At 39.4% G+C, this 72,089-nt stretch overlaps 1 protein-coding gene across 1 annotated transcript; it reads left to right on the plus strand.

Annotated features, from left to right (window-relative positions):
- Positions 1–13,991: 13,991 nt before the first annotated feature.
- Positions 13,992–50,825, plus strand: slc22a4.S (solute carrier family 22 (organic cation/zwitterion transporter), member 4 S homeolog). The gene is made up of 10 exons (XM_018256199.2): positions 13,992–14,584; positions 34,044–34,147; positions 36,352–36,506; positions 39,752–39,923; positions 41,145–41,271; positions 43,849–43,949; positions 45,269–45,483; positions 47,462–47,644; positions 49,502–49,637; positions 50,620–50,825. Exons 1-10 carry the CDS (start codon positions 14,210–14,212, stop codon positions 50,681–50,683), a joined length of 1,632 nt encoding a protein of 543 aa, XP_018111688.1. The 5' UTR covers positions 13,992–14,209; the 3' UTR covers positions 50,684–50,825.
- The last annotated feature ends 21,264 nt before the right edge of the window (positions 50,826–72,089 follow it).

The raw sequence follows: 72,089 nt of genomic DNA on the forward strand, positions 1-72,089 counted from the left end.
CAGGAAGCGCACGATTTCTGGTCGGAATCACCAGAACGAGCCCAGGCACCTGCTGCAACGCAGGGAGAGGTGCCAGAAGTGGAGTCAGAGGAGGAAGGTGGCTTTGTGGAGGAGGAGGACCAACAGGAGCAGGCTTCCCAGGGGGCTTGTGGTGACCTTTTGGGGACCCCTGGTCTTGTACGTGGCTGGGGGGAGGAGACCGTGGATGATATAGTCCTTGATAACGAGGAAGCGGAGATGGATACCTCTGCATCCAACCTTGTGAGAATGGGGTCTTTCATGCTGTCATGCCTGTTGAAGGACCCCCGTATCAAGAGGCTTAAGGAGAAGGACCTGTACTGGGTCGCAACGCTACTAGACCCTCGGTACAAGCATAAAGTGGCAGAAATGTTACCAACGTACCACAAGTCCGAAAGGATGCTGCATTTACAAACCAGCCTGCAAAACATGTTGTACAATGCTTTTAAGGGTGATGTCACTTCAGGAACTCATCAACATTCCAGGGGCAGAGGTGCCAGTAATCCTGCCACGAGCGCACCTGCAAGGACAATGCACTTTGGCCACTCTGTAACGTCAGACATGCAAAGGTTTTTCAGTCCAAGGCAGCGCCAGAACCCTTCTGGATCCACCCTCAAAGAACGCCTTGACCGGCAGGTAGCGGACTACCTGGCATTAACTGCAGATATCGACACTCTGAGGAGCGATGAACCCCTGGACTACTGGGTGCGCAGGCTTGATCTGTGGCCAGAGCTGTCACAATTTGCCATGAACCTCTTGTCTTGCCCCGCCTCAAGTGTCCTCTCAGAAAGGACCTTCAGTGCAGCAGGAGGGATTGTAACTGACAAGAGAACTCGCCTAGGTCACAAAAGTGTGGATTACCTGACCTTTATTAAAATGAACGAGGCATGGATCTCGGAGGGTTACTGCACGCCGGAAGACTTGTTCTGACTCCCCATGCAGCTGTCCTTCTCTGCACGCCGCATGACTCCACACACAGCTGTCCTTTAGCGTCCTCCTCCCTCCGCCACCGTTACAAACTAGGGTGCAAACCGTACTAGTTTCATTTTAATCAAAACTTTTTGGACAGGTAAATCCTGAGTTTTTCTGGCCTCTGTGCTTCAGTGGCTGCAACCAAAAAAATTAATATTTTCAGTATTTATATGGCATATTTTTTCTGGCCTCTGTGCTTCAGTGGCTGCGACAAAAAAAATTAATATTTTCAGCATTTATATGGCATATTTTTTCTGGCCTCTGTGCTTCAGTGGCTGCGACCAAAAAAATTCATATTTTCAGCATTTATATGGCATATTTTTTCTGGCCTCTGTGCTTCAGTGGCTGCGACAAAAAAAATTCATATTTTCAGCATTTATATGGCATATTTTTTCTGGCCTCTGTGCTTCAGTGGCTGCGACAAAAAAAACATAATTTTTCAGGAAAGTACACATGCCTAATTTTTCAGGGTTCTGCAACAGGGGCAAAATCGCATCTTTTATGGTCACCGCAGGTGATCAATAAAGTAGACCAAAACTGGGCCCACACTGCAGAATCAGTGTTTTTTGGTTCACTTCACTGTACATTGAATTACCTCTGCCTGACCGTGCACGTGCGCACAAGCACGGTGACTGCTAAACACACCACTACAGAAATATTGCCACCAACAGGACGAACATCCTGGAGGTGACAAGCAACTAGTAATTAAAAACTATTATTTGCTCACTTGACGGTATCACTCATGAAAGCTCTTTGCGTTTTTTTGCGTTGCAGTAAGCGCCGCGTTTTGTCTTTGCGTGTGAACAGGCTGTAACCTTTACACGACTTTATTGGCATGTAGACGCCGGACGTTTTAAAGCAGTTTATTACACAAGTTTAGAAATGTAGTGTGATTTCTGCCCTTTACAGCACAAAACGCAGCGCTGTGTCAACAATGGATTTTTCAGATACATTTTTGCCCTTGATCCCCCTCTGGCATGGCACTGTCCAGGTCGTTGCACCCTTTAAACAACTTTAAAATCATTTTTCTGGCCAGAAATGTCTTTTCTAGCTTTTAAAATTCGCCTTCCCATTGAAACATTCCAGGGGCAGAGGTGCCAGTAATCCTGCCACGAGCGCACCTGCAAGGACAATGCACTTTGGCCACTCTGTAACGTCAGACATGCAAAGGTTTTTCAGTCCAAGGCAGCGCCAGAATCCTTCTGGATCCACCCTCAAAGAACGCCTTGACCGGAAGGTAGCGGACTACCTGGCATTAACTGCAGATATCGACACTCTGAGGAGCGATGAACCCCTGGACTACTGGGTGCGCAGGCTTGATCTGTGGCCAGGCTGTCACAATTTGCCATGAACCTCTTGTCTTGCCCAGCCTCAAGTGTCCTCTCAGAAAGGACCTTCAGTGCAGCAGGAGGGATTGTAACTGACAAGAGAACTCGCCTAGGTCACAAAAGTGTGGATTACCTGACCTTTATTAAAATGAACGAGGCATGGATCTCGGAGGGTTACTGCACGCCGGAAGACTTGTTCTGACTCCCCATGCAGCTGTCCTTCTCTGCACGCCGCATGACTCCACACACAGCTGTCCTTTAGCGTCCTCCTCCCTCCGCCACCGTTACAAACTAGGGTGCAAACCGTACTAGTTTCATTTTAATCAAAACTTTTTGGACAGGTAAATCCTGAGTTTTTCTGGCCTCTGTGCTTGGGGTTCGCGACGTTCGCGAAACGTTCGCATCGTTCGCGAACCGTTCGCATTTTTGACGCAAGTTCGCGAATATGTTCGCGAACATTTTTTCCGCCGTTCACTACATCCCTAATCCCTGCCTGTTCCTGACAATTCTGATATCCGAATCCTGACTTTTGCCTGCATCTTGACTACTCTTTCTGCCTGACCCCATCTGTTTGATTACCCGGTTTTGACCCTTGCCTGCCTGACAATTCTTGATATCTGCCGGCCTCAACCCAGCCTGTCTGTCGATTCTCTTGCCTGCTCCACTTGTACCGTGACCTTCGGCCCAAAAAACTATCTACCTGCCGTGCCCCTCTGCTAGCCAGAAGATCTCGCCTTGTACCCCTCGTTAAGTCCAGGTGGCACCCAAGTAAGCTGAGGGCTCCTCCCGAAGCCCAACGGTGGTCACACTACTGGTGAAGCCGAGCCAAGACCAGGGTACTTGGCACCTGTTCTGGTATTGGGTGCCGGCCGTGACACTAGGCAAGGGGGGGGTGGGTAAGATAAAGAATTATGGGGAAGCTAGGGTAGACGGGCAGTGGGATTTGTAAGGGGTCATGGGGGAGGAGTGAGGGGGGCATACAGTTTACCAGCTAAGGAGGTCCCTCTGTTACAAGGAAAACAGACTAATACTAACTTAACGTATAATTCTCCACTAAGTAATACAAATTTCAAACAAAAGTAAAAGTAGTAACCTCCGCTGTATGCTGGCAAATGCACGGAGTTTGTCAGGTAAAATGGGAGACCTAGAATTAATTGCATGCTCTAAAAATTATGATATAATTGGTATCACTGAGACCTGGTGGGATGAAACATGTGACTGGATTGTGAATTTAAATGGTTACACCCTTTTTAGGAGGGACAGAGGGATTAAAAAGGGTGGAGGAGTGTGTTTGTATGTAAAGCCTGAATTAAAGCCATGCACTAAAGAAATAACTATAGCTGGCACTGGTGAGGGGGTAGAATCCCTCTGGGTAGAGATTTTGACTGGGCAAAAGGTTACAAAGAGAATTATCATTGGTGTATGCTATAAACCACCTTGTATAAGTGTCGAGTATGAAGCCCAGCTACTCTTGCAGATACAAGCGGCTTCACAGCTGGGTTAAGTTGTTGCTATGGGTGACTTCAATTATCCAAACATTGACTGGGGTAATGGGGTTGCCAAGACAGAAAAAGCTAGTAGGTTTGTAAATATGCTGAATGACAACTTTTTATTCCAGCTCGTTCAAGAACCTACTAGGAATAACTCTCTTTTGGACCTTGTAATAACTAACAATACTGAACTCATCTCTAACATTTGTGTGGGTGAGCATTTAGGGAATAGTGATCATAACATGGTCTCCTTTGAGATTCTGTTGCAGAAGCAATTCTATAAGGGAGTAACTAAAACACTAAGTTTCAGAAGTGCAAACTTTGACAGTATAAGGGCATCTCTGCAACATATTAAGTGGGAAATGCTTTTCACAGGGTTAAACACAGAACAAAAATGGGAAGTCTTTAAAATGCTGCTTCATAAATATACTTGTCAGTATATTCCACTTGTAAGCAAGGAACGTCGATGCAAAGCAAAACCTTTTTGGTTCAATAGAAGCGTTGGTGTTGAGGTGGGTAAGAAAAGACGTGCTTTTAAGGCTTTCAAGTTAGCTGGTACAGCCGAAACATTTATAAGGTACAAGGAGGCCAATAAATCATGCAAAGAAGCTATAAGACAAGCTAAAATTGATATAGAAAAGGATATTGCAGCAAGCAGTAAAAAAAAAAATCCAAAATTATTTTTTAAATATGTTAATAGTAAAAAAATGAAGCAGGAACGGGTGGGACCCTTACTATCAGAGGGGGGTCAGCTGGTTGATGAAAACAAAATAAAAGCGCAGATTCTGAACTCATATTTTTCATCTGTCTACACAAATGAGGAACCAGTAAGTGAAGGTTTCCTTCTTAACAGACCCAATTCTAGTAATACAACTAATGATGCATGGTTCACACATGAAGAAATTCAAAAGAGACTAGAACATGTTAAGATTAACAAAGGTCCAGGGCCAGATGGTATTCATCCCAGGGTAATTAGCGAGCTTAGCTCTGTGATTGCCAAACCTCTTAATTTTTCAGGATTCATTGAGACCTGGCATAGTGCAGAGAGACTGGCGATTGCTAATGTGGTGCCTCTATTCAAAAAAGGTTCCCGTTCTCAGCCTCAAAACTATAGGCCAGTTAGTCTGACGTCAGTGGTAGGAAAGATTTTCGAAGGGTTAATAAAGGATAAGATACTGGACTTCATAGCAAATCATAATACTATGAGTTTGTGCCAGCATGGTTTTATGCGTAATAGATCTTGCCAGACTAACTTAATTTCTTTTTATGAGAATGGCAGTGGATGTGATTTACTTAGACTTTGCTAAAGCATTTGATACAGTGCCACACAAAAGGTTACTGGTTAAATTAAGGAATATTGGCCTGGAACATAGTATTTGTACCTGTATAGAGAACTGGCTAAAAGATAGACTACAAAGAGTGGTGGTAAATGGAACATTTTCTAATTGGACCAGTGTTGTTAGTGGAGTACCGCAGGGCTCTGTACTAGGTCCCTTGCTTTTCAACTTGTTTATAAATGACCTGGAGGTTGGCATTGAAAGTACTGTTTCTATTTTTGCAGATGATACTAAATTGTGCAGAACTATAGGTTCCAGGATGCTGCCACTTTGCAGAGTGATTTGTCTAAATTGGAAAACTGGGCAGCAAACTGGAAATGCGGTTCAATGTTGATAAATGCAGGTTATGCACTTTGGCAAAAATAATATAAATGCAAGTTATAAACTAAATGGCAGTGTGTTGGGAGTTTCCTTAAATGAGAAGGATCTAGGGGTCTTTGTAGATAACATGTTGTCTAATTCTGGGCAGTGTCATTCTGTGGCTACTAAAGCAAATAAAGTTCTGTCTTGCATAAAAAAGGGCATTAACTCAAGGGATGAAAACATAATTATGCCTCTTTATAGGTCCCTGGTGAGGCCTCATCTGGAGTATGCAGTGCAGTTTTGGACTCCAGTCCTTAAGAGGGATATAAATGAGCTGGAGAGAGTGCAGAGACTAAGTGCAACTAAATTGGTTAGAGGGACGGAAGACTTAAATTATGAGGGGAGACTGTCAAGGTTGGGGTTGTTTTCTCTGGAAAAAAGGGGCTTGCGAGGGGACATGATTACACTTTACAAGTACATTAATAGACAAATAGACATAATAGACAAATAGCAGGGGACCTTTTTACCCATAAAGTGGATCACCGTACCAGAGGCCTCCCCTTCAGACTAGAAGAAAAGAACTTTCATTTGAAGCAACGTAGGGGGTTCTTCACAGTCAGGACAGTGAGGTTGTGGAATGCACTGCCGGGTGATGTTGTGATGCTGATTCAGTTAATGCCTTTAAGAATGGCTTGGATGATTTTTTGGACAGACATAATATCAAAGGCTATTGTGATACTAAGCTCTATAGTTAGTATAGGTATGGGTATATAGAACTTAATTAAAAGTAGAGAGGGGTGTATGTATGGATGCTGGGTTTTCATTTGGAGGGGTTGAACATGATGGACTTTGTCTATTTTCAACCCAATTTAACTATGTAACTATGTAACTATAATCCTCCTGTCCTGGGACAATGCTCCCCCCTTTCCCCCCCTGACCCTGGTTACCCTGTTTACTGATCACAAAAAAATTTTGGATATTGAGTCTGCTAAGCGCTTAAAGCCTAGACAGGCCAGATGGGCATTATTGTTTACCCTCTTCAATTTCATTATTACCTACAGGCCTGGGGAAAGAAATGTTAAAGCTGATGCCCTCTCCAGTTTTGTCTCTAATCCTCAAGAGAAGTCTGAACCCAATTCATTGTGTCTAAGAAAGTGAATGTGCCAGCGCTGAGTTTCTGATAGGGGGCTGAATTTGTGTCAAGATTTTGGTGGGCCTTTTGCTCTGTTGTGGGCACTGATTTGTCTTTTTCCTCTGTGTACCATCTGCAGACTAACTGCCAGACTGAAAGGACAAATCAATCATTGGAGCAATATTTCAGATGTTGCATCTCCAATAATCAATCACAATGGGCAGATTTTCTTCCGTGGGCTGGGTTTGCATACAATAATGTTTCTCACTTCTCGACAGGGGAACCTCAGTTTTTAACTGTTTTTGGCCACCATCCTAGAGCTTTTTCATTCTCTTGTCTTTCCTCAGATCTGTCAACTCTTTGATTGACCACTTTTCCAAGATTTGGCAAAGAGTTCAAAACTCTTTAACGTCTGCAGCAGCTGCCCAAAAAGCAGCTTCATGGTAAAGTGTCATCCCAGTATCAGGTTGGTGATAGGGTCTGGCTATCCTCCAAGAATATTCATTTCAAAGTCCCTTCTGCCAAGATAGGACCCAAATTCGTTGGTCCATTCTCTGAATCAGAAATTATTAATCCCAGCGCTGTCCAGTCAGAACTTCCTCCTGAACTCAAAAGTTCTAACTCTTTCCATGTCTTCTTGTTAAAGCCTGTGAGAGCCAGAGCTCTGGGGAGTTAATGGTACCTGTGAGGTGCCCACCACCTCCTCTTCTACGCAACTCGTGACGTGCTTGCTCCAAATCTGTAATTGACGCACGATGCGCATCTGTTTTATTTGATGGGCTGCATCTGACATCAGCCTTGACCGTGGCCAATTTTTCCTTGCCCAAAGTAGGTCTATTTTCTGATAGTTCCTGAGTGTGACTCAAATCTGATTATCCGTTCTTTGACCCTCGCCTGTCCCTGATCACTGCTAGTTTGCTACCTCTTCTGACCTATGCCTGTTACTGACCATTCTCTCGGATCCTGAATTTGTACTACTTTACTGACTGGTTTTGACTCTGGCCTGTGTCCTCCACTACTATCTCCTGGCTTCTGTTTCCGCACTGTACTGTCTGCTTTGTATTGACTTCGGCCTATCCCTCAACTGCTCTTTTTGTTCCCCATTCTCCAGTCACATTAAGGTTTCCTTAATGTGCCCAGAAATCTTGCCTTAGTTCTCTCCCTCTAAGACCTGGTAGCATCCGAGAAGCGTAGGACTCCTCCCGAAGTGAAAGGTGGCGGTTATAGGCAGAACTATGAACTGCGACCGGAACCTTGGCATGTGTTCTGGGTTTTTGTATACCATACGTTACACATGATCTGAATGCACGAGAAAGCCTTACCTCATCACAAGCATCTGTGGGTTGATCTTACACATGCAAGATAGCCCAAGAAGATCTGGGAAAGGAAGAGCGGCAAACATCCCTACAACAAGAGCTGAAATTCACTAATCTATATATAAAAGACATGTACAAGCTAAGATCTGTGCAAAGGTGGTGTTAATAAACAGGGCAGGGCCAGGCTAGACGGGCGCCCTAGGATACCGGCCACACCCCCCTGCGTATGCCCCATGCGTATGCATGCGTGTGAGCTGAACCGCGATAGAGGGGAGCGTGATGGAGGGTAGGGGTCAACGACGGAGGGGAGAGTAGGGGGGGAGAGCGACGGAGGGGAGTGTGACAGGAGGGGAGAGCAAAGGAGGGGTGGGTGACAGAGGAAAGGAAGGGGAGTAAGAATAAGGGGTGCGGACACAGACTACTGTGTAGGCAGAAGACAATTTTAGAGGTACCTGCCCAGCCCCCCCTATCATTGCCCCCTAGGCAGCTGCCTCTTCTGCCTACCCCTAGTTCCGGCCCTGCTAATAAATAGAGACCTAGGGGCAGATTTATCAAGGGTCGAATTTCGAAGTGGAAAAAACTTCAAATTCGACCATCGAATTGCATATTTCGATATTCAAAGTCGAATGTGAAGGATTTTTAACATCCTAAGATCGTACTCCGATCGTACTACGATCACACTACAATCGTACTTCAATCAAACAATTATACTTCGACTTCTAAAAACGTAACCAAATGTTGCCTATATCTTCTCGGAGGTCCCCATAGGCTAACATAGCAATTTGGCAGGTTTAAGGTGGCGAAGTGTCGAAATTGAATTTTTTTGAAGATTGAAGAGACAGTACTTCGATTATCAAATGGTCGAGTTGTCAAAGTATTTTCACTTCGAATCGAAGGTCGAAGTACCCAAAAATAGTTTGAGATTCGAAGTTTTTAACTTCGAAAATCCACTTCGATCCTTAGTAAGTCTGCCTCGTAGTGTGCATAGTTTCACACATACCACAATTTTTTTTTGTTTCTATATTTTATGTTGTAATGCCACTGTAACCTTAAAGGAATGTGTTTCTAGCAAGTCATTCTGAGACAACAAAATCAATTAAGGACCAGGTTACAGCCTTGTGAAAATACGCAGTTGCTGATAACAATAGATAAGCGTATACCTGTATTTTCTTAAGACTCGTCTATAGCTCTAAAGTAAAAGTCTATTTAAATATTCTGCTGAGTAATGGAGGAAAATGAATTTAATGTACATACTTGACACCTGTTGCTAGGAAAGGTATTATTCATGCAAATTCAGCTTGTCATATCCATGCAAACAATACCAATAATAAAATGCTGTTAGGGGAAGGGCTGTACAACTTAAAGGGGCCGATTTACCAAGGGTCGAATATCGAGGGTTAATTAACCCTCGATATTCGACTGGGAATATCAAAGTCGAAGGATTTTAGCGCAAATAGTTCGATCGAACGATCTAAGGATTATTCCTTCGATCGAACGATTCAAAGGATTTTAATCCAACGATCGAAGGAATATCCTTCGAACAAAAAAACTTAGGAAAGCCTATGGGGACCTTCCTCATAGGCTAACATTGAGTTCGGTAGGTTTTAGATGGCGAACTAGGGGGTCAAAGTTTTTTCTTAAAGAGACAGTACTTCGACTATCGAATGGTCGAATAGTCGATCGATTTTTAGTTCGAATCCTTTGATTCGAAGTCGTAGTCAAAGGTTGAAGTAGCCCATTCGAAGGTCGAAGTAGCCCAAAAAACACTTCGAAATTCGAAGTTTTTTTACTTTGAATCCTTCACTCGAAGTTAGTGAATTGGCCCCATAGTCTTACTGAGCCTTGGGTTTGTTCTTGTCTAGATGAGAGGTACAGTAATGAATCACTAGCGGGTGCTTACATACCTAAACAGACCTATCTATACATGTACAAATATAATGATATACTGATACCTATGCAAACTATAGATCTTAAAGGTGAACTAAAGTTTAACTAAAGAAGATCTATGCCTCCTAAGATGCCCCAGTAGCTCCCCATCTTTTCTTTGCTGTGCTGCTGATATTTGTAGCCAAATGGATTCAGGTATGATTGTTTTCTATAGGACAAAATATCCATTCTCTCTCTTGTGCTTGATTGAAGTCATATGAAGTTATAATAAGAAGTCATAAGAAGATGAAGTTATAATAATTCTAGGACAAAAAACATTTATAAATAGAGGGCTACTGGATAAGGTGTTAGAGGGACACAGCCCCCCACAGCCACTTCTCTCTCTCTGTGTATGCTCCTTCCCCTGTGCATTGTGGTTGGCAGGTGGGAGCTGAAATGCATGGTAACTGGGTGACACCATGTTTGATGTTAGAAGGACCAGGATACGGGAAATGTGCTCAGAATGATGTTTAATGGGTACAAACAGCTGGTGCAGGTGAGACTGAAGACAAATGACAAAGAGTATAATGTGAAGATAAGTCAATATAACAAGCCAAAGGTCGGGGGGCAGGCTGATGCAAATCCGTGTCCACAGGCAAGAGATCTTTGGCAGGCAGCAGGCAACACAAGTCTGTGAAACAAGCGAAGGGTCAAAACCCTTTGGGTTTAAAAAGGAGATCAGATCAAGTATGGGAGCAGGGGCAAGGTATTATCAGAACTGTGGAACAAACAGGAACAGGACAAATCAGGAACACGGGTACAAAGGGGCTAGAACACATATAGGTTAATGATCCAGCAATAGCTGGCAGGAAGGTAATAGATAATATAGGGCCTTGATGATACGATTACTGACACCTGGCCTTAATGAGATTAGGGTGGAGACAAGGAATAGCAGTCGTCTATACAGACAGTCTGAAGTATGAGCTCCAATTGCCTCAAGTAGCTCAGCAGGAGAGTGCACCGTCCAGTAACATTTATTATTATTATTATTAACATGTATTTATATAACGCCAACATATTGCGTAGCACTGTAGAACATGCAGACCAGGGATTTAATTCCCCAATAGTCCTGACATTCTGCAACTGTCACTCAGGTGCACTGTCCTCTTTTCTTACTAATTATATTCACAGACAGCACCAGCCATGAATTCTTTGGTTAAAATGCCTTTATTAGGACATGGGCTCTGACCCAGAAAACCAGCAACATTTCAGACTGCCATGAGTCTTTTATCAAGCCATCAAGCTATCAAGGCTTGGTAAAAGACTCATGGCAGTCTGAAATGTTTCTGGTTTTCTGGGTCAGAGCACATGTCCTAATAAAGGCATTTTAACCAAAGAATTCATGGCTAGTGCTGTCCGTGAGAATACTGATTGAAGAGAACGGTGAAGAGAACTGATTGAAGAGAACTGGCTTCACCAGATTGAAGCCAATTCCTGGAGCGTGCCGACTAAACTGCTTGCTGAACTCCTTTCTTACTCACACAGAATGTTAACACTTCAGTGATTATGGCATTACATGAGCTACTGTACAGTGGATGGTTTTAAGTGGGCAAACAAAAACATTCTGAATTTGATCATGTGACAGAATACAGAACTTTAAAGTGGCTAATGCTATCACAGTTGGGTACCTAAACCCAATCCTTTGATTATAAATGCAGAGAATAGTGACTACAACCCCTTAAAATAAAGTTAGCCTCAGGTGGTGTATTAACTGCCTCCAGAGGCAAGAAGCTGTTCTATTATTTTATAGTAATGCATCAGAAGTTTCCATGGGAGTTGGTATTCTGCCACTCCATAAACAGAGATAAAGAAAAGGAGACTGTTATTGGTAGCCATGGATTCAGGTATGATTGTGCTCTCTTGTGCTTGATTGAAGTCATATGAAGTCATAATAAGAAGTCATAAGAAGATGAAGTCAATAATTCTAGGACAAAATTGTTTTATAAATAGAGGGCTACTGGATAAGGTGTAAGAAGGACATTTCTAAACTTCAAAACATGTCACAATTTTAAATTGTTGTGCAACACCGGTGAGGAAGTTTGGAAACAAAAATTTAGGCCAGCTGAAGTGTTTCCTCAAAACTGTTGTCTTGAACAAGATACAAGAGGAATATTGGACAAGATACAAGAAGAATATAGGGCAGGAAACAGACATATCATATACTTTATGACAAAATTATAAGAAGAATGCAAAGTCTATATTGTTACAATTACTTATTTGCTTATCTCAAAATTGTTACAAAAGTATCTTATCTGAAGTTGTGGCTGTTCTGGGCTCTGTGCTGAAAGCCAATTAGGTTGCAAACTTTGTTTCTTTTTCTGCCTGTTCAGTGCAGAGAAAAACTGGACTTTCCAGTACAAATGACTGTGGGTTGAGCTGTCAAAAGAGGGTCTGTCCGTCTAAAAACGGGACAGTTGGGCGGTATGGCCAGGGCCGGATTTACATAGTGGGCACCCCTAGGCCCGCTGACGTTCATCGCCCCCATCCCCTCCCTTTTATTTGGGAAAATGGAAATTGGTACACAGGAAACTTATAAAACTATTGTATCTTCTATGCATCCCAATTGTTTCTGAACCAATGTCGGTGTGGTTGAGCAGCATGATGCCTAGGGTTGCCAGCTTTGCTGATGGCTAAACCTGAACACGAGGGGCGGGGCAGATAACATTTGGGGTGGTGCAGTGATGTAGGAACAGGCCTTCTACTATGACGTGACTAGCGCGCCTGTGTGAAGGCGCCACTCTGCACTCCTGACTGAATAGGTTCCACGCACGCGCCGATAGCGCTGCGTGGTGCCTAAAAAAAACTTTCCTTTTGGCGATCAGGAGAGGGGACTGGGGTTTTTTTCCCGGTGTCCTGCCGGGCCAGTCCCACACTGCCAGGGCAAAGTTATTGTATCACTTAGATGCAACTGCCTGGATTTTTATCCAGTATTCTCTATGTTTTAAAGTGTTGATGCCCAATTCAAAACCACACACGTGGCACTCTTATCGATAGCTACATTCTGCTTGATGATTAAGCCCAATCCTTTAATTACAGGTATGAGATCTATTATACAGAAATCAGTTATCCAGAAAGCTCTTAAATACAGCAACGCTATAGAAAAAAAAACGTCCTATTTTTAATTGATTTGCTTTTTTTTTTGTATTTGAAATAATAAGAAATAATAAGCCATGTTGAGGTGAGTATGTTAGTATTTAAATGCTTTTCATGTATCGGCCAGATTATTGTTCGGGTTTCATAGGGCTGAAAACCGAACAGAAAGTTCAGACCCGAACAGGCCTTACAAAAACCGAACTGTTCGGGTCAAAACGGAAAAGGTGGCAACCCTAATGCTGCCCCCTAAAATCCTGCCGCCCTAGGCTTTGGCCTTGGTGGCCTTTCCACAAATCCGGCCTGGGTATGGCCACCATTTTATGATGGTCTCTGTGCTGCCTACTCTGTCTTTTAATTGGCTCATGTGTCCAAACTTGTATGGTTTGTTTGTGTGCACCGTGAATTGTAGGAGAATCGTAGGCGGCTCCTTATTTTTTAAACTGGCAGTTTTCTATTTATGATTACCCAATGGCACATACTACTTAAAAAGTATATTATTATTATGATGAAAATGGTTTATTTACGTGAAGTTTTCCTTTAAGCGTTCACGCATTTTCCAGTGACTTTCCTCAGACAATTTTGAGGTAAAAATCTATGTGAAAGCGTAAGAGAAGCAGTGTGAGAGCCAGACACAGGGTGGGGTGAGAAAAGGATAGAAGTAAAAGAAGAAGTGTAGGCTGGAAACATTGTGAAACACTGACTGGCACAATTCCACAGCAGTCACTGGGCACGTTTATTACTCCTCTACCCTAAAGTTTATTGGCAAAGTCTGTCTGTACTACGCACAACGGGACAATAATGGAGGCAGCAGACACTTGTGACTAGAAATGACTCAGACACCATTAGTTTCCGGGTACCAGAGCCAGGCGTACTAATAATCACCACCTCACGCTTCTGGCAATACAATCCGTACCACAGACACACTGTTATGAAACTGAACGTGGTGACAATAAGCTGCGTCACTGGAGGGTAAGGTTGGCAACCCAAAGGGGGCGGGGCATACGCTCAGATCGCGCCCAGTAGGAGGAGTCGTTCCGCACGGTGTTTCCAAGCGAGCGGAGGGATATTAAACACGCGCAAGGGACACTGCATAGGGGGTCGGGTGTGTGTTTATGGCACATAGTGCGCCTGTATTATTTATCCAAACATTGATGCTGCGCGGCGAAGTAGTGTACCATAAATGAGGCTCCGCCCTATAAGCGGAGGAGCGCCCGGGGGCGTGGCCAGCGCGAGTATAAGTGAAGCAAGTTGATGGTGAAAGATCCCCGAGTGACCTGTGTACAGCCAGTGTATAATGATAGACTATGATGAGACCACCTCGTTCCTGGGAGAATGGGGTCGCTATCAGTTTCTCATTTTCTTCCTGCTCAGCGCCAGCATCATCCCCAACGGCTTCAATGGAATGTCTGTCATGTTCCTGGCGGGGATCCCCGAGCACCGGTGTCACATACCGGCCGGCGCCAACCTGAGCGAGGCTTGGAGGAACGTGAGCATCCCCCCGGGACTGGACAGTCAGTGCCGCCGGTACCGCCTGGAGACTCTCAGCAACTACTCGGCTCTGGGGCTGCTCCCCGGGCGGGATGTGGATGTGAGTGCGATAGAGAAGGAGCCTTGTCTGGATGGCTGGGACTACAGCAAAGCCCTTTATCTCTCCACTATAGTCACTGAGGTGAGACAATCCTGTTATAGTCACAGTAATCATTCCTGCAGTCTCCTGTCATACACCAGTATTTCATATAATACATATATTGCATTTACAGGCATGGGATCCGTTATCTGGAAACCCGCTGTCCAGAAAGTGCCAAGGCTGTCTCCCATAGACTCCTGTTATTCTACGCAGGGGCGGACTGGGTTGGCGGGACACCGGGAAAAAACAGGGTGGGCCCCTGACTCTTGTGGGCCCCACCGGTCCAGAACCGCACCCAGAAACAACTTTGTGTCGCTCCGTTTGTCGGGCGGTCGCAGCAAAATCATTGTGGGCAAGGGCCCTGGGTCCCCCCAGTCTGACCCTGATTCTATACCAGGGATCAGTGTCGGACTGGCCCGGCGGGACGCCAGGAAAATACCCGGTGGGCCCCGACCCTAGTGGGCCCCTGACGGGCCAGACCCCCTCTCCCAAACAGTTTTTCAAAAAAAAGTATGCCGAGCGGCGTTTCGCCTCACAGTAGGTAGCGGGGGGCCAGAGGGGTGCCCTGGACAGCAGTCACGATGGGCCCCGGGCCCCCCAGTCCGACCCGGCTAGGGATGCACCGAATCTAGACTTCGGCCAGAATTCAGCCTTTTTCAGCAGGATTCCGCCAACTCCATATCCTCGGCCAAACCGAATCTGAATTTGCAGATGCAAATTAGGTGCCGGGAGGTAAATCGCGTGTTTTTTTGTCACAAAACAAGGAAGTGAAGGATTCAGGGGTTTGGCCGAAATCAAAAATAGTGGATTCGGTGCATTCTAATACATCATATAATACAGGTATGGGACCTGTTATCTAGAATGCTCGGGACCTGGGGGTTTCCGGTTCCATAATTTGGATCTTCATACCTTAAAGGACCGGTAACATCAAAAAATGAAATTGTTTTAAAGTAATACAAATCTAATGCAGTGTTGCTCTGCACTGGTAAAACTGAGTGAGTGACACCCATTTGAAAGCTGCAAAGAGTCAGAAGTAAAAGGTAAATAACTATAAAACTATCAAAAATAAATAATGAAAACCATTTGAAAAGTTGCTTAGAATTGGCCGTTCTATAACACAATAAAAGTTACCTTAAAGGTGAAGCACCCCTTTAAATAAACCCAATAGATTGGGTTTGCTTCAGATTAATTATATTTTAGTTGGGATCAAGTACAAGCTACTGTTTTATTATTACAGAGAATAAGGAAATGGTTTGGATTATTTGGGTAAAATGGAGTCTATGGGAGACGACCTTTCTGTAATTCTGAGCTTTCTGGATAACAGGTTTCCGGACAACCAATCCTGTACATGTATTGCATTTACAGAAATGGGATCCGTTATCTGGAAACCTGCTGTCCATAATCCATCAATTTACAGGAATGCGGTCTCCCATAGACTGAATTTTAATCAAATAGTACATATATTTTTTTAAAAAAAATTATTTCTCTTTTTCTCTGTAATAATAAAACAGTAGCTTGCATTTGATCCCATCTAAGATATAATTAATCCTTACTGGAAGCAAAGCAATTACACTGGGTTTAATTAATGGTTAAATGACTGTTTAGAGGTCTTAAAGGGGTTGTTCACCTTTAAATTAACTTTTAGGATTCTAAGAGAATTTTTAATTCATTCATTTTTTATTGTTTGTGGTTTTTGAGTTATTTAGCTTTTTGTATTCAGCAGCTTTCCAGTTAGCATTTTCAGCAATATGGTTGCTAGGGCCCAAATTATCCTAGCAACTATGCATTGATTTGGATAAGAGACTGGAATATGAATAGGAGAGGCCTGATTAGAAAGATGAGTAATAAAAAGTAACAATAACAATACATCTGTAGCCTTACAGAGCATTTGTTTTTTAGATGGGGTCGGTGACCCCTATTTGAAAGCTGGAAAGAGTCAGAAGAAAAAGGCAAATAATTAAAAATAAATAAATAATGAAGACCAATTGAAAAGTTGCTTAGAATTAGCCATTGTATAACATACTAAAAGTTAACTTAAAGGTGAAACACCCCTTTAAGGAATGGAAATCCAAACAGAAATTCGGAAAATCGTATCCAGAAAACCTCAGGTCCCGAGCATTGTGGATAACAAGTCCCACACCTGTACCGACTTACCACAGTGACTCTAGAGAGATATGCTGATTAATACAACTTTATTTGAGATCCAGTATCTGCCTTAGGGTTGCCGCGTGACTGGGACCGATAATAACTTGAAGCCAGTTAAAGAAGATGTTCAACCCAAAACTGCTTATTGAAAAAGGAAAGAAATGCATTTCTTTGCATCTTTCCAATGTGCATTAAAGGAGAACTAAGCCGACCAGTTTGGCTTTCAGTGTGCATACTTCTGCATACATTGCCCAGTCCTGTGAATTTCCTAAAAATGTACCAGGTAAAGGGGTGAGGGAGATAATATGATTGATTTATTGAAATTGTTAAAGGGGTAGTTCACCTTTAAGTAAACTTTTAATATGTTACACAATGACTAATTATTAGCAACATTTCAAAATCGTTATTTTTAATTTTTTTTAATCGTTTTTAAATTATTTGCCTTCTTTTTCTGGCTCTTTTTGGCTTTCAAGTGAGATTCACTGTCCTCATGTAAAAAACAAATGGTCTGTACATTTATTATTATTGCTACTTTTTGTTACTTCTCTTTCTATCTATATTTTTGTTACTTTCTCTTATTCTAATCAATGCATGGTAGCTAGGATAATTTGGACCCTAACAACCATGGTAACTGAAGAGCTGCTGAATATCATGCTAAATAAAATAATAAACACAAATACATGTATGGGATCTGTTATCTGGTAACCTGTTATCCATAATGCTCCGAATTACAGAAAGGTGTCTCCCATAGACTCCATTGGATCATAATAATACGAACATTTTTAAAAAGATTTCCTTTTTCTCTGTAATAATAAAACAGTACCTTGTACAGGTATAGGATCCATTATCCGGAAACCCGTTATCCAGAATGCTCTGAATTATGGAAAGGCCGTCTCCCATAGACTCCATTTTATCAAAATAATACACATTTTTTTAAAAAGATTTTCTTTTTATCTGTAATAATAAAACAGTACCTTGTACTTGTTCCAAACTAAGATATACTTATTGGAAGCAAAACCAGTCTATTGGGTTTATTTAATGTTTATATGATTTTCTAGTAGACTTATGTATGACAAAACAGGAAGATCCTTTATCCAGAAACCCCCAGGCCCCGAGCATTCTAGATAACAGGTCCCATATCTGTAATAACAAATTAAAACCATTTGCAGATTGTCTCAGGAGAACACTTTCTACATCATACTAAAAGTTAATTTAAAGGAGACATTTTGAGTAAAAAATAAGAATGAACCAATGCATTATACTCATTTAGATATAGAAGAATTGGGCTTAAAAAAGTAGTGTTTCAGGCTGATTTATTGAATATTCTGCAAAACCCTAATAATCCCTCCCTTCTCGTCCACTTCCTGCTCCCTGAATTCCCAGGCTGTGCAGGGAGCCGGCGGCTCTCAGCTCACTGTAATGTAAGACAGGAACCAATCAGCAGTTAGCAGGACCTGACAGGGAACTGAAGCCTGTCTGTGCTTGTGTGACTGCAGGGCTGTGATTGGCTGCCCCCCTCTTACTGCGCTTCTTGCAGGGACACGCCCACCCCTCATTTGAAACAAGGACCAGTGAACATCTATGGGGAGCTCGAATAAAGGGACTATTTTTAAAGATAATATTAATTTTTAGCACCATGTTAAAGCAACACTGTATATTACTCATAACTGCCTACAAAATTAGGGTTTTTTTCATTTATCCTAAATGTCTCCTTTAAAGGTGATCAACCCATTTAATGAATGGATTTTTTATAAGCTGCTTAGTATTACTTTTTTCTAATTAATGGAGAATTTGGTTAGAATTGCATCTTTGTTTTGCAAAAACTGTTTGTGGGTGGAGATGATTTAAAAGGGAAGGATGATACATACAGGAAGACCAGTATCTTTAGGCAATCATTGACATCACTGGGATTATTGTCCTTTACAACGGGGTTGTCCACTTGGAGTACTATAAGTCACATGTGGCATTCAAAGCATATTTATGCCCCCAGTTTACACAGTGGCTCTTTAGACTTATTTATACGATATCAAGAAAAATTCCTAATCACTGGGGTGTGCCAATTTGTTGGGCACCCAGTGCTTATAACCACTAATATCAGACCCATGGCTGTCATTCCTTTTCTCTAAACAATGTACTGGCCCAGGGTTATTGTTTGGCACTGGCAGAGCAGATATCTGTGTGTGCAGAATCCCCAGTGCAGCCCCCTGGTTTCTATTCTCAAACTGCTTTGGTGACTCCCACTCTGGCCTTGAGAATAAAAACACCGGGCTAGAAATTGCGGGTTCTTATCCGTAGAGTTGACATCTATCATTCTGTTTTCGTGTACCTTGAAATAATGACTCCCTTTTATTTCTGTGCTCCTTTTGCCTTACTTTCCTGTGTAAAATATTACATAAACCCTATATGGTGGACACAATAAACCTTTTTACTTTGCTTCAATAACCTGGTGGAAAGCTACAAACATCACCAAATTGATCCCTGGACCTCTTCCATTGATTAATATAGTAATTCGGCAGGTTTTAGGTGGCGAATAGTCAAATTCGAATTCTTAAAAGGCATGTAAAGCCCAAAAAATAAAATCCCATTTTTACTTTCTTTAATGAAAAAGAAACCTATCTCCAATATACTTTAATTAAAAAATGTGTACCATTTTTATAAGAAACCTGACTGTATGCAGTGAAATTCCCCCTTCATTTACTGCTGTGGATAGGAATTGTCAGATGGTCCCTAACTGCTGAGCAGGGAAACAATCATACTTATGAACAGCAGGGGGAGCCCCCGCCTTACTTCCCAGCCATGCAGAACTCAAGCAGCTTTGTTTATGAAGATCCCTAAGCAGCCCAGACCACACTGAGCATGTGCACAGTCTTAGTCTTGCAAAGATGTTTAACAAAGTTACAAGATGGTGACCCCCTGTAGCCAACTTTGAAAGCATAAATTATTTGTTTGATTAGGCTTGTGGTACAGTAAGTTCATGTTTATATTTAGTATACAAAATACAGCATTTCTAGCCTTATTCTATTTTAGACTTTACATGCCCTTTACAGGCCAAAAAAAAACCAATCGAGTTTGGATAATTCCCTAGTCAAATTTAAGAGTTTTACCATTAAAATTCTAATTTTCAATTCGACCCTTAATAAATCTGCCCCCTAAGTCTTTTCTTGTCCTTTTAATACATTCCAACCCTTGAACAAGCAGTGCAACAAATAATTGGCCAAATACATGTAAAAAGCGCCATAACATTTTTCTGTGTTTTTCAAGTGTTGTTTGCCAAAACAACCATAATTTCTGGTGCTTTCAAGACAAACAACTGTAGCAGGGACCTGGAAATTGCAGAGCTCACTTGGTGAGCTCTGTAGCTTAATTATGAGATAAGGGTACTATGGCCTCAACATAAAACATCTGTATTATTATTTGCAGCCAGGGCAGCAATTAGGAGTATATATGCTGAAACATGCAAAACTAATGTTCAGTACTTTTCTGTATGTCATAGGGGCCCCAACCCTTATTACACAATATTTTACAGAGCCTCAGAAAAAAAGTCTGCTTGCAGTGATTTTTGTTTTTGCTCTATCTAATTTATTGTATTGTTGGCAGGTAAAAGAGCCATGCTATTAAAGGAGAACTAAACCCTAAAAATTAATATGGCTAAAATGGCATATTTGATTTACTGAACTTATTGCATCAGCTTAAAGTTTCAGCTTGTCAATAGCAGCAATGATCCAGGACTTCAAACTTGTCACAGGGGGTCACCATCTTGGAAAGTGTCTGTGACACTCACATGCTCAGTGGGCTCTGAGCAGCTGTTGAGAAGCTAAGCTTAGGGCTCGTCACTAATTAATAAACAGAAAATGAGGTTGGCCTGTAATATAAGCTGATGCTACAGAGCTGATTATTTGATGCTGATGCTAGTTGCACTGGTTTCTGTGCTGCCATGTAGTAATTATCTGTATTAATTACTAATCAGCTTCATATTGTGACATTAATATTCTATGTGTACTGTATATTTTGAGTCAGTCCCTAAACTCAGCAAGTGACAGCAGCACAGAAGATGATGAGCTACAGGGGCATCTTTGGAGACACATATCTTTACTGCTAAAGGGCTGTGGTTGCCTTGGACTGGTACAGAAGCCCAAAACATAATGTACAACATTTATAGCTACTTCTTTAGTTAGGCTTTAGTTCTCCTTTAATATACAGTGCAGCGCAGTTTATAACACAAACATATAACCCTACTTTGGGCTGGACTATATATCCGGAAGTGTAAAAAAAAAAAAAAACTAAAAGGCATTAAAGTTCAGGCACCATATGCTTTGCTTTAGGCCTTCTGAACAGGCTGTCACAATTTGGGAATCTTAAGTATATTGTCTGTATGGCCTAAACTTGCCTATAGTAGTTAGTGAAATAAGATATAATGAGGACAATAATGTTACAACAAGCATAACAATGAAACATATAATCTGTCTTTCTTAACTAACCGTTATTGTCTCTAATATTAATTACACTTACTAACCCAATCTGTAAACAATATCCTATAGTAACCCTGCAGAGGGGTAGGCTATTAGTTTTAAAGTAAAACTGCATCAGTTATTTTTGACATAGAATAAACATGGCTAGAAATCATTTATAGTATTGCTCAAATGTGGGGGTCAAAGTATTTTAGTAGTTATTTGTACTTTCACCTGATTCATTTTTAGATCACTCTCTCACTGTGTTGTCTGGATCAGAAACTGGGGAATGTCTTTTTGCTGACATTTCGGGACCTTCTGTGACATCTGGGTATACATATTTTCCCCAATCAAATTAAAGTCTGACCCATCGTTGTCCCTAATCTGCAGTCACAGGACAAACCCAAGTCACATTGTGGTGATATCAGGACCTATTGTCTTACAGGTAGTCATAAATGAGGCTCCATTTATTGGAATCCCAGATGGCAGGAGACTCCTCTAGGAAAATAAAAAAAAGTTGACACTATAACCAGAAAATCAATTGGCATTTTAATAACTGAAAGTTCCTAAGGTACAGTCCCAAATGTAACCAGCCACTTCAAGCAGTATAGTTCATTTTTCACATCCTCATAATAGCCTTGGCATTTCATATTAAATTTGAGGGAAAAGAGAATCTTGACCTTTACTGTTCCTTTAATGACAGGCTTAATTTAACTATCATGCCATTCAAGGTGATTTGCTGGGGGGCCACCATACTCCAAAAGGCCATCCTCCAAAATCGCACTGGACCTGTACCCTTACCATACTCTGCACCTATTTGCCCTTCAGCCTCCTCACGGATTCCACAGAATTTCTGCAACCAAATGATTGGAACTTAACTGGTTGGTTGGAAACACTGCAGTGCCCACAATTGCGCACTTGTTGACTTATGCAAGAGTGGAAGATTGAAACCATCAAAAAGTTCTGTGGCCATCACATCACAGGACATAGCAGTGTGAAGATGTGCCCCAACAGATGCCCATTTGCCTCCAGTTGAGGCCGAGGTTTGATAGCTCTGCATGCAACACCCACTGCTCTGCTTTCTTACCCGGCAGTACCCTCTACATTCCTGTTGTTATTTAGGATGAAAATGATGTTCAGTAAAGGAAAAGGAAAGCCTAAAATTAATTAAGCTTGACAAGAAAGGTCTATATAAATATACCAGTAAACCCTCAAAATAATGCTGCTCTAAATCCTCTGTCAAAAGAAACACTGTATTTCTGTTCTTCTATTGTGTACACATGGGCTTCTGTATCAGACTTCCTGTTTTCAGCTTAAACCTCCAGGGCTAGGGCTTGAGCATGCTCAGTTTGCTCCTCTCCCTCTCCCTGCTGTAATCTGACCCCAGAGCTATGAGCCAGCAGGGAGAGACTCAGACAGGAAGGGATGTCACACCAAGCTAATATGGCAGCTGCTATCCTAAACAGAGAGAGCTTCTAAAGCTGTTTACTCAGGTATGGTAAAGCATTCTGCAGAATAAATATAGTGTTATAGCTTGCACTATTGTGGCTAATAAATTTGCAATAAAATGCGTCGGTAGCTTTCCTTCTTAAAAGATGAGTAACACCAGCATTTAGCTTCCAGCCTGTCAGAACAAGGTGTGAAACGTGTGGTGTTCCTTCATACGTTCATTATTTATTTGCTTTTCAAAATGAAGGTTTCTTAATCCAAATTACAACATTAATGTTTCTTGCAATAAAAAAGACAACTAATTATGAGCATGTGTTCTCTTCTCAAGAAGTGACATGAAGTCCTGCCAGCAGCACAGGGAATTGCACAGGGAATTCAGCAATAGATTTCACATGTTCAGTGTAGGCTAGTTTACAGATTTGACTCCTCAGACTATCAACATTCTGCTAGAATATCTAGATGCATAGCAAATCAGTTCTCAAGAGCAACCAGAAATCCCCTCCTTGCACATTTTGCATGTATTTCTGCTTGCACTATGTTACTGTTAGCAACTTTATTGTGCAGAACTCTTTCTGCACACCACCAGCGTGCTCATTTCTATGTGTGGTAGCAATAATAATTCCTCCACCCCATTGCAATTACTGTACATCCATATGCATTCATTGGGTAACTCCTGAAGACACCCTTGAAGGGTCTGATGCATTTTGTAAAAAAAAATGTTTTTTCCCAAGACATAGTCTGATTCTGAACTTAAATCTAATAGCCCATGGGTGTTCTACCTATGGCAGATGCTGTCAGGTGAGGAGCACTTGCAAACGTTTTATTCATATGATTGGGCTACAGGCGATGGGGGAGTTTAAATAGTCAAACTCCTACCTGAGAGAATAGTGATATCAAAACATACACAGCTACCTGCTGCAGACTGCTTCTCATTCACTTGAATATGCAACATTGAGGGCTATAGAGTACCAAGATAATCTTTAGGTTCAGGGAGATTCGGGGAGATTAGTTGCCCGGCAACATATCTCCTCTTCTTCGGGTCTTCTTCTGCCTTCCCGCCGGCTAAAATGCAAATCGCAGACAGGATGGCACTCGGAGCAATTCATTTTCCGAAGTCACCCGAAGTTTCCTCATGAGCATCTTCGGGCGACTTCGTAAAACGAATCCCGCCGGCGATTTACATTTTAGCCGGCGGCTAAAATGTAAATATATTTATATTTGATTTTGACAGGGGGGTATTTAATCAAATTTAAATTTATCTCAGTATTATAAAAATTTGACCTAACTCCCAAGCATGATTTGGCTAAATTTACTAACAAATCCGAACAAAAATTGTATGTGTGCGAAAAGTCTCTACAAAATCGCGTGACAATTCGAATCATGCAAAAACATCTTCCAATTGTAAAAGGGACATCTGCTATTGACTTTTACAGGTTTAAGATGGATTATTTTCTAGTTTGGATCTTTAGCAGCTTTAGCGCATAATAAGTCTCGAAAAATTAGTTTCTTTTCTCAAAAAATTTGCATTTTTCCCCTTAAAAACTCGACCAGAAATATGTGAGGCTTCATAAATAGGCCCCTAGATGTGAGGCTATTTTTTCACACTTTCCCATGACTCCTCTGCCTTGTGCTCTGTCTCTTTTTTTCTACTACACTGCAAGTTGTAGTGATGTCAAATCCCCCTCCCCAACAGGACAATTGAAGGTAACAATTGTCACTTAATGGAGAATTCAACCCGTAATAAAAAAAACCCTCTAAATTATGGAAAGACCATCTCCCATAGACTTCATTCTATCCAAAGAATCCACATTTAAAAAAATTATTTCCTTTTTCTCTGTAATAATAAAACAGTAGCTTGTACTTCTAACTAAGATACAATCAATCCCTATTGGAAGCAGAACCAGCTTATTGGGTTTACGTTATGTTTGCATGATTTTCTACTACAATTAAGAAATGAGGATCCAAATTATGGAAAGATCTGTTATCTAGAAAGCCCCAGGTCCCAAGCATTCTGGATAACAGGTCCCATACCTGTAGGAGTATCATGCTTTCCCAGCTGCAGTTTATGTCTCCTTTTTATAGATTTATTTTGCTTTGGGCATTTTGCATCTTCAACAATGGGGGGTGTCATTTATCAAAACTGGGCAGTAATCCGTGGCAACCAATCCGATTGCGGCATTCATTGTTCTACTTGCAGCTGGCTTTAAAAAGCTAATAACTGATTGGTTGATATAGGTAACTGCTCATGTACAAATTTGCCCAGTGTTGATAAATGAGCCCCAGTATCTTTTCTGGCAAACCAAATGTATTTAGTGCAAAGTACATGGTAATATTTAGGATTTGAGTGTTGTTGCATATATGCAATATACTGCAAAGATGGTTATCCAGAAGTACACTCATCATAATATATATCATAAATATCATAATATATATCTTTTTTTATTAAATAGCAATAAGGGTACTTATATAATACATTTTTAAAGAAAATCCCGTTATTTTTCATGTTTTTTTTATCCTTTGGCTTGTTTATAAGATTTCCTCATTAAAGCTCCTTTGGCTGTGATATGTTTTTCTGGCAAGGTTCTTCTTAATGATTAGTGAAGATCATGATCCAAGGTTTGGTTAAAGTTCACAAGTCTGCATTACTCTGCCATAATGAGCAAGTTATCAGTGGGTACAGGTTGCTTGTAAATTAAAAAAAAAAAAGCGTAGGAAATTGCATTTGTGTGTTTTTCCATAGGTTTCCTTCTTGAAAAGAGAAAAGCAGATAAAACTGGTCTTGCAGTCTTTATAAAACTTTTTTTTTCTGGAACCTGATTAATGCACTGCAACAAAGCATTTAATATCCTATTGGGCGATACAAAAATATAAATGATTTAATTACACATAGAAAAGACCTAAGTTTGAAGGTTGTTTTTGCATGCTTGCAAACTTATTAAAAGCACGGTTTCCTAAAGAAATGTCTTGTGCAGGGTCTGTGCTTCTGAAACTCTATGCAATTCCCTTTGCCTAGCACAAGCTACAGTATATTAGTGACAGGAGACAACAGATAAGAGTCCTGCAGCAATTCTGGTACTGCGGAAAAACCTGCAGTACCCTGCGGGTTGCAGGTAGAAATTTCGAGAGAGGTTATAGATGCGGGTCGGCGGTTCTCCGGGTTTGCGGGTCGGGCGTTTTACAGGTTGTTTTACTCCTTTTTATCTGATCAATCCTTCTTCTAATTTCACTTCCGGTTTACAATTACATCACTTCCTGTTTCACTCCCTTTTTTTTCTGATCACGCCTACTTGTAATGATGTCACTTCCAGTTTACAATGTCAGCACTTCCTGTTTCTTGATGCTCAGCGGATCGGGTTGCAGATAAGGTACTTGCTGGTCAGGTAGCGGGTTCAAGCTGGTAAGTACGCAGGTTACGGATCCTGGTACGGGTTACAAATTGGTTCCGTGCAGGACTCTTAACAACATATACATTTTTTGTTCTTTAGAAAGATTCTAATAGCCTAGCACAGTGCTGTACAACTGGCGGCTCGCGGGTTGCATCTGGCACAGCAATCTGCGACCCCCCCAATTGTGTGGCCCCCCACATGAAATTCTGTCTGCTGTGATTCCATACATTGTGTACGTTTTAAAAGGTATCAGTACTGAGATTTATTGGCCCCTGCATTGTGTATACCTCAAATTCTACTTGGACTAGTAGAAAGTAACAGGGCTGTGGACTCAGTACATAAATCCTTCACCCTCAGCTCCAACACCCTCAGTTTATGGTACCTCTGACTCCGACTCTGTTTTCAAAGGAACAATAACACTAAAAACTGAAATTTTATCAAAGTAATTAAAATAAAATGTACTGTCGCTCTGCACTGGTAAAACTAGTGTGTTTGCATCATAAAGACTAATATAGTTCATATAAACAAGCTGCTGTGTAGCCATGGGGCAGCCATCTATGCTGGAAAAAAAAAGAAAAGGCACAGGATACTCAGCAGATAGAGGGGGTTTCTGTTATGGGCTGTGTAACCCTGTGTCTTTTCTCCTTTTTTCCAGCTTGAATGGCTGCCCCCATTGCTACACAGCAGCTTGTTTACATAAACTATAGTAGAGTTTCTGAAGCAAACACACAGCTTTTACCAATTCATGCTGACCGTAAATGATATGTTAATAACTTTAAAATGCTTTTTTTTTTTTGGGGTTAATGTTCCTTTGATATACTAATGTATTTTCTATGTTGATTGAAAGAAGTTAAAGAAGAATTCAACCCAAACTTTAAAAACCCCCTACCCCCCAACCCTACGTAGACCCTCCTCCACCCCCCCAGCCTACCTGGTACCCGGGGCAAATGCCCCTAACTTTTTACTTACCCCTCTGTGCAGATTCTGTCCTCATGGGGCAGCCATCTTCTTTTCGCAAGCAGACCGAATTTTTTCAGAAATTCTCAAGACTTTCGGCGCATGAGCTGTCGTTCAGGACAGGAAGATTACTCCAACTGCGCTTGCTCCGAAATTCTGATCTGCTTCCAAAGTTTACCGAAGAAAAGAAGATGGCTGCCGTGAACTTCTGAGGGCAGAATCCTTACGATGGGATAAGTAAAAAGTTAGGGGCATTTGCCCTGGGTACCAGGTAGGCTGGGGGGAAGGAGGGTAGGGTTTTTTTTTTTAAAGGTTTTGATTGCATTCTAATTTAAGAACAAATCCAAAATTAACCACAAGCCAAAATTTATTAAAAGTATTGTTCTTAAAAACTGATGTGTTTGCTTCAAAAACTCAACAATAGTTTATATAAACAAGCTGCCATGCAGCCATGGGGCAGACATTCAAAGCTGAAAAAAGAGAAAAGCCACAGGTTACACAGTAGATAACACATAAGCTCTGTAGCATACAATGGGATTCTTCAGCACTTATCTGTTATCCATTATGTATCCTGCACCTTTTCTCCTTTTTTAAAGACACTTTCCGCTTTCTATGTTTCTGTTCCTTCAAAACTGATTTGATTATTTTCAGTGCTTGTAGTTAAAGTTTTTAGGTGTCGGTACATTTTGGTGAGTCCCACTCCAGTTACCTGACTTCTAGTGTTTGCAATTTGGCTTTTTTTCAATGTGAATGCATTTTTGGCGTAATTACGCTGCTGAGGGGAAACGCAGCATAAAAATACTGTATGGCATTAGTCTCAAATAAAGAATTATATGGCATCTAAAGTTTTAAATGCAAACTGATATCCAAAATATTGAATTAGTTGAAAGCGGGTCATGGGGGTGAGCTCTCTGTTGGTCCCAAAAACCCCAGTTCAACAGTGACTATATTGCATATTTGAGATGGAGACCTGCTGGGGACCAATTTTTGAGACCTGGACCTGCATCCCGCATTTAAACTGGCCAGACCCGCAATCCGATCCACAACCAGCTAAACACCATTAAACAGGATTGTTGTTGCTGTAATCCGGAAGTGACATCATCAGAAGTGGGTGGGCAGAAAAATATTTTTAAAAATGTGTAAAGGAGTAAAACTTGTTGTAGATAAGACCCGCAACCTCATCTGCAGACCTGTATCTATATCGGAATCCAAAAGTCCTACCTGCAACTTGCAGGTTACCTGCTATTTTGTGCTTACCCAGCCGCTGCAGGACTCTGATTTGAGAGTCAGTTGGAATTATTCTGTTAGTTGAATCAGTGGAAGTGTTACAATAATCACTTCTTTGTTTTAACAATTAAAAGTTTCAGTTTTGAGGAGGGACACAGAATGTGTACACTAAATCAGCATTTTTTGTTTATATGTATTCTGAAATTGTAGCAACTAAGGGCAAGGTCACACGCGTTTTTACATTGTGTTTTTAAAAACGTACATCGAAGTGTACGAAATGAAGCCCTATTGAAAATAATTGAATACAGACTATAGCAAATCCCACAGGGCGATTGCGAGCCAACATCCGCCACAAGACGCCAAGAAACGTCAATACGCCAAGGAAATTCCATATTATTGAACTCTGTGTGCAGGTTTGGAAATACAGTTCGCTGAAATACGCTGCGTATTTTCAACATGGTGACCAAACTCTCGCAAGATGGATTTCACATATACGTATTTACGGCGTTGTATGCTGGTGACATAATTATTACGTCGCGTATTGACGAACACTACGGCTACATTCTGCATGTCGATTGTTTTCCACTTGGTTTTTTTGTTGGAAAAGTTTACTAAAATTCTTCTGAGCGCAATTGTGGTGGACGAGAAAAAACAGAAATGCATGTTGGGAAAAGAAAACTACGGGCTGAAAAACTCATATTATCATGCGTGTGTGGATTCATTGGCGTATTTACGCTCGCCACTCGTTTTTAAAAACACAACTTAAAAATGACACGCATGATCTTGCCCTAAAATTTCTTTATTACTTGTAAAATCCCATTTCTTTGTATGTGGCATGTTTTGTTTATATACATTTTTAAGGATCCAGCAACCAGAGTGTCCTGTATACCACTTCTAATTATTTTAGTATTCCTTATATATGGCCAGCCACTCTTCTATAACATTTAACAAGACATTAGGAAAAGTTAACAAGACACCGATTCTAGAAGTGTCTGTGCTGCCTGGAGAAACAGTACTTTAATATACGTTATTCCTAAGATTAATGTTATCCCCTCTGGATTTATATACTCCTCTTCCTATAGGATCCTCCACTAGGTATATATGATTCTTGCCCACCGTGAGCAAGTTGAATCTGCCAATACAACATGTTACTTTTTAACCATTTTTTCCTCCATGGGGCAGATCCCATGCCTCCCAATCACCCTGTTTATTTTAGCAGAACTGTGTTTCTCTGTCCTTAAGAAAAAGGCTCAGCACAGTAGCCCAAAAAGCTTTATCTAGTAAATTTACTATGTCAGCACATTGTCCCGAAAAAAGTGTACAGAGTCTGTGCTACTAAAACTATTTGTGACTCCCTTAGCTTTGTGTATAGTTATTTTGCTTTGATAGCAGCTAATACCAGTGTGTATAACATACATCTACAACACCCATATCTGCAGTTTCTACAATTAAGAATGGAGTTCTAGGAAAAGTACAGTATTGTAGCTCATATTATGGATCAAAATGTATGTGTTGCAGATTTCGTTTTATTAAGTGACCAAAGAACGCATGGAATTCTGTCTGAAATGTTAATCTCATAAGGCCATAAGCACAGCACAAATGTTGCATTTAACTCCTGTATATTCAGCATAAGCCCCAGTTGAGCATTGACCTTTTGATTTTGTCAAGCAAGTTCTTTTTTGCAGGTAATCCTTTGCTATGTGGAATGCCAAGTGCGAGCAAATTTTTATATAAGACTAAGGGGCACATTTACTAAGTTCGAGTGAAGGATTCGAATGAAAAAAACGTTGAATTTCAAAGTGGTTTTTTGGGTACTTCGACCATCAAATAGGCTACTACGACCTTCGACTTCGATTCGAACTAAAAATCGTTTGACTGCTCAACCATTCGATAGTCGAAGTACTGTCTCTTTAAAAAATACTTTGACTACATACTTCGGCAGTTTAAACCTACCGAGGTACAATGTTAGCCTATTGGGACCTTCCCTTCGTTCGATCGCTTAAAATCGATTTTTACTTCGATCGATCAATCGAAGGATTTGCACTAGATCCTTCGAATTCGAAGGATGTAACTTCGAGGGTCGAATTCGAGGGTTTATTTAATGTGCCTCTAAGGGTTACCATTTAACGGTAGTGGACTGATTTATGAACAAAGATGTTATACTGTAAAACGGCAGTCTCCAATGGTAACCACATTGCAATCAGTTTCAATTAGTTTAATATTCCTCAACCTAACTTTTGCCTGCCTCAAACACAAGCATGCTGTGAGTCACTGATAGTGATTTTCCTCAGAAAACATTTGAAAATATACTAAAATCCTTTTCAAGAATAACAAGTAAAAACTTGTTTTTTTCTTTAGTTCTTTCAATAGAGGTTACATTTATTTTTTTAAATTTATTAAAGGTCCAGGAACGCCCAAGCCATCAGTATTTCCACTGCTGCAATTGTATTGTTTGACTGGCTCTGTGACTAGTCTCTGCTTCTATTTTGATTAGTGTCTTATTCAAATGTCTCCTATCTCCCTATTTAACTGATATTGGAAGTACTATGGTTTAGTAAAGCAGTTTGGGGAAAAAGTATCATTTTGATGGCATCAAAAAGATGTGGTACCTACCCCGTGCTTTAACATCCTACTTAGAGTTTTAAAAGGAATACCCCCTTTCATTCAATTTTGTAAATCTAAAACTTAAAGGGATTACGGGAAAACACAGTTAATAGTGGTGCTGAAGCAGAATTCTTTTGTAAAAAAAAAAGTGATAATTGGTGCTAAGACACTACAGGGGTTGTTTACTGAAAAACAAATTTTTCGTGGAAAAAAAAACTTGAAGTTTCCAAGATTTAGTATACACGAGGCTTCTAAAAGTCAGAATCTAAAAATACTCCATTTCAAACCAGTCAAGGCCATGTAGAAGTCAATGTCCCTTTTACAATTGGAAGGTGTCATGCTCTGTGCTGGTTTTCATACGATAATTGAGTTTTTGGACATCCAATTGGTACATTTCAAATTTTTTCACAATTTTATCAAGTCTTTCACGGCACCAAATTTTTCGAGTTATTTTATTGATAAGGAAAATTTGTTGATGGGAGTTTGATCAAATTTGTTTTAAAGAGGTTGTTCACCTTCAAACTATTTTTTCAGTTCAGTTGGTGACTTTTTCCAATGACTTTCTATTTGTGACCGTTTTTCTAATATTGAAGTGTAAAGTTTCATTTTTCACCTTCTAAAGCAGCTCTGGGAGCCGGAGTTCACCTTTAAAGAGTCGATGACTCTTTAAAGGGGAACTCCGGCTTCCAAACCAAAATTTGATAAAGATTCCCACATAAAACAGCCCTAAAATATCCATCACAGTTACCTGTTTCTTCGAAAAGTATGAATAAATGCCATTTTCTATGCTGAATCCAGTTGTTTAACAGTTCTTCTCTTTCTGCATCATTTGAAATCCTGGCAGGGAAGGAGGGACTAAAACACTGATGTTACAAATTGTAACAACTTCTCCACAGCTTACAGACAGCATGCAGGAACTACATAACCCACAATGCATTGCTTTGTGATGTTCTGTTCCTTATTGAAATCACGTGTGCAGGGAATTGTGGGGTTTGGAGGATGCAGGCTGAGGACAGCTGGCTGTTGATACAAAGTAACAGTAGTCAGTCAGCTCAGCAAAGTATTCAGACAGATCAGCAGGAGAGCAGGAGGCTAGGCTTAGGAAACTGTCAGAAACCATAAAAAAATCATGAAAAGTCTGCATATTTTTTAAATGATGTATATTGCAACGTTGCTTGAAATTATGTTTACTTTTCAAAAAGCTTAAGTTATGTTTTTGTGGAGTTCCCCTTTAACTGTTCTAAATTGATACATTTGTTATCTTTGTCCCTGCTGAGCAGAATCCCTGTACTTCATTTAAGGCAGCTGATACAATAGTTGCTAATATTCTACAGATACTGCTGAAAAATGTATCAACTTATTGGATCAACTAAGGGGCAGATTTATCAAGGGTCGAATTTCGAAGTGGAAAATATTTCGAAATTCGACCATCGAATAGAATCCTCTGACAGTCGAAGTCGGAGGATTTTATTCATCGTACGATCGTATTCCGATCGTAGTACGATAGTACGATCATACTTCGAATCGTACGATTCAAACGATTTTATCGTACGATCGTACGATTTTCCTTCGAATATAAAAAACGTAGAAAATTGCTCTGGAAGGTCCCCATAGGCTAACATAGCACTTCGGCAGGTTTTAGTTGGCAAAGTATTGAAGTTGAAGTTTGTTTAAAGAGACAGTATTTCGATTATCAAATAGTCGAACGTTTTTTACTTCGAATCGAAGTAAATTCGAAGTCGTTGTATCCTATTCGATTGTTGAAGTATTCAAAAAATTACTTCAAAATTCAAGCTTTTGTACTTCGAAAATTCACTCAAACCTTAGTAAATCTGCCCCTAAATGTAGCAAATTGTAACAGTTCAGAATCTGCACCTGAATCACTGAGTTGCCAGACAGAAACACGAGATACAGGAACATTACATTTTAAACTTAAATATTGGGAAAACTGTATAAAATAAGATAGAAAGCAATTGAAAAAAGTCTTTGTTTATGGCGAACAATCTTAAAACAACTGAACTGGAAAAAGTGGGGGTTTTTTTTTGAGTTTTTGTAAATAACCTCCTAAGTGTGGTTTAGCAGAGGCCTCTCAATATTGTCTATGGCAGGGTATGTTTTTGGCATTTGTAGCCATAAGTAGCTCCTACTAGTAGTACATTTGTTGGTCCAGGATCAGATTTTACACAGTAGAGTGAATTATTTGCAATGTACACATTGGATAAGATATAAGTTGTTTTCCATTGAATTTCAGAGTTCAAAGATTTTCTTTTAGAAGTTTCTTACATGAGGTTTATGTTTAGTGCCTCTTTGTATGATTAATATGGAGCTTAGATTATTTTCCTTGTTCAGTATGTTTTACATTGTCATTTTATGAACATGCTTACCTACAGTTAGCCCCATGAGATCAAGATTTGCTTTTATCATAGTAGAAAGAGGTTAAATCACTAGATGGAATAACAACTGGGATAGCAGACAACCTTGACAGGTTCCATGGCTTATACTAAATAGTGAAATGGCAAATTTTTGTCCTTGCTACAGGCTTTATATAGGCTTTTTATCAATATGAGAACATTTGTTTTAGGTAGATAGGGGTTTGGTCTAGAGTACATATGGGTAATAGCAAGTCATACACTTTCATAATACCTGATTTGAGAAGCTTTTTTATGTATTCATTTTTTTCTTGCCCCTATGGGACCAGGCACCTCGCTGATTCTGAGGCTTGCCTTCCTAACCTAGAGTCAACTTTGACTCTAACAATATGGTTTGCCTGCCTTCCAGTTGCCCTAGATATGTAACGATTTTATAAGGATCTTGGACCTGGGCCTCTGTATGGTGCTAATGTTTTTGGGGAACCCTGTAGTATATTAAGAAAAATATATTGTGTTTTTATAGAGATTTCTGGAGGTTTTAAAAGCCATTGCAGAGCTTCTACAGCCAGAAGAGTCATAGGCATTGAATGTCAAAGCAGAACTACTCTGTGGTTTGCCCTTGCAGTTTAAAGTATAATTAAAATTAGTAAAATTTTGGATTCATGGTCTATACAGGCCAGGATTCTCCATAAAACTACAGATTTCTGATATTGGCAAGCTCTGGGGTGGTGTACGGCTTTAAAAATCAGGAAACACAGATCCACTGCTTACGGTCAAATTTGTTTTATTAAAATAATAATAATTTATTAATGAGTTTTGGTTAATAACCCCTTTAAAGTTTTGCAAAAAAATGTTTTTAGTTGGTATTTTTTTTTTTTAGTAATCTTGCATTTAAATCTTGCAACTTTATTTACAGTGGGACATTGTGTGTGAAAATGACTGGAAGGGACCATTAACAACATCATTATTTTTTGTTGGTGTGCTCCTTGGCTCATTTGTTTCTGGTCAACTATCAGACAGGTAATGTTTCTTTCTAACCTTTTCCTGCATAACTGCACATTGGGGTCTATTTATCATGGTCTTAAAAAGTCGAGTAAATAATTTCCGGTGATATTGCTCATAGCAACCAATCAAATATTTGATTTTTGATTCTGATTGGTTACTATGGGTAACATCACTGGTTATGTTTCTCTCCACTTTTTACACAGCATGATAAATATATCCCATAATACAGGTATGAGAACTTTACCCAAAAAGCTCTCCAGAAATCCAGGAAGCTCTTAATTACAGAAGGCCATCTCCCAAAGACTCCTTTTTAAAGGGCACTCGTTGGGCAAAAATATCCCCATCCAAAAGTGGGGATAATATAAACCAAAGGAGAAGCCCTCACTCTGGTTGGGGGTAACAGTAGTTTATTTTTTTAAAATGCTAAACCCTGTCAGGCTCTATTGGCCCGCACCTTTGGTTGGGGATAATATTTTTACCCAACATGTGCTCTTTAAGCAAATAGTTCTATATTTTATTGAATTTTTTTATAATAAAACAGTAGCTTTTGCTTGATCCTAATAAAGCTGCATGAGTCCATATTGGTTTATTTTACATATTTATAGTAGATACCTGTATTGGAACTAGGGATGCACTGAATCCACTATTTTGGATTCGGACGAACCCCAGAATCCTTTGTGAAAGATTCAGCCGAATCTTTGCATATGCAAATTAGGGGTGGGAAGGGGAAAACATTTTTTAATTCCTTGTTTTGTGACAAAAAGTCAAGTGATTTCCCTCCACGCCCCTAATTTGAATATGCAGATTCGGATTGGCTGGGCAGAAGGATTCGGATGAATCTGAATCATGCTGAAAAAACGCCAAATCCTGGCCGAATCCCGAACCGAATCTTGGATTCGGTGCATCCCTAATTGGAACTGATAGTTGCCAATAAACAGCAGATAGTGTGATATGTTCTTTGTAGTACAGGTATAGGATCCATTATCTGGAAACCTGTTATCCAGAAAGCTCAGAATTACAGAAAGGCCATCTCCCAAAGACTTCATTTTATCCAAATAATCCAATTTTTAAAGTAAAGATTTCCGTATATCTCTGTAATAATAAAACATTACCTTGTTCTTGATCCAAACTAAAATATAAAACCTCCAATTGACCCCACTTATTACTGATTCTAGTCCTACTGAACCCCTCGTCTGTTACTATCTCTGCTTCAAACAGAGACTCAGGTACTTACCTGGAAAGAAGCACAGAAAGAGTCTCTTTACTTTTCCAATATGATGCACAGTTACTGACAAGATCTCACATTTATATGAATATTTATTGGTTTACTTCTGTATAATCAAGTAAGCTTGTATAAATTTTCATCTGACCACCCCTAATTTGCATATGCAAATTATGATTAGGGTTCGGTATTCTGCCGAATCTCTTGTGAAGGATTAGGGGGTTTGTCTGAATCCAAAATTGTGGATTCGGTGCATCCCTAATCTCAATATTTTCTGCTACAAACTCCGATCAAATCCGCTCAGGTTTTTTATGTTTATTTATTATTACATTTTCCCGAAAATTTGGTTTGCGGGATAAAATCTGATCTTCACTACTTTTTCGGGGGTTTCATCCGATTTTCAAGATTTTTTCGTATTTTTCACCTGAAAACTCAGATTTTTGCCTGAAAACTTCGGGGTATTGCACATCAAAAAATCACTGGGACTTCTCCCATTGACTTATATGCAACCTCGACAGGTCCGAGATGCCGGATTTTCTGAATCTGACTTTTCCATACTCGGGGGTTTAATAAATTCCGAAAAATGTGTGATTTTTTTAAAACTCGGTATTTATTTAAAAAAATCCCTAATCTTTCGTGATTTTTGCATTCAAACTTTAGTAAATAACCCCCATACAGTAAATTGAAATACACATATATTGCTTCTCAGCTAGGTGGCACTCTATGGCAGATGTGTAGATTTTATAATATCTTCATACTGTTGTGTCTGCACAAGGCAGCAGTCTCAGACAATATGGCTTTATAATCATATTGAGAATCAGCAGCTTGGTTCATTGAAAACCTTTCATTAAAATGTATTCTGTATAGGAAGAGATTTGGGTCTCTGGCAGATTATATTAAGCTCTCTGTTGCTGAATGTGATGATTTTCTTAGCATCTTAGGTCATTAGTATCAGTATTTAATAACTGTTTCACTTACTTATTCCGTCTATTTGTAGTTTTGGAAGAAAGAAGATTCTATTTGTGACCATGGCCATACAGACTGGTTTCAGCATTGTGCAGGTCTTCTCTACTAGCTGGGAAATGTTTGCCATTCTCTTCCTCATTGTTGGCATGGGCCAGATTTCCAACTATGTTGCAGCTTTTATATTAGGTATGAATTATACATTCCCCTCAATTATATAGTTGTATTTCTTACTTCCACAAGTATGTAACTATATTATGTACAGACACGTCATGTCACAAGTTCAACAGTTTGTGATACAGGGGGTGGGGCTATCTGTCGATTTTTGTGGGGAAAGGGGGGGGGGCAGAACGTCTATTTATAATAATAATAGACGTTCTGCAGATGCAAAGGTAGAGGCTGTTTCTCTGTCTCCCCTTATGCACAGACTGAGAAACAGCCCAGTGTGGCAGTAGCCTAAAGGAACACCAAAACATGAAATTTCTTTATATACCTTTAAATATAATGTACTGTTACCTTGCACTGGTAAAAACGTGTTTTTGCTTTAAATGGACTTCTGTAACACATATATGCTGAGTGGCCATGCGGGCAGCCATTCAAGCTGAAATAGTGGGAAAAATATATATTTTCACTTTTTGACATTTCTGGCCCTTTAAATACAAAACCTACCAGTGTGAACATTATTATTGTGGTGATCCACATGTGTAGACTTGGTTAATAATAGAATATCAGATGACGTTGTGATCTAGAAATAGCAACAATGTAATATTAAAAAAAAAGTTTTACATTTGACTAGTAAAAAAGTAAGAGAATTTGTTTGTGTAGAAATGACCTAGATGCCATTTATCTGCCTGCTTTTATTTTTTGTGTTATTGCTATTAATGTATTTATTTCTTTTAAAATTATGATCAGCCTTGCGCATTGGGAAAACGAGAAAACATAAACATCATGCAGTGGTCACGAACACTATGGGGCACATTTACTATTGGTTGAATATCGAGGGTTAATTAACCCTCGATATTCGACCATTGAAGTTAAATCCTTCGACTTTGAATATCGAAGTCGAAGGATTTACCGCAATTCCTGCGATCGAACGGTCAAAGGAAAAATCGGTAGATTGAACGATTAAATCCTTCGAATCGAACGATTCAAAGGATTTTAATTGATCACAAATTGGTAGGAAAGCCTATGGGGACCTTCCCCATAGGCTAACATTGGTGCTCGGTAGGTTTTAGGTGGCGAAGAAGGTGGTCGAAGTTTTTTTTAAAGAGACAGTACTTCGACTATCGAATAGTCGAACGATTTTTAGTTCGACTCGTTCGAAGTCGTAGTCGAAGGTCGAAGTAGCCAATTCGATGGTCGAAGTAGCCAAAAAAATACTTCGAAATTCTAAGTATTTTTTATTCTAATCCTTCACGTAAAAAGTAAATGTGCCCCTATGTGTATTTGTAGCTGAGGAGAAAGATATAGGAAAGGGCTGCATTACTAAGCGCCATAAATGCTAATGCTTCATTTCAAGAGGAAAGTAGGAGCCAGTAAATGGAACTCCAGCTGTGGTTGGATATTTGGAAAAGGATGCTATTAGCAGTAACATATTGCTTATGTGTATGGATCTGTATGTACTGTAAGGAGACACTGGAGACTCCAGGGTCATTCACATTAATCAATTATTTTTTAGCATAATAAATGATGGAATGCTACTGCTTCCGTTTTACATTTCCTTGCAACACTATAGAGTGACCCGGGGGGGGGGCAATTATCAATGTTCTATACATTTCAGCAGTAAGTGATTTGTAGCCTTAGGCTTTTGGAAGGTTTCAAGAGCCTCGAGTACACTAACCTACATCCCCAAAAAGGGATATTAAATATCATTGACACTGCATTAGTGTCTGCATTGATAAATGGCAGGGATATTGCACCTAAAGTCTATCTGGTATCAACATTGGTGCTCTGCAACGGAACAACATTAGCTTGCTGTTCATTACGAGGGAGTCTTTTGCATCCGTAACATCAATTCAAGGTAAGTATTCATTTCAAGGCTCCGTCGTTTTCATGTTGCCAGTACTTTGCACCAAATGCAGCTTATTAGGTGTAACTGATATTTTAGTGCAAGACACACGTACAGAAGAGTGTGTATAAACGCAGGGACCTTTGTGAATAACATTTTAATTTACATACTTTGCACTTGCATTTATAACTGAGCCCTGTAGTAGGGTGGTTCACCTTCAAACAACTAGTTGGTTTCAGATAGATCACCAGAAATAAAGACTTTTCCCAATGACTTTCTGTTTTCTATGTGTAACCGTTTTTCTAATTTTGAAGTGCAACGTGTAAATTTTTCACCTTCTGAAGCAGCTCTGGGAGGGGGGTCGCCGACCCTGTAAACTGTTCTAAATGGATACATTTAGTTGATACATTTCTTATCTTTGTCCCTGCTGAGCAGAATCTCTGGGTTTCATTACAGGCGGCTGTTAGAATTGATACAATAGTTGCTAATACTCCAGAGATGCTGCTGAGAAATGTATCAACTAAATGTTGCAAAATTGTATCTAGGGATGGGCGAATTTTTTCGCCTTGTTTCGCCAAAAAAATGACGCCCGTAGACTTGTATGGTGTTGTGCGTCAAAATAAAAAGACATTTTTTTGACGCCCATATACTTTAATGGGCGTCGCCGACATTTCCCCGGCGGCGAATTTTTGACAAAACGGGTCAAATTCGCCCATCCCTAATTGTAACCGTTCAGAGTCTGCACCTGAATTACTGAGCTGCCAGATTGAAGCAACAGAGACTTGAACATTCAACTTTAAACTTTTTGGGATTTTGGAAAAACCGTAAAAAAGAAATAATGGGAAGTAATTAAAAAAAGTCTTCATTTCTGGGGAACAATCTAAAAATATCTGAATTGAAAAAGGTGTTTGAAAAGGTGAACAACTGCTTTAAAGGAGAAGTAATCTAATTTACACTCAGGGGTGCCAAAACATAGGGACCCCCGAGTGATTGTATTTACTTACCTGACACCCCGGGGTTGTGGTGCTCCTATCGGCAGAAAACTGCATCAGTCTAGGGTTCTTCAGCAAACACCACGGAACAATCAGTTTCTTCACTTTTTCTCTTTTTAAATTTCCCGAGGTTGAACAAAATAGCCGGCTTTTTCATTAAAATTCAGCTTTTCACTCTACTGCGCATGTGCAGCTGCAAGAAAGAAGAAGCGAGAATGCAATTTATTGCTCCATGGTGAGGAAGAACCTTGGGTCGCTGCACTTGGGGGTGCCTAAAGTTTGGCAACCCCTAATGTTATCACACTTTACTTCACCTTTAATAGGCAGCATAGACTGAATAAAGCTACAGAGTATGTCTGTAAAGCATGTCCATACTTAAACCTGTTTCTAAATCAATTAATTACTATATTAAGGTTTTCAATTTTTCTTAATAGGGAATGAAATTCTTGGCAAGTCTGCTAGAATCATCTTTTCTACAATGGGTACTTGCATATTTTTTGCAATTGGTTACATGATGTTGCCACTGTTTGCTTACTTCATTAGAGACTGGAGAACCCTCTTACTGGCTCTTACTATTCCTGGTCTGTTCTGTATTCCACTGTGGTGGTGAGTAAAGGAGCATACAGTATCTGTGTAATGTGTATTAGAGACCTCACATACATGTTTCTTATTCTCCATTCTTTGTATGCGGCACCTTGCTTCAGTTCTGTTTCTATGGTGCAGTGTGCAAGGTTACACACAACATACATTTGCACTCGGGCGTAACTATAGAGGAAGCAGACCCTGCGGCATCAGGGGGGCCCAGGAGGTATAGGGGCCCCATGAGGCCCTAATTCATATACAATTTCAATAAATATTGGAGAAACAAGTCAACCTCTAAACATTTTGGGGGCCTGAAAAATAATTTGCTGTGGGGCCCAGTAATATCTAGTTACGCCACTGTTTGCACTCAATACATTCACACAGTTTGCCTGTGTGTGCTCTGATGGCTACATTCATAGGAAAATTCGCCAGCGTCGGCTTCGCTCACATAGCAACACTTCGCCAGGCATAGATATTGCCCTATACATGAACCCAGTGTATAGTTTATGTGCCATATGTTAGGAAATGTAGGGGGGAAGCGGGTTACCCCCAACAAAAATTTACGCTCTTTTGCAGCCTATCAGCCTGAAAAAAGGAAAAGACGCCAGCGTTTTTTGGGACTCTATTGCACTTCGCCTGGTCTGAGGTGGCAAAGGCAAGTCTAGCGCAAGAGGTAACGTTCATTAAAATCCGCATCTTAGTGAATTTGCGTAGTTACGTCCATTGGCCAGAGCGCAAATTCGCCAGGCGTTAGGGAGCGAAGCACCGCTAGAGTCTATCTCCTTCGCTAGTGAAGTTACGCCATCGTTAGGCACTTCATCTTTAGTAAATTTGTCCCATAATATCTAGTGATGAGCGAAATTTATCGACAGGTTTCACCAAAAAAGAAGCTCATAGATTTCAATGAGTGAAAAGAATGTTGTCATCAACGGCTTTTGGCGAATTTTTTGCAATTTTGCCTACTTTTAGCAAAACGAAACGATTGAGATTGCCGATAGTAATATCTGCAGAGAAGGCACAGAGACAGCATATGAGTACCCAAGAGTCTAATAAGCATACCATATGTAAATAAAGTAAGCCTCGGTTATATGTAATAAATGCACTGGATCTAATCTATACTATCACCCAGGAAATACGTTCTTGTATATCAAGGGTTAAAATAAAAGTTTCATTAGCCTTCTTTGAACAAGAAAAAAAAAGATTTTGTTTTGGTACTGAAGAAATGTGGTGTTTGATTTGTTGCAGGATTATACCAGAGTCTCCCCAGTGGCTGATCTGTAAGGGCAGGATAGAGGAAGCCGAAAAGATCATCCGAAAAGCAGCAAAGATAAATCGAGTCCCAGCCCCCGCTGTCATATTTAAAACATCTGAAGTAACTATTGAAGTACCTTTCTACTCAATGCTTATCTAGGCTTCTTTTACTATGGTATTGATTCTGCATGTTACTAACTTTATTGTATTCTCCTAGTATATATATATCTTTACATCATAATCATATCTACCATAAGCACCTCTTCTCCACTATAAACCATCAAACATTTTGATCATAGAAATAGATGCTCTTCTCTGGATTCTCTTTATTTCAATAATGCCCCATTTGAATACCAAAACGGCACCATATTCTAAAAATATTTAAATGTTTAGGATTACCTCTAAGCAGTGACTATACCCGTTATAATACACCACTAAGGGGCAGATTTATCAAAGGTGGAGGTAAAAATTCAAATGAAAAAAAATTGAAATTCAAGCTAATTTTTGTGTATTTCGACTAGGGAATAGTCCAAATCTGATTCAAATTTGAAAAAAAAAATCAAAAATTTGAATATTAAAATTTATCATGTACTGTCTCTTTAAAAATTCAACTTCGACCATTCACCATCTAAAACCTACCGAATTGCTGTTTTAGCCTATGGGGACCTCCTATTTTGAGTCAATTGGTGGACTTTGAAAAATCTAAGTTTTTTTGGAAAAACTTTGAATCGAATTTGATCGAATGCGATGTTACTCCGATTCAAATTCGATCTAAAACGGACCTATTTGATCAAAAACTGACCTATTTGGGCAAAAAAAAACTTAGATTATTTGATCAATTTCAATTGGTCTTTTTTAATTCGAATTTCGAAGTTATGGGAGTTAAAAAAAAAAAAACTCCCATTACTTCAAAATTTAACCCTTAACGCTGTTGGATCAACGCTGCGACACCATGCGCAATTCTATCTCTTACCTTATTTTTGTCGCATGCATTTTTCGCAGCGTGTCGGAATTGCGACAAAATCGTTTGTGGAGTCCTACCCTTAATGATATAAGTCACTTTCATATTATTAAATCAGAAGTGCATAACTTTACATTGTCAGCACTGAATCTCAGAACGCCACTCTGTTAAGATTCATCCCGAAGGATGACTGTATATTGTTTTGCATAATTTTGTATTAGAGGTGGCTCACCAGTTAGAAGTTTCAAGTTGTTAAGATTGTTATGTTGGAAACACTGATACCGGTAAATAAGATATTATAATTATCTACCAAACATTTCTGCTACATAAGAAATTATATCAGTTGGCTTGGCAGCCCATTTCAGCAGTTAACTTCCAAGATCCCCTAACTTCTGCTTGAGCAGAAAGCAAGAGCAAGATTACCCTTCATAAATGTGTAATGATTTCTCTTATTTTAGACAAACGCCTGTAACGGGGGCAACTATCTCCTAGGCTGTGCCCGCATTAACTCACAACATACCACTGACCTTTGGTGTGGGGGAAAGCCTCCTGTAAATACGCATGATTCAGAGAGTTGCAGTTTAGTCACATGTTCTTTCTTTGTCCCGGCCCTCAGTAGAACAGCAGCACATTCACAGGGCTCAATCTCCTAGGTTTTTGCAGAACATTGCTCGTAACAGCACACTGCCAGGGGACACACACGCTCACAGACGCCCCTCCTGGGCCCTGGCCGGCTCTATCTGGATCAGCGTTTTCTCTTAAAGGTTAAAACTAAGTCTGTTTTATCAGAAAGGTCTATATAAATACACCAGTAAACCCTCAAAGTCATGCTGCTCTGAGTCCTCTGTCAAAAGAAACACAACATTTCTTTCCTTCTATTGTGTACACATGGGCTTCTGTATCAGACTTCCTGTTTTCAGCTTGAACCTCCTTGCCCCAGGCATGAGCATGCTCAGTTTGCTCCTTTCCTCCCCCCCCCCTTCTCTGTTGTAATCTGAGCCCAGAGCTATAAGTGAGCAGGGAGAGACTCGGGCAGGAAGTGATGTCCCACCAAGCTAATACGGCAGCTGCTATCCTAAACAAACAGAAAGCTTCTAGAGCTTTTTACTCAGGTATGGTAAAACATTCTACAGAATAAATATAGCATTCTAGCTTGCACTATTGCAGCTAATCTATTGGCAATAAAATGCCTCCGTAGCTTTCCTTCTCCTTTAAACCCTGGAGGGATTCTTGCTGGGAACACTATGCCCACTCACTCCTAGTTGGGGCCATAGCTGTCCATGCTAGTTACCTCTCTATCTTACACTCCCTAGAGCATACTATTACACCACTAGACCTCACATTACCTAGGCTCAGTACCTCTTCCAGGAGATGACTCTACTGCTGCTGTGCCCTCTGTCCGTCTTGCTTCCCACGACGCATCTCTCTGATCTCACTTCCTGAAACCTTCGCTTTTATAACTTCCTATTCTCCACCCACTGGGGAATTTCCCTCACAACTGTTATCCTCTAGCTCCACCTAGTGGCAAACCTGAAAATATGTATTAACCATTATTTAAACATTTATATTAAACCATCAACATGTTACCCATTACATCTCACTCTCCTTAAAACCAGACACGTCCTTGTGTCTGCCAATTAAGCTATTACTCTAAGTCTTCACACGCCTATTGCAGTTTAACACAGCGTGGCATTCAGCTTAGAAAATGCCATGGTTAAACATTTCCATTTTTCACAGCTGGAAGATTTAACAGAACGGCAGAAAAAACGCTACACTCTCCTGGATCTTGTGAAGACCTTTAACATCCGTGTCATCACAGTACTGACAATATTGATTTGGTAAGATGGGAATTATAATGTTTATTGTGGCAACAAAATAGCAATTATCTTGGTGAAGAAAGTACTTGAAGCTTTACTCTTGCAGCCGAGTAAATACTGTTCTACCAGCCAAAGGGTATGTAGAGTTCGACAGCAGCTAGAGATCTGACTTTTAAAAGGTGACATTTTTTCCTTTTTAGTCTTAAAAATTACATAAAAATTAAAAGAGAGCAACAAAATTTCACTCTGGTTGTCAAACTTTGATAAATATGCTCCAAAGTATTTCTACAGGTATAGGGCCTGTTATCTAGAATGCTGGGGACCTGGGTTTTTCCGGATAACATAACTTTGGATCCATAATTTGGATCATGTGAACATTAAATAAACCCAATAGGCTGGTTTTGCCTCTAATAAGGATTAATTATATCTTTGTTTGGATCAAGTACAAGCTACTATTTTATTATTAAAGGGCATGCAAAGGCAAAAAAATAAAATCCCATTTTTACTTTCTTTAATGAAATAGAAACCTATCTCCAATATACTTTAATTAAGAAATGTGTACCGTTTTTATAAGAAACATGACTGTATGCAGTGAAATTCTCCCTTCATTTACTGCTGTGGATAGGAATTGTCAGATGGTCCCTAACTGCTGAGCAGGGAAACAATCATACTTATGTACAGCAGGGGGAGCCCCCGCCTTACTTCCCAGCCATGCAGAACTCAAGCAGCTTTGTTTATGATGATCCCTAAGCAGCCCAGACCACACTGAGCATGTGCACAGTCTTAGTCTTGCAAAGATGTTTAACAAAGTTACAAGATGGTGACCCCCTGTAGCCAACTTTGAAAGCATAAATTATTTGTTTGATTAGGCTTGTGGTGCAGTAAGTTCATGTTTATATTTCGTATACAAAATACAGCATTTCTAGCCTTATTCTATTTTAGACTTTACATGCCCTTTAAGCACATTATAATGTAGCTGAATCATTACAAAGAGGAGATTTTTCCTCCCTTATGTATCCCGGGTATGGGATATATTTTTCAAAACCAGTTGCTACAAAATTCCACATTACCACTTCCCATTAAGCATTTTTATTTTTTCATATATATTGCAGACTAGCGATTTTAGTAGCAAGCAATACTTATAGGACACACACACAAAACCCTTTTATTTGTGACAGCGACATAAATCAAACATTGTCTAGGCAAGCTTGTTTAGATTATCAGAATGCTAAGGGTTAAACACCCTATATGTTATTCTTTTGTTTATACTATTCTTATTGCTAGGATATTATATTTGTCTCATAATAATCTGCTCAGTGTCTGTGTCCTGTTCTCTGCAGGTTGATAACATCCATCGGATATTTCGGTATTTCACTTAACACCCCTAATTTACACGGAGATCCGTACTTAAACTGCTTTCTGCTTGCCGCCATCGAAGTCCCATCGAACATTTTTGCGTGGGTGCTTTTAAGATACATACCGAGACGTTATTCAATGTGTGGTTCGTTGCTGCTGGGTGGGGTTGTTCTCCTTTTCATTCAGCTGGTCCCTCTGGGTAAGTGTTTCTTTTTATGCTCTGGTATTTCGGGTAAAGACCTGTGTTATTGTGAACCTTTATTTGATCTCGTGTTCCACTGGTGAGGTGGTTTGTGTTATTTAAAATAAGAATATTAAATGAAAACCAAAGAGGAGACTTGTGTTACACTTTAACACATGTGTTAAAGTGCAGTTTCCACTAGGAACCATTCTGTAGATGTGGGCTCTTTCCTGCAATATGCCTCAAGTCTACGAAAATGGTCACAAAAAAGGTACTCATTTTTCAGGCAAAGCATTTCCCATGTTTTCTAGTAGAAAACTTGCATTGTAGTGAGTAGCATAGATCAGGCATGGGGATCTGATGTCAAAATTAGGGATACACCGAATCCAGGATTCGGTTCAGCACCTTTTTCAGCAGGATTCGGCCGAATCCTTCTGCCTGGCCGAACCGAATACTAATTTGTAGGGATGCACCGAATCCAGGATGTTTTTCGGGATACCGGCCAGGATTCTGCCTTTTTCAGCAGGATTTGGATTCGGCCGAATCCTTCTGCCATGTTGAACCGAATCTGAATCCTAATTTGCATATGCAAATTAGGGGTGGGGAGGGAAATTGTCACAAAACAAGGAATTAACAAATGTTTCCCCCTTCCTAAGCCTAATTTGCATATGCAAATTCAGTAATCAGTCGAATCTTTTATGAAGGATTAGGGGGTTCCAAAATAGTGGATTTGGTGCACCCCTACTAATTTGCATATGCAAATTGGGGGCGGGGAGAGAAATCGAGTGACTTTTTGTCACAAAACAAGGAAGTAATCCAAATTAGGATTCAATTCAGTATTCAGACTAATCTTTCTCGAAGGATTAGGGGGTTCGGCCGAATCCAAAATAGTGGATTCGATGCATCCCTAGTCAAAATAGGCAGTTGCTTAACCCAGAGGTTCTGTGTCATGAATACAGCTATGGGATCCATTATCCAGTAAGGCCGAATTACAGAAAGGTTGTCTCCCATAGACTCTATTTTATCCAAATAATCAAAATTTAAAGAAAGTATTTCCTTTTTTTCTGTAGTAATAAACCAGTACCTTGTACGTGATCCAAACTAAGATATAATTAATCCTTATTGGAAGCAAAACCAGCCGATAGTGTTTATTTAATGTTTACATGACTTTCTAGTAGACTAAGGGGGTTATTTACTAAACTCTGAATGCAAAAATTCATGATTTTTTTTAATTTAAAAATTATTTATTACCCTGAGGATGGAAAAGTCCAAATCTGAAAATCCGGCATCTCAGACCTGTCGAGGTTGCATATAAGACAATGGGAGAAATCCCAATGATTTTTTGATGTGAGATGGGTTTCATGCAATACCCTGTTTTCTGAGTTTTCGGTGAAAATTCAGCAAAAATTGTGAAATTTGTGAAAATCGGATGAAAAAATCTGAAAAAATAGTGAAAATCAGATTTTTTGGGAAAATTGAATAATAAATAAGCATAAAAAAACAGAGGGAATTTCATATGAGTTTGTAGCAGAAAATATTGAGATAAATTCGGACTTTGATAAATAACTCCCTTAATGAATGGAGCTCCAAATTAGAGATGGATCCCTGATCTGGAAAACCCCATGTTCGGAGCATTCTGCATAACAGGTCCCATACCTGTAGAATGACCTTTAACCCTGAGAACTCTAACATTCTTTGCCAGTGTCCTGTTCTCTGAGCCTTTCTCTATAACTAATAATGTATTTACAGTTTTAACACAATTGTTCCTTAGATATTAAATGCAAAAATGAACAATATCGTGTTGTGGATCTACATGGAGACGTGTGTTTCCAGTTGGCCGTGAAAAAAACATGTTGATTGACCTGGAGCTTATTAGAGTCGGACTATGTCTACTGGGCCCTGAGTCAATGGGCTAAATGTCATTATGAAGCAATAAAGACAATAGCAGGAACCTTAGTTACACAATTCAGTTATTCTTTTTGTGTTTAATTTGTAGATCTCCAAATCTTGTCTACTGTTCTGGTTATGGTGGGGAAGTTTGGGGTCACAGCAGCTTTTTCCATGGTGTATGTATACACAGCTGAACTGTACCCCACAGTAATAAGAAACACAGGTGTTGGAATTGGATCAGTGTCTTCCCGAGTAGGAAGTGTTATTTCTCCATATTTTGTCTACCTTGGTAAGTTTTATCATTTTTTTTTTTTGTTTTTTATGCTCTGTGGGTGGCAAACTGAGATCTCTCATGTTATTCAGTGCCCTGCTGTTAAACACACACACAATCACACAACAAGCAGTTGTTAAAGAAGTCTTAGATACATGCCCCAAAAGGCTCAATAGGTGCTGCATTGTGGCTCTGGGTTCCTAGGTTTGATTTCAGCCAGTAAACTCTGAAAGGAGTTTGTATTTTTTCTTATGTCTACATTGATTAACAATACCAAATAACAAAACCACAAGAGGCCAGCACTCTCGAAAAAAGCTTCATGTGCCAGGGTGCAGGGGCAACGACTTTATTTCCATTCCAAAGAGATCTGCACTCACAGGTCTTTTTCAAATTAAATTAAATATTTTATTGCAGAGCTACAGTCTAACGTTTCGGCCAACCCTAAGGCTTTTCTCAACATATCTTATTTAACAACAAGGATACATTATATACACGATCTGGTGGGAAAATCGCTGTGACAATGCCATTTATTTGAAAAAAGTCCTGTGAGTGCGGATCTCTTTGTAATGGAAATATATATATATATATATATAGTCCAAAAGTCCTTAACGCACACCGTGATATGTGTCTAACTAAGTCGATTACCTGGGTGCTATCTTTACTGGCAAACTTATCCAAATAGCAAAGAAAAAGATGCACACCAGGGTTTGTATACAAAAAGTTAAAATTCCATATTTATTGGTTTACATTAAAAAAACGGCCAGCGTTTCGGTCTGCTCCTAAGACCTTTATCAAGACCAGTTAATTTTTTTCTTTGCTTTATATATATATATATATATATATATCTATATATATCTATATATATCTATATATATATCTATATATATCTATATATATATCTATATATATCTATATATATCTATATATATCTATATATATATCTATATATATCTATATATATATCTATATATATCTATATAGATATCTATATATATCTATATAGATATATATATATATATCTATATAGATATATATATATATATATCTATATAGATATATATATATATATATCTATATAGATATATATATATATATAGATATCTATAGATATAGATATAGATATATATATATAGATATATATAGATATTGCTTGGTATGTTTCAGTTCAATTGTAGGTTCAATTGTAGGTGCAGGGTCAAATCTGTCATACAGTTCATTAGAAGGACCCGCACTATATATATATATATATATATATATATATATATATATATATATATATATATATATATATATATATATATATATATATATATATATATATATATATATATATATATATATATATATATATATATATATATATATATATGTGTGTGTTTATATGAATGTGCAGTGTTCCCAATGCATTTGCATGTATGGAAATAAAAACTATTATAAGGATTTTGAGCTTTATTCACTTTTTATGTGTGTGTGTTAAAACTAGGGATGCACCGAGTCCACTATTTTCTATTCGGCGGGAATGCTTGGCGAAAGATTCGGCCGAATAACAAACCAAATCGGAATTTTAATTTGCATATGCAAATTAGGGGTGGGAAGGGGAAAAACATGTTTTACGTTCTTGTTTTGTGACAGAGTCAGACTATTTCTCTCCCCTCCCCTAATTTGAATATGCAAATTAGGATTCGAATTTGGTTCGGCCGGGCAGAAGGATTCGGCTGAATCCGAATCCCGCTGAAAAAAGCCGAATACCGAACTGAATCCTAGATTCGGTGCATCCCTAGTTAAACACACAGGAAAGACTGTTAGCAGTTACTGAAATATGACACACTTGTATAAAGTCTTTCTTTTATTTCTAGTATTGTTTATTTTCCATAGGTGCGTATGATAGATTGCTGCCTTATATCCTCATGGGGAGTCTGACCGTGGCAAATGGAATCCTAGTCTTATTCTTTCCAGAAACCCTTGGGAAACCTCTGCCAGAGACTATTGAGCAGACACAAAACATCAAAGGGTAGGATAACAATTAACTTGCCATGCAACTCTTTGAACATTTCTTCTTGCATTTGTGCATTGCGAGAAAGCAGTGGCACTAGCTTATTATTGCCCCAACATGGCATTAGGGGGATTTTATTCAAAAATTATTTTTGTTTCTGCTATCCAGAGTGGTGGATCTGTTAGACAATGATGTGGGGAAAACAATGTTGACATGATAGGTGTCCTTTAATTGAATAGGAAGAGTTACATTATTTGATTACTTATTTGAGAAAAGCATTTGCTCTAATGTCACTAAAGTAGGCACATGGGAAGGAATGGTATATCATGGGAAAACATGTTTTTTTCAAAACGCATCAGTTAATAGTGCTGCTCCAGCAGAATTCGGCACTGAAATCCATTTCTCAAAAGAGCAAACAGATTTTGTTATTTTTAATTTTGAAATCTGACATGGGGCTAGACATATTGTCAGTTTCCCAGCTGCCCCAAGTCATGTGACTTGTGCTCTGATAAACTTCAATCACTCTTTACTGCTGTACTGCAAGTTGGAGTGATATCACCCCCCCCCCCAACAGCCAAACAAAAGAACAATGGGAAGGTAACCAGATAGCAGCTCCCTAACACAAGATAACAGCTCTCTGGAAGATCTAAGAAAATCACTCAATAGTAAAAGCCAGGTCCCACTGAGACACATTCAGTTACATTAAGTAGGAGAAATAACAGCCTGCCAGAAAGTAGTTCCATCCTAAAGTGCAGGCACAAGTCACATGACTGGGGCAGCTGGGAAACTGACAATATGTCTAGCCTCATGTCAGATTCCAAAATTAAATATAAAAAAATCTGTTTGCTCTTTTGAGAAGTGGATTTCAGTGCAGAATTCTGCTGGAGCAGCACTATTAACTGATGCGTTTTGAAAAAAACATGTTTATCCATGACAGTATCCCTTTAACTTTTTCTGGAACATAACATTTTTAATTTAGAATTTCTTTTTTTCTTCCAAGGTTATGCTGCAGAAGAAAGATGCGCAGAGATAAAAACAATATTTTAATGAATACAAAGCTATGATGAGAGAAATTGTCCAATCATCATTTTGAGGATTGAAACATTCCAAAAAAAAAGGTTCTTAAAAAGGGCTTGAAAGAATCATCAACGGTGGCCTAAAAAACAGAACTGAGAACACTTGAATTATATGAACAGCTGATGCTTATTTTTATCACCATATTTTTATTCATCATTTGGTTTTTAAGGGCTAGAAGATAAAAAATAATCCAAGAAAAGCTTTGTAGGAAGCTGTTTCACCCTTTAGTTTGGCATTAACGAATAGCTGTTAATCTAGAGCAGGGATCCCCAACCTTTAGAACCCGTGAGCAACATTCAGAAGTAAAAGGAGTTGAGGAGCAACACTAGAATGAAAAATGTTCTTGGGGTGCCAAATAAGTCCTGTGATTGGCCATTTGGTAGCCCCAATGTAGATTGTGAACCTACATTGAGACTCTGCTTGGCAGTACATCTGGTTTTATGAAAACGGAACTTGCCTCCAAGCCTGGAATTCAAAATAAGCTCCTGCTTTGAGGCCACTGGGAGAAACATCCAAGGGGTTGGAGAGCAACATGTTGCTCATGATCTACTGGTTGGGGATCACTGATCTAGAGGGTTTCAGAAGTCAGATACTTCCTAATGAAGAGATTTACAATTAAATTAAAATATTTATCACCTTTTCATGTTCTATTGCGCTGGAACATGGCATCACAGGTTAGTTTCTTGACGCTGAGCAACAGAAATAGAACAATTTTTCTGTCAGTCAAATAAGAGTAGTCATTTGAATTAATTATAATGAACACAACACCACAAATAACTGATTGCATAAGTATACACCACCTTCAAGTCAGTATGTAGTAGCATTTGGCAGCAGTTATGTCTCTGCAGAAAAATCTCTGTCAGCTTTGTACATATGGATACTGCAGTGCTCTGTTGCTTTGGGGCCATGACGGAACAGCCTTTTCCATGTCCAACCACAGATTCTCTATTGGATAGAGATCGCAACTCTGACTTGGCCATATTAACGGTGTTGTGTATAAGCCGTTCTTGTGTACTTTTGCCTGGGGCTCAATGTCTTGCCAGCAGACAAATCTATTTCCACAACATACATGTCTTGCAGACTTGAAGGTCTTCCTTCACAATTTCACTGTATTTTGCAACATTTAGGGGCAGATTTATTAAGGGTCAAATTGAAAATTCAAATTTTTTTATGGCCTAAACTCTCAAATTCGAATTGTGAATTATCCACACTTGATTTGAGTTTTAATTAGAATTTCAAGATTTATCATACTCTGAACTCGAATGCGACTATTCGAGACTTAAAACCTGCCGAGTTCATGTAAAAGTCAATAGGAAAGGTCCAGGGACCAATTTGGACATGTAAGTAGCCTTCCTGAGAAAAAACTTGAATCAAGTTTAGTCGGATTCGAAGTCATTTCAAGTTTTCAATTCTGTAAAATTTGTGTGACTTTTAGATATTCGATTTTTTTTTATTAAGTAACACCCCAATCGAATTTTGAGTATATTCGAATTTAAAGGAGTTTAAAAAACTCACATGAATTCGAAATTCGACCTTTAATAAATGGTCGTCCCTTTGTGCCCTGTACCTGCACGTTTTCCAGAGCCTGCTTCAGAGAAGCATCCGCACATTATAATGCTTAAGCCAAACATGGGGCAGATTTACGAAGTGACTAATGCTACCGACTTTTCGCCAGAAATCACATCTGCAGGGACATCGGCAATTTACTAATAGGTGTAGGTGACAATGCGCTAGCGAACGGGACCGTCCCTAGTGTTCGTTCTTATGTCACTTACATCATATCCTGTCTGCCAGAAATGCATTAAAGGAGAAGGAAAGTCTGTTTACACTTGGGGGTGCCAAATGTTAGGCACCCCCAAGTGATTGTATTGACTTACCTGAAACCGCGGGTCGGTGCTCAGCAGAAAACTGCACCGGCCCAGGGTGAGCACCACAGAGCGATCCTCTTCTGGCTTCTTTCTTAAAATTTTCCGGGGCAGACACGTGCGCAGTTGAACGTAATAGCCGTCTTTTTAGTTAAGGTTCGACTTCTCTTTCTAGTGTGCCAGCGCAAACGCACGAAGAAAGAAGAAGCCGGAAGAGGATCGCTCCGTGGTACTCCCTGTTATAACCTTGGGCCGGTGTAGTTTTCTGCTGATAGGAGCACCGACCCGGGGTTTCAGGTAAGTCAATACAATCGATTGGGGGTGCCTAACATTTGGCACCCCCAAGTGCAAACAGACTTTCGTTCTCCTTTAAAGTTGTAAAAACGCTGGCGACTTGTCCTTTTTTTTAAGCGGAATTGCCTGCAAAAGTCCTAACTTGATCTTTTTTGGGTTAACATTTTCCCCAGACATGTTAGGGCCATGGAACATTCATTTTACAGTAGGCTCATGTCTAGGGCATTAGAGGATCTCTTTTTTTTTTTTTTAAGGTTCCTTAGACATGTGTAATAAAAAGTGGTAACTTCAAGCATTTGCACCAACATCTCTAATAAAGACGTCCATACAACTTTAATGTACCTGCCCTAGTCAAATTGACCTAAGCGTAAGAACACTAGCGACTTTTTGCTACGCATAAACACTAGCGAATCTCCGCTATGAAATGCTCACACTAAAAAAGTATCGCTAGTGAAAATTCAGCTGCGCTTGGCGCCCAGGACGCAACTTTGCATTTTAGTGAATTAGTGTAGTGGTAACTTGTGATTCATTTTACTTACTTTGCAGAGATCTGCTTGCACTTTGACAAAAAAAAGAGTTTATTTCTGTTAATCAGATCTCTGCATTGGCCTTATGGTGATATTTACATGAAGCTTCTCATTATTTTCTCTATTTATTCAGGGGGGTAATTGTAATACCCATGGCAAAATTTGCCTAATCATAAAGCAACCAATAAGCAGTTTGCATTTTTTGATCTAATTAAGGAGCAATCAGACATCTATTGGTTGCTGTGGTTTACCCAATATGAATTCTTAATATCGTTTGGTTTTTGACTGGAAATTTAGTTTTTTTTATTAAAATGGAAATTATTCTGAGAAAAAAAAGCTTACATATATTGTAAATTATGAAATTTGTAAACTGTTTTTAAATATTGTTAATAAAAAAATTGAATTCTTATTTAAACCCTTTCACTACCTGCAAATTTGGTACTTTCATTGCTACTTTTGGTACTTGGTACTTTCAATTTATGGGCCTTCCCTGGGGGGGGGGGAGTCTTTTAGCCAGGAAAACAATATATCATTTTTTTCCAGGACAACCTAAACTTTCAAAATATGGCAGAATTTTGGCATAATTCCACTTCTGTAACAAAATATAGGCTTTTAAGTGTCAAAAAAAATACATTTTTCCATAATATAAAAACATATATCAGAAAGATCATTTATTTTATGCACAAAAACATAGCAGATTTGGAAAATTCTATGTCTCCTGAATGCGCCAATACCAAATATATATAGTTTTATGCAGATTTCTCACTTGTATAAGTCAAATACTCAAAGCAGTACACTACCACATTTCCAAAGCATCACAAAACTTCTGATTTCAAGTCCAAACATTCCAATAACAGTAGATTTACCCTTGAAAACTAAAAATTTTTGAAAAGAAAAGATTGTGATGAATTCAAAATGGGTTAATTTATCTTTCTACTCCAAACTACCAAGTTGCATTTCTTTCTTAAACTTATAATTTTTTATAAAAAATTATTAAAAAAAAATTTAACATTTTTGAAAAATGATCTCAATGCTTCCAGTCTACAGCATCAAATCTCCCACATATCATTAGGTAACCAGATAAAAAATTTGAAAGCCTTGGATCCACTGAACAGTTTGCTGCCCGATATGCATAGGTTTACCTAACTATGTGGCATATAGGGGCCCCAAAATTAAGATGACCCATATGATCTATCATTTATGTCATTTCAGCTACTGCAAAATCAATATATTTACATAAAAGCTACAAATAACTACACTCACCCTAGAAAGCCATATATTTTTGGAATGTACACATACCCCCAATTCAAAATGTCTTTCTACTCCAAACTTCATTGCTTTCCTAAATCTGGCGTTTTTGATGAAATTTTTTCAAATATTTTCCAATTTCGTAAAAGCTTTCAATTTGCAGCATCTTGTATCCCACATATCATTAGGTACCAAGGTAAAACACCCTAAATATGAACACCACTGAACAGTTTGATGCCCATTGTGTTTTGGTTTGCCTAAGTATGTGGCATGTGGGGGCTTCATGATAAAGACGCCCTATATGATTTATCATTTCAGCTACTGAAAAATCAACACAGTTACAGAATTTTATGAGGGGTAAAGCTACAAAAAAGTGTGCTCTCCCCAGGAAACCTTATATTTTTGGAAAATACAGATTCCTCTGAATCCAAAATAGTTACACATGTTGGTTTACTCCAATGTACCAGGCTGCAAAACTTTCCTAAATTTGGTGATTTTGGTGACATTTACAAAATTACCTCAGAACTTCCACTTTTCAGCATCTTATCTCCCACTTATCATTAGGTAACAGATAAAACACCATACGTATGAGTGCCTGGGGTCTGCTAAACAGTTTGATGTACATAGGTTTATCAAAGTGCGTGGCATGTAAAGAGCCCAAAATCTAAGGCTAAGAAAATTGCCAAAAATATTAACATTTTTCCTCATTTATTTCACCCAATTTCTTGCATACAATGGTATACCACCCTAAATATGAACGCCACAGGTCTGCAGAACAGTTTGATGCCCATTATGCATAGATATACCTAAGCAGGTGCCATACGCAGACCCCAAATGAAAATAGTACATTTTGAATCTTCTCTACGGCCATTTCGCCTTCTGTGAACAAAGACCCCTGACTGTGTATTATGTGCCGCAAAAGATCCTCTAACAGTACAAAGACTCCCAAAAAGCACATATTTCTGCAAAGTACACATTCTGAAGAAACCAAAATGGGTAATTATGCCTTTCTACTCCAAACTACCAAACTGCAGAGCTACGCTAAAGGTAGCAGTTTTTATGAGTTTTCTGACACAAATTCTTGTGGGTGGTTTTACTTCAAAAATTTTCAGTTTTCTGTCATAATAGTGAATTAACATTTTCCATGTCACTAGAGCGTGTAGACCCTAATATGCAACTTCATTAAAGTGCGACCCCAAATCAGTTCAGCCCCAATATTTATGCCTACTTTTCAAAAAAAAAATTCACACACTACAATAATAGTGTATAGATGTTAGTGTAACCCCTTTTTGGCCACCCCCCTGTGCCAAAGGTTATACATCACATAATTTCTTACCAATTATAGGTCCTGAGTCCCCTTTGCAAGGTGAAAGGGTACTGGGAAAACTCTTCTCTGGAAGTGCCTCCACTTAATGGGATCAGAGAATACACCTGCGAGTGGCCCCATTAGGAAAACATTCAATACACACACTTGCTTTATAAAAATATCAACATTATACAAGGAAGTACAGATTAAAGGGTAAATAAACTGTAAAAGTACACATATGCATTTAAAAGCATGACACACTACCCTAGTGAACCTGTACCAGTCCTATCCTGGTAATTCCCTACCAGGCACTACTCCTTTGGTGACAAAGAGTCCCTTTTCACAACCAGAGCACAAACGGTCCAGGTAATGCTATTTTCCCAAGTACCTTTCCCAATGGACACGGTACTGGCTCCCACGTGACAGGCACACAAACAGCCTGTGACACAATAGAAACCCAACTGGATTCTTTCCCTTTCCTCTACATCTCCCCAGGCAGACTCGCCCGAGGACTCACACAAGGGGAAAACAGGCATCCACAGCGATGAGAATCTTTATCCAAGAAATACAGCTTTGATGAATCCATAGCTGAATTGTAGCTCTTAGCACTGTCTATAGCGCAAGCAATTTCCACATAAGTTTTGGAACTCAGGAGCTCCAGATCCTGCTGATCGAGCTCCCAGGCATGGGGTTGCCTACCCCAGCCTCAGAGGCCTCCTGCCTCTACATCTTGGCTGCTGAATTCACTCTCTCCTCCAAGAAGTAACATCCAGCAGCAAGACAGCAGAAATCTGTAATGGCTGTCTGAGCACATGGCTCTCCCTTTTATAGTAAAGTGGTGCAGCAGTGACACCTTGTGGTATCCTCTGCCATGCTGCACCCACAATGCTTTGGCCCCAGCCCCTGGGAAACCCCATAGCTCAGCCATGTGGTTCTCTGTATGGAATTAACCCTTCAGGTCCCTACATTAGCATGACTAATGTTTGATCAGAATGCTTTGTTGTGCCATGCTCACTAACCAGTATGGCACTGAGCACAGGGAATGGACTTACCAAAAAAGTAAAAATGGAAGCTTCAGGCACACTAACATATCTTTACTCGACATAGAGCTGTGCCAGAACTATAAATCCATAAAAGATCATTTGTAGCCTAATTCTTTGATCAGTTCTATGTCAATCAAGTAACATAGGGGTTAGCATTTCTGCCTTGTATGACTGGAGTCTCCGGTCTACAGTGTACTTGTGTATGGTATTGAGTTTTAGATTGTAAGCTCCACTGGAGTGTCAGGTTTACTGACACGAAACGCGTTAGATGTAATCCCCCTCCACAACAATTTTAATGCGCTTAATAAAGCCAATAATTTGATATCCCAACGCCAGACTCCGTTATTGCTTTGAACGGCGCTCCGCAGCGGTACCATTGAAGTATAAGTGAAGCTGGCTAGAAGGAGCCGATATATCGCGAGAGCTGCGGCTTAGCAGGAGCCGGCGTGTCACGGGTGAGCTCCGCCATTAGCCGCATCGTCTTTTCGTTTTTTCCACTGGAGCAGGCCCTTATTTGGATTATGAATCATTGACACTATAGAAATAAGAGATGCTAATAACTTTACATTGTGGGGATGCCACATGGCTCTTGTTTATAAACCAACTACAAAGGCCACATCAATAGTGTGGCCAAGATAATGTCATTGCCTTCATTATAACAGAAGTGGCCTTTGTGCATTGTTCCTAAATGTAGGCTGCCCTCTCATTAAACCTTGGACATGATTCTTTTTTGCTGAACAGAAATGCACTTTAACTTGCCAGAAATATAAAAAAACAGCAGGAAAAAACTGACCAGCCTTCAAGAAAACCACAGCCTTTCACAATGAGAGCCCTTCCCTGAAACGGGGGTGTCTTGCTTCATGACTAGTTGGAGTTCTTTACTTGTGGCAACCGCTCTGCAAACAGCATTATGCAAAAACAACTTGCAATCATATGAACTTATTCTGCATTAACAGAGCAGTTAGGGGCATCCAACACCAACCAAATCTGAACTCTAAAAACAGAAGAGCCTGTGTGTTAGATTTTTCCAGATGAGTAATTAAAGCCTTGTACAACCTGTACTTGTGTGCAGACATTGGGCTGATTTGCATAGTCGTTTGGTTACTGGAGGCCCTTTTGTATTCCATGAAATTAAATTTTTTTAAATTTAAAGCAAAACAAGCAATATGATGGCTTCTCATATAATGTGTAAATGGGAAATCTCACTTTATGATTCACAAGAGCCATAATATCTAGTGATGGGCGAATTTGCAAATTTCTCGTTTTTGACGCCGGCATCCGTTTTTTTTGACGCTGGCGCCCGTTTGTGTATCCCTACAGCCATCACAATCTTCCCTTTGTGCCCAGTGCAAGATTATGTACACTGTTGCTGTAAAGGACATATTGACTATTATGACTATTGGCACTAACAATCATACTGTGGGCAATCAGTTTTGCACATAACTATATTAACATTATCCCCTATGTATAATAAAAAGCACTACATTTGCCTATAGCAACTGATAAGATATTTGCAGGTGAGCAGTAAATGCAGAATGCTTGTTATACGTGATTAGCCCTGTAGCAAACTTTGCTCCTTTTTCTTACATATCCCTATGAATGCCTGTGGGTTATACTCACCTGTATTTAACATTTTGCACCTTGACAGTGCTGCACTGGGACTAATGATATTGGTTAAATGACCCTAAGAGGGACACAAAGTACATGAATAAAAGGCAAGTTACAACATCTGTCATTAGCCCAGGAGCTGTGGTTATTCCTATGTGTTCATGCAATGCAGTTCCTCCTTTACTTCACTAAATACTTCTTCAACTCAGTATTACTAAGGGGTCGAATATCGAGGGTTAATTATATAATTATATATTCGACTGGGAATTAAAATCCTTCGACTTCGAATATCGAAGTCGAAGGATTTAGCGCAGATAGTACGATCGAAGGATTATTCCTTCGATCGAACGATTAAATCCTTCGAATCGTTCGAAGGATTTTAATCCAACGATCGAAGGCATATCCTTCGATCGAAAAAACTTAGGAAAGCCTATGGGGACCTTCCCCATAGGCTAACATTGATGTTCGGTAGGTTTTAGATGGCGAACTAGGGGGTCGAAGTTTTTTTTAAAGAGACAGTACTTCAATTATCGAATGGTCTAATAGTCGAACGATTTTTAGTTCGAATCGAAGTCGAAGGTTGTCGAAGTAGCCCATTCGATGGTCGAAGTAGCCCAAAAAACATTTCGAAATTCGAAGTTTTTTTACTTCGAATCCTTCACTCGAAGTTAGTGAATCAGCCCCTAAGTATCGCTCAGTGTCTAAGCCTTCAAGTAGGCTTATATTTAACATATACTTTAGCACTGGCTAATCTTTCCTAGTATCTGACATATAGATGGGCAGGCACCATTGGATCTAGTAATATCATTAGCAAATGACTTGGGAGATATGAATTCATAATCATTTGGGACCAGTATTTGACCCTAGGTCTGTCTCATTTATAAACAATGGGCAAACCTGCACCTTGGCAGTAACCCACAGCAACCAATCAATGAACGGCTTTTTTTTTTTTTTCCAGACTGCTGAAGGTTGAACAATGAAAGCAAACATTTGATTGGCTGCCATGGGTTACTGGAAAGATTTGGCTGGTGTTTATAAATGAGCCAGGTGTGTTTGGCTAAAGGGCAAGCACAAATACACTTGATCTAACATAAATAGGATTTGTATGCCCACGCTCCAGGTAAGATATTCATCTTGTGCATTTCACTATACAATTGTCATTGAATTAATAATGTGCCTATCTGTAAGATGGAACTACAAGCAGGCAGTGTTCTGCAACAATAAGATGTGTATTTGCTTTAATGTCCTTTATCAGCCAACCCGCACCTGAAAAGTATAAAGGTTTTCTCTCACAGGCATGGACGTTGGCCTCATAATAAACAACATATAGTACAGCAAAGCTCACAAAGAGGCAAGCAGCCTTTCACTGGCAACAACGGGAATATAAAAGGAATATTTAATATTGTCAAGTTAACTGTAATTGGTCTTATGTTACACTGATCAAATAGAAGAATGTTCACTGCAGCACCCCCTTCCCTAGGATGCTCTGTGTGGCTGCACAAGTCACCCACTTTTATGCCAGTTTTGAGAGTCTCTATGTCTTCCTTGTTACTGGGTACACTCTGAATCCAGACCAACCATCTCAGAGATCAACCTCAGTCATAATATCAGAACCCTGCCAAAATACAGCTTCCAGAGTGGACAGTCCAGGTGGGAAGCCATAATGACCAGTTTAAAGGAAAACTACACCCCCCCCCCAATGAACACTTAAAGGGCATGTAAAGGCAAAAAAATAAAATCCCATTTTTACTTTCTTTAATGAAAAAGAAACCCATCTCCAATTTACTTTAATTAAAAAATTTGTACCGTTTTTATAAGAAACCTGACTGTATGCAGTGAAATTCTCCCTTCATTTACTGCTGTGGATAGGAATTGTCAGACGGTCCCTAACTGCTGAGTAGGGAAACAATCATACTTATGAACAGCAGGGGGAGCCCCCGCCTTACTTCCCAGCCATGCAGAACTCAAGCAGCTTTGTTTATGACGATCCCTAAGCAGCCCAGACCACACTGAGCATGTGCACAGTCTTAGTCTTGCAAAGATGTATAACAAAGTTACAAGATGGTGACCCCCTGTAGCCAACTTTGAAAGCATAAATTATTAGTTTGATTAGGCTTGTGGTGCAGTAAGTTCATGTTTATATTTAGTATACATGCCCTTTAAAGGGATGGTTTAGCTTTATATTAACTGTTAGTATGATGTAGAGAGTGATATTCTGAGACAATTTGCAATTGGTTTTCATTTTTTATTATTTGTATTTTGTCCAAACCATCTTAGCAACCATGCATTGATTTAAATAAGAGACTTGGATATGAATAGAAGAGGGTCTGAATAGAAAGATGAGTAATAAAACATAGCAATAAAAATACATACTCTATGTAGCCTTTAGTTTCTTAGATGGACCCCCGTTTGAATGCTGGAAAGAGTCAGAAGAAGAAGGCAAATAATTTAAACACTATAGAAAATAAATAATGAAGACCAATTGAATTCTATATCATACTAAAAGTTAATTTAAAGGTGAAACACCCCTTTAAAATGGCATTTTTGCGAATGTTTAGTGCTGCTTGCAATGAAATATGGTGAATATTACAATACACATTATCGCTAAGCAAAGGTTAGCGTTAACACCTGCTCTCCAGTTTCATGAAATATTTTGTTGCGTAAAAAAAAAACTCTTTGCAAATTGTTATTACGTACACTGCGAACGCTCGCAACAAACTTTGAAGTCGTTGAGGTCTGTAATCAGTCATAAAGGACACAAACATGGTCGTAAACATTTGCAAAGGTATCTGTGAACATTGTTTGCAGTAACGGCACATATTACATTCCCCCGTTAGAGTACTTCTGCGATGACTTTTGCAATTGAATTTGGTAGCTGAGACATTAGCCGTTTTAGACTGCTAATAGCGTCATTTTAGCTAAATGGCTCTCTATGAAGGCAAGAGGGTCAGCCATCCCCAGGGTCAGATTGGACTGTGGGACACAGGGAAAAAACCTGGTGGGCCCTGACCCTGCTGCCCCAGACATGCTCATCACACTGTCCCCTACTGGCTCTGATCAAATCATGTCAAGGAATAACAACAAAGTACAAGCAGGGGTGGGAGCTGGTGGAGATGAGCTGCACTGGGATAGAGCACCGGAGTGGATTTTGCGACCCAGACCCCCATTACGACGCCAGACACCCTCAATGTCTATGCACATCTCCTTTAGGAAACCTAGCATTATTAGTTACATTGGAAATCTTGCACATAATTTACTAAGGGAGGTAGGGTAAAAAAATATATTTATTATAGAATGTCTGAAGGTTTCATGTTGTGGAATACACCTGAGTTTACACCCATACGTCTCATAGATGCCAGATATATGGAATGTCAATCATTGCTATGAAAATATACTCCATATTGATTCATGAATAGATGATATCTGTTGTGGTTAAATCCCTAAGTGACAAACAATTTATATCTATGTTTTTTCATGGAACAATGGGAAGACTAATGTTTAGTTCTGGTTATTTATATAGAGCCGACACATTTCTGCAGCTACCTGGCCATAAAGGAATATTCACACATAATAATGAGCACAACTTCTATATCTGAAGAAAGTCATTGAAAAGCAGTTGAACTTGGACATGGATTTAAAATACAAGTATGAGATCTGTTATCTGTAAACCCATTATCCAGAAAGCTTTGAATTATAAAGGGCCATCTCCTATAGACTGCATTTTATAAAAAATAATCCAAAGTTGTTAAAATTATTTCCTTTTTCTCTGTAGTAATAAAACAATAGCTTGTACTTGATCCAAACTAAGAAATAATTAATCCTTATTGGAAGCAGAACCAGCGTATTTGGTTTATTTAATATTTACACGATTTTCTGGTAGAGTTAAGGTGTGAAGATCCAAATTATAGAAAGAGCCATTATCCAGAAAACCCCAGGTCCCAAGCATTCTGGATAACCGGTCCCATACCTGTACTGTGAAACCTAGAAATTTCTATGCCTCTTTTAGTTTGACTTGTTTTTCAGCAAAAATATAATTGGAACAGTCCACTTGTCCTGTAGCAGTAGGGTTAATGTTTTAAGGAGTGTGGAAAGGGGTGGTTTATTAAAGCTTTACATATTATATTATATTATATGCTTTACATATTGAGTATTGTGGGAATCTTTATATTCTAGTCGGAACAACAGTGGATAATTCTGGAGCTTTGCTTTTTGGTTCATCCTGAGTGCCAGGCATTTCTGTGACTGTGCGGGGACAAGCAAAGGAAGCTTTTGTGATTTCTGATGGCTGCCCTGGCTGCCATATTGTATTGGACTAATAGATGATAATGTCTTCGATGTGCATCAGAGAAGTAATTATCCCTCAGTTCACTCTAAAGTACAGTGTGTAATAAGACATAATAATGGATTTATTGCTGTAACTGCTTCCTCAGCACTGCGCCAGTGGAAACCGGCATGCTTTAAAGGGCATGTAAAGTCTAAAATAGACTAGAAATGCTGTATTTTGTATACTAAATATAAACATGAATTTACTGCACTACAAGCCTAATCAAACAAATAATTTATGCTTTCAAAGTTGGCTACAGGGGGTCACCATCTTGTAACTTTGTTAAACATCTTTGCAAGACTAAGACTGTGCACATGCTCAGTGTGGTCTGGGCTGCTTAGGGATCATCATAAACAAAGCTGCTTGAGTTCTGCATGGCTGGGAAGTAAGGCGGGGGCTCCCCCTGCTGTTCATAAGTATGATTGTTTCCCTGCTCAGCAGTTAGGGACCGTCTGACAATTCCTATCCACAGCAGTAAATGAAGGGAGAATTTCACTGCATACAGTCAGGTTTCTTATAAAAACGGTACACATTTTTTAATTAAAGTATATTGGAGATAGGTTTCTTTTTCATTAAATAGTAAAAATGGGATTTTTTTGCCTTTACGTGCCCTTTAACAATATCTGTTTTCGGAAATATGGTGTTCTAGTGCGCCGCGGCTTTGTACCTGGCAACTTTAGATCATAAGCAGGGAATGAATAATTTATTATTTTTTGGTTATATCATTTGCAGCCGTATCAGATCACATTAGGTGCATGCAATATTAAGTGCTCAGACAAGGTAACACATATCAGTCCCAAGAGAACATTGCATTGATACATGAGATGATTCACCGTCATTGTTAGTGGCCTGAAGAATGCCAACAGGAGAAATAAATGGCATCAGGGTACAGCGTTCTGTCCTTGGATCCCGCCTGGCATCCAGAACCAACACTGACCCCATGTAAAAAACAAATGCTATGTAATCCTATTCATGTATTGTTGTTGCTACTTTGTATTACTCTTTTTTTTATTAGAAGGAAAAAATGAACTCTTAAAATAAATTAAATAAATGCTCAGACTCTACAGCCACACAAGGTGTAAATCAATTGTAAAGAAAAAGGAGAAGGAAAGAAAAAGGACCTTGTTTTGTGACTGTACCAATTCACCAAACCTCTATATATCAAACACTTCCCTCAATATTTATCACAAAGATAATTTAGTTTCAATCCTTTGTATGGTTTAGAAAAGGATACCCTTATCTTATTTCAGTTACCCGACTTGAAACTTTGTTTGCAGTCTTTAAAATAAGCTGATAACACCAGGATATCACATTACAATGTTGCTTGTTATTAGGATTAGGGAAATTTAACTCCTCTCTGCTAAATATAACGGGCCACGTGCAACATTCACCTTCAAAGACCCCACAATAAATGTTTTTAAATGGAAAGAAACTTATCAATTGGTATCGTTTGTTATTTAATTCAGGTTTAAAGGACAAGTAAAGTCTAAAATAGAATAAGACTAGAAATGCTGTATTTTGTATACTAAATATAAACATGAACTTACTGCACCACAAGTCTAATCAAACAAATGATTTCTGCTTTCAAAGTTGGCTACAGGGGGTCACCATCTTGTAACTTTGTTAAACATCTTTGCAAGACTAAGACTGTGCACATGCTCAGTGTGGTCTGGGCTGTTTAGGGATCGTCATAAACAAAGTTGCTTGAGTTCTGCATGGCTGGGAAGTAAGGCGGGGGCTCCCCCTGCTGTACATAAGTATGATTGTTTCCCTGCTCAGCAGTTAGGGACCATCTGACAATTCCTATCCACAGCAGTAAATAAAGGGAGAATTTCACTCCATACAGTCAGGTTTCTTATAAAAACAGTACACATTTTTTAATTAATGTATATTGGAGATAGGTTTCTTTTCCATTGAAGAAAGTAAAAATGGGATTGTATTTTTTTGCCTTTCCTTGTCCTTTAACCCACAACATCAATGACCACTAGGGATAAAATTCGGAGTTAATTACTCCCTATTCAATCAATTTGATTTAAAGTGCCAGTGTTTTATAAAGATTCCAATTCATTCATAAATTAATTAAATTCACTCTCGACGTTCTAATCAATTTGACCAATAAATGGGTTTGCTGTTACAATTCATTAAAATGTACAGTATAAAGTGACCTGTGCAATCGATTTGGATTTTTAATACATCGGATGTGTTCTAATTAATAAAGTGTCATGTGCAATCAATTAATTCACCAATTCATTTAGTGACTTGTGCATCAATTAACTAAAATCTAAAAGTTAATTAATATGGGCACAATTAAAAACCCCTGGTTATCAACCTTTTGAAAAGTGGAGGAAAAGTGAAAATTGTATAGAGGGTGGAGTTGTTCCCAAGATTATAACTAATAGTTTTTTTATAAGTCCCAAGGAGCACCACAAAGATGTAGAACGGCAGGAACTGTAGGGCTGCGGTCTCAATTGTACCTTCCTATCTGTATTGGAAGAGGCTAGCTTAACCTACAAAACCGCAAACCTCACAGTCCTTGTAATAGAAGATAGATAAGTAAAAGGAGTCTGAGAATGTTATTAATAAAAGTTTTCCAATAGTCTCAATCCCGCCCCCATCCAGTGATTTAAAGCTAAAATCAAGGAGTCAGTTGCCCTATTGTTGTTGCTACTTTGTATTACTCATCTTTTATGCAGTCTCTTATTCAAATTGATGCTTGGTTGCTAGGGTGATTTGGACCCTAGCAACCAGATTGCTGAAATTGCAAACTGAAGAGCTGCTGAAAAAAAAAAAAGCTAAAATGGAGATTTATCAGTTGTAACAAAAGGGGGGTAGAGGACAAAAAGATGTAGGAGAAGAAAGGGGTACATCGGATCTGGATCTTGTTATAGAAGGGAACTTGCAATAGGTTTATTTGAGTTTATTCCAGTGAAGATGAACAATGTAAAGACAACACATGGACTGAGTATTTTATGGTTTTGTACATTCACTCACATTGTTTAAATGTAATAATTACACTGCATTATAGTCCTACACAATTTCTATAGAATAATTTCCGTATTGTCTTATGATCTGTTTGTATTGTCAGATTCTATGTACACAGTCCAGCACTGAATCCATTCTTGTGTTCCATTGTATGAGTGGACATTGGCTCTTCCATTCTTTCATTTACACCTGCCTCACCTTGTCTTCTATGGAAAGGGGCACTTCAGCCTTCTGGTTGGCTGTTCCTGCTGCCTGGAGCAAGAAATGGAGAAGCCCTTTCTTAATCATATAAAGAAGATCAGGTAGGATAGATAGTATTAATGGTATAATTGTTAGGGATGCACCGAATCCAGGATTCAGTTCGGGATTCAGCCAGGATTCGGCCTTTTTCAGCAGGATTTGGATTCGGGCGAATCCTTCTGCCAGTCCGAACTGAAGCCGAATCCTAATTTGTATATGCATGAAAATCGCATGACTTTTTGCCACAAAACAAGGAAATAGAAAGGTTTTCCCCTTCGCACCCCTAATTTGCATATGCAAATTAGGATTCAGATTCAGTTCGATATTCGGCCGAATCTTTCGCAAAGCATTCGGGGTTCAGCCAAATACAAAATAGTGGATTCGGCGCATCCTTAATAATTGTATATGTAATTTGGTTGTTTTGTGTCCAGGTTACATCTTCTTGTACCGATTGTCCAGTGTAGAACTGGAAGGGCCCACCTGAGAATCTGACCTCTGAGAACCTGACCTCCGGTACTAGAGACCCCCACCAAGACTGGGACTAACTATCATTTCTTCTGGTATCTGAGTGAGCCAGTCCAATGCTACCATTTTCCTTCTAGCCCTACCAGATGCCTTATGTGGCAGTTCAGAGCAGAATTTGGATGTTAAAAAATGCCCCCACTTTTCTACCTCCACACAAAGGCTTTTAGAAAAACCAATAGTTTCTTATATTGAGCATTCTAGATATAGAAGACTATCTGCACAGTTCACCTTAAAGTGATACTGACACTAAAAAACTATTTTTTAAAAAAGAATGTACATTAAAAGTTACCCATAGGTCATGCCGATTAATTTTTGCTGAGAGTTTTTTTTTTGTAAGTAATTGTTAGTTGAAGTTCCTAAACCTGACTGTTTTGCCAACCTGACTGTCCCATCTCAGGGGCAGATTCACTAAAGGGAAAAGTGGCTAAAGCTAACGACTTTCCGCCAGTGATGTCACCCGCATGGACATTGCCAATTCACTAATAGCTGCAGACGACAATTCGCTAGCGAATGGGACCGTTGCTAGCGTTCATTCGCACTCTATCACCAGGCGATTTTACGATCTGGCGAGCGATCGTTACTCAGCAAATTCACTAAAGTGTGGATTTTTCTGAACATTACCTCTTTAGCCAGAGTTGCCTTCACCAGCTCAGACCAGGTGAAGTGCTAAAAAGAAGCTTCATCTCCTCAATATTCTGTCACTTACATTATATCCTGTGTGCCGAAAATGCATTAAAGTTCAAAAAATTACTTTTCCTTTATTTAAGCTGGATTGGCTGCAAAAGTCCTAACTCTTGGGTAACTGGTTTTCTCCAGACACTTCATAACATATGTGTTATGTTTTGGGTAGCTGAGGATGAGTAGATTATAACAGTGCTTTTATTAGCAGAGACTCATGCAGCCATTACACAACAGTAACTTTCACTTTCACTTTTAAGATGACAGTAAGTATGCACAGTATAAGTCTGAGCACAGTGACATCTACAGGCCATTTATATAAACACCACATATTCCCCCTATAGTAGGAAAGCATTTGGGCAAATGAAATAAGCAACAACAATGCATCTTAAAGCAATAATATACATTATTCACATCACATAGTCCTGGGTCCATGTAGGTAGTTTTCTGATTCTCTCAGTATGCCTTATAGGTTCACTTTCTTCAGGCCTATTGCAGTTGACATCAGGAGTAGGAAAATGTCCTTCATCAAATTGAGCTTCTCTAAAGTCATATCTAACAGGAGCAAGATGACTTGCATTCCATATGCGACCATCAGACAGTTCATGTGTGTATGGTCCTCGCTGGCGTCTCACTTCAGTAAATTTAGATTGTCCTTGTTTCAGTATTCCTGGTTTCTTAATTCTGACTAAAGATCCAGGCTTAAAGTGTACTTCGCTGGCACCACGTTTTCTGTCAGTATAGGCCTTGCATTTGGCTTGTTGACGTTTGACAATGTCAGCAGTAGACGATTTTGAAGGCACGGTATTTTGTGGAAGTTTGATGTCTGCAACATGTAACTTAGTGCGCATCTGTCTGCCATGTAATAATTCAGCAGAAGATGATTGGGTTGTAGTATGGCACGTTGCTCTATAGTTATGTAGGAACTCTGTTGTAAACACTTTCCAAGATTTCCCAGTAAGATTTGCTGTAGTGCTTCTTTCAGACTTCTGTTGAATCGCTCGATTTCTCCATTTGCTTGTGGGTAATACACTGAAGATTTCCTATGCACAATATTCCTCTCTCTCAGAATGAATTCAAACTCATATGAGACAAACTGTGGTCCATTGTCTGATATTAACTCTTTTGGATTACCTTCTCTGCTGAAGAATGTAGACAGAAATGTTATTACTGTAGCTGATGTTATATGAGAAACAAATGCAATTTCAGGCCATTTACTGTAATAGTCTATCAAGATTATAGCAAATCTGCAGTCTATAGGAGCATCTGTAAGGACCGACAATATCAATAACAAGTTTTTCCCATGTTGAATCAGGAAATGGTACTGGTTTTACATCTGGTCTCAACTTAACTTTGTGTACAAAGTTCTATGCACAGCCCAGTGAAGTGTTGCTTTGTGATGAAATTTTAGACACTGGCTGTGTGGCAGGTACTGGTGCTGTAGTAATGAGACCATCAACTAATTGTAGGTTTAATGCAGCAAAGAGATCCCTTCCAAGTATAGCAGTACCCTTATTCACAATGTAAAAGTCACATTTGCTGCTCCAGCAGAATTCTGCACTGAAATCCATTTCTCAAAAGAGCAAACAGATTATTTTATATTCAATTTTGAAATCTGACATGGGGCTAGACATTTTGTCGATTTCCCAGCTGCCCCAAGCCATGTGACTTGTGCTCTGATAAACTTCAATCACTCTTTACTGCTGTACTGCAAGTTGGAGTGATATCACCCCCTCCCTCCCCCCCCCAGCAGCCTAACAAAAGAACAATGGGAAGGTAACCAGATAACAGCTCCCTAACACAAGATAACAGTTGCTTGGTAGATTTAAGAACAACACTCAATAGTAAAAACCCATGTCTCACTGAGACACATTCAGTTACATTGAGAAGGAAAAACAGCAGCCTGCCAGAAAGCATTTCTCTCCTAAAGTGCAGGCACAAGTCACATGACCAGGGGCAGCTGGGAAATTGACAAAATGTCTAGCCCCATGTCAGATTTCAAAATTGAATATAAAAATATCTGTTTGCTCTTTTGAGAAATGGATTTCAGTGCAGAATTCTGCTGGAGTAGCACTATTAACTGATGCGTTTTGAAAAAAAACATGTTTTCCGATGACAGGATCCCTTTAAGAAGCAAGATTGTCATAGCCTTCTCCCAAGAGTGCATTGTTTTTGGTTAATTTGAGTGCTGCCACTTAGCTAGTAGGCAAAATAAGCACTTCCACTCCTGGTATTGGTGACAATTCTTTTAATTCTGCACTCAAGAACATTATGCCCCTGGGAGGAGATGTCATGGAGAGCACTGGTGTTTTCAATAATATTGAGGCATCATTACTGCCCCCTGGCAAGAAGCCTTGTCTGCCTACCTCTAGTTCTGTACTTACTGTGATTTTCCCTTCCGGCCATCCCTTACAAGACCTTTCCTGCCCTGCCTAGATATTAAGTCTAAGTTTTGTTCACTGTGCAGGGCACTGTTAGACTGGAGCTATAGTTAAATTACTAGAAATATTTGGGTGCACACATTCACACCAAAAAAACACTCAAGCCACTTGTCCAGGCAAAATGGGAATCACAGAAATCCATGTTCAATGGGTGAAGAGATTCTACTACATGAATTTATCTGTGTAGGTTAATGTGTAATTAACTGTTAGCACGTGATGTGGCGTTTTGCCAGTTCTTTATTTACTTAGCTATCATGTGTATTAATAGTTAACTGAACATTTCTGTCATGTTGGTCCAAGATTTAGCTTAATACCTATTGCACCCCTCTTGAATAGTTCTCTGGACACTTAGGGGCCGATTCACTAAATTCGAGTGAAGGATTCGAAAGTAAAAAAACTTCGAATTTCGAAGTATTTTTTGGGCTACTTCGACCATCGAATGGGCTACTTCGACCTTCGACTACGACTACGACTTTGAATCGAAGGATTCGAACTAAAAATCGTTCGACTATTCGACCATTCGATAGTCGAAGTACTGTCTCTTTAAAAAAAACTTCGACCCCCTAGTTCGGCAGCTAAAAGCTACCGAAGTCAATGTTAGCCTATGGGGAAGGTCCCCATAGGCTTTCCTAAGTTTTTTTGATCGAAGGATATTCCTTCGATCGTTGGATTAAAATCCTTCGAATCGTTCGATTCGAAGGATTTAATCGTTCGATCGAAGGAATAATCCTTCGATCGTACAATCACAGTATTTGCGCTAAATCCTTCGACTTCGATATTCGAAGTCGAAGGATTTCAATTCCTAGTCGAATATCGAGGGTTAATTAACCCTCGATATTTGACCCTTAGTGAATCAGCCCCTTAAAGAGTGCAATAATATTTAATCAGAGAAAGCCCAAGAGCTTGTGCCGTTGTCCATTAATAACTTCTTAGAACCTTAGTTAGAGCATCGCCCTTACAATAGAATAATAACTACTACACCAAGTAGCTTATCTAGATGAATTTACTGGCAGAAAAGGGATATGATACACAGTTGTTAACTGTACAAATGTCTCAGGGAGCCAAAACAAATGAGAAATTACTGGGATATTGTATATAGTTTTGCTTTTGTTATGGTCCAAGCCTCAGAGGTGGATTAATTCTTCTTTGGACCCTGAGCTGTGCCCCCTGAACCCAACCTGTACAGATAATACTGAGTTTGTTTAAAGAGGTGAGTGTTCAGCACCGAGACCACAATGCTGAGGGTCCCACGTTTGTGTGCAAGGCAAGCATGAGCAGCCTCAACAAAGTGTGGGAAGACGTGGCCGTAAAAATGTGACTAGAGAAAGGAATTTTCTTGTAGGTTGGCAGTTGGCAGTTGGAGTTCTGCACCATGGGTTAAAAAAAGGGGGTGATATGCGACAGTGTGTTTGGGGAATGGGATAGAATACAAAAAGAGCGGTGAGGTTGCCTGGGCCATAGTAGTTGGCTTGGCTGTAAAATAGCAGCGAATACCCGTGTATTAGGTAGTTCTCACACCAGTACGTCTTGTAACAGTTCCTTTAACTTGGTGCCTAAGCCGAGGAGAACACTATAAACAATGCAGAAGAATGGCACTCACAGATTTCGCTGAATACGTTTTCCAGAGATTTTATTTTTGTTTCGGTCCCCTACAGGGACCTTCGTTGGGAGTCATACAGTGCACTGCTTTTTAAATATATACAAATAATGCGAGATTTGGGAGCTCTGGTTTCGCTTTTCAGGATTAGAAGCAACCTTATTAATCAGACCATTAGAACATTCTAGAGATGCAGTGCGAATAAGGTTCTGGATCCCTAAGTATTGAACTCAACCAAATCCAAACACAAGTGACCTTGCCGTTTTTGCCCTGGGGAGAGGGTGGCCCCAAAGGTCATGAGCTTCTTCTCAAATATGGGTTCAGATTCAGTTTGGCGAATCTTTTGTGGAAAATTTGTCATTCAGCAGAACCCAAAATCTATGGATTTGGTGTATCCTTAAAACATCTGCAACACCATCTGTAGCAGTTTTTGTACAGCACCGTGTTGGTACCTACTTTATTATTATTATTATTATTATTATATTACCTATTTATTAGCTACAGTGAAACCTCAGTTTTACATACCCTGATTTTAAGTTTTCCCTTATTTTACACCATTTCTTTGTAGTCCCATCAATATCTCATGCACAACACATTCTCTGATTTTACATTTTCCCAGATTATATATCATTTTTTTCTGGTCCCATGAAAAAACTTAAAGCTGGGGTTCTACTGTATTATAATAAAGACAAAAGCCCAAAGCTTCTTTCTAAAC

This window comes from Xenopus laevis, chromosome 3S (genome assembly GCF_017654675.1).
Source record: "Xenopus laevis strain J_2021 chromosome 3S, Xenopus_laevis_v10.1, whole genome shotgun sequence".
Classification (NCBI taxonomy): domain Eukaryota; kingdom Metazoa; phylum Chordata; class Amphibia; order Anura; family Pipidae; genus Xenopus; species Xenopus laevis.

Coding starts and splice junctions, on each gene's coding strand:
- slc22a4.S (XM_018256199.2), top strand. CDS start 14,210: ATGATAGACTATGATGAGACCACCTCGTTCCTGGGAGAATGGGGTCGC. Junction 36,507..39,751: donor TGTTGCAGCTTTTATATTAG/GTATGAATTATA, acceptor TTTTCTTAATAG/GGAATGAAATTCTTGGCAAG. Junction 45,484..47,461: donor CATTCAGCTGGTCCCTCTGG/GTAAGTGTTTCT, acceptor TTTAATTTGTAG/ATCTCCAAATCTTGTCTACT.